Below are 72089 nucleotides of genomic sequence, written 5' to 3'. Positions count from 1 at the left end.
GTGTTGTCCTGTCGTATCCCTAGCTCTTACACCATGCTCCCTCCGTCCGGATTACATGTTGCTGAAATGGATAAAAAAGGATGTATCTAGAACTGAAATACGCCTAGACCCATCCATGTTTTTCTGGATGGAGGGACTACATGTCAATATGTCATGCCTTTCTATTCTTTAGTACCTATTCCATCTCTGCAGTAGCATGTTTTATAATTGAAGCACCATTCTTCTATACAAGGCATGCAAGGGGAATACGACTATGTTAGAATCTGAAGGGTTACAAACCAGGTCTTTGCAAAAGATCCAAACGACAGGAGATAATAAACCAACTCCAGTTTTTATAGATACTGCTCCAGCATAGAGAAACCCAACTCCTATTGATAATAAGCAGATACTAGTGGTCAAAGAACTAGTCCGCTCCAGTCCAGCAAAAATATGTCAACTCCATTCTTAGAAGCGTGTGTGTATCCTTGCATCATGAAATTTTATAGCATGCTGATCATATTTCCTACATGTTTCTTACCCATCTCTCTTTTAGAAAATAAGCTTAACAGATAGAAGAATTTCTGCACTGGTATCGTCTGTGAGGAAAGATTCTTGCGGGAATTCTCTATGATCCAATGCAGATGTAAGTACCTGTTGTATATCACTATATTTTTACATCAGCATGTATTTTGTTAATCGGCGTGAATCCAACCTTTATCTGATCTAAATTTAGTTGTAGCAAAATGTATGATTAAAGGCCACAATGTTGATTTTTGTAAGGAAAACTGTCTGGTAGTTTTGCATCCTGAGCTGCATGAGTGTACTATCTCATATCAGTGGGTTTGATCACTTTGGTTTTGCAGTGGGTTTTCAGTGTGTTTTTTACTGTGATGTCTTGTCGTATCCCTAGCTCTTACATCATACTCCCTCCATTCGGATTACATGTCGCAGAAATGGATAAAACTGGATGTATCTAGAACTGCAATACGCCTAGACCTATCCATTTATTTCTGGATGGAGGGAATACTTGTCAATATGTTATGCCTTTCTATTCTTCAGTACCTATTCCATCTCTGCTGTAGCATGTTTTATAATGGAAGCATCATTCTTCTATATAAGGCATGCAAGGGGAAGACGGCTATGTTAGAAACTGAAGGGTTACAAACCAGCTCTTTGCAAAAGATCCAAAAGCCAGGAGATAATAAACCAACTCCATTTTTCACAGATACTGCTCCAGCACAGAGAAACCCAACTCCCACTGATAATAAGCAGATTCCAGTGGCCAAAGAACTAGTCCGCTCCAGTCCAGCAAAAGAATGTCAACTCCATTCTAAGAAGCGTGTGTGTATCCTCGCATCATGAAATTTTATAGCATTCTGATCATATTTTCTACATGTTTCTTACCCATCTCTATTTTAGAAAATAAGGTTAAATGATAGAAGACTTCCTTCATTGGGATTATATTCGACGAAAATATCTTGCGGGAATTCTCTGTGCTCCAATGCTGATGTAAGTACCTGTAGTATATCACTATGTTTTTACATCAGCATGTATTTTGTTAATCGGCGTGAATCCAACCTTTATCTGATCTAAAATTAGTTGTAGCAAAATGTTAAAGGCGCCAATGTTGATTTTTGTAAAGAAAACTACCTGGTAGTTTTACATAATGAGCTGCATGAGTGTACTATCTCATATCATGCACATTACTAAATTGTAGTGCTGCTCTGGTTGCCCATTCATTCATTGTGTCAATGTTGCTTTCGTATTACCTTACCTGGCCGATGATGGTTGTGCCATATTGTGTTAATTTGGTGTTGGCTATTTGCCCAAACGTTCGTTGTGCCAATGTTGTTTTCCTATTATCTGACTTGGCCAATGATAGCAATGCTAGTATCTTAATTTGGTGCAGGCTACTGAAGATAAGAAGACAAACTCTGAAAACAGCAAGGCAACCCCATTGTTTCTTTCCAATAAATCTAGGCCAAGTAATATGGCAATAACTCATGATTAATCTATTTGGTTCCCCTCCTAATTTATGTTATGATGCAATGGTCGAGACACTCTCCACTATCAATAATACAAGCCTGCCAAAATCGTCATCTGAATCTGTTCAGTATCCTCTGTCTCGAATGCAACGGAAAAAAAGTATGTTTGTGAACCAATTAATGGCTGAAGGAATGATGGAAATGGTGGAGGAATCAGAGGTGCAGAGTCGTGCGACACAATAACTGATCAATGTTTTCAGAGATAGTGTAGCAAAGCAGCAAGAACTTGCCCACATGCTTATGGGCGTCATCGGTGCTGAGGTTGGAGATTGTGAAGTTGTAGATCGTTAGGTTCCATTCATTTATTTGCACTGGCATCAATCTTTGGTTGCCCAGTGGATGTAATGTCCTATAATATATGCTGGATGTGCAACGTTTTTCCCTGTATGTCATACCTTTGCTTGATCGGTTTTGGTCCCGTGCATAATTGCTCGTCGTAATTGGCTCGAATTATCTAATTTGGCCTAAAGACATGTACGAACTTTAATGGGCCCATTAAGTTAATGGGCCGTTACCAGGCCAAAAGTTAATGGTCGGCCCTTTTAACTCTCGGGTCGTTAACAGGCCGACATCGAAGCGGGCAACAGGTGGGCCCAATTGACACGGGCCGTTAACAGGTCGTTACTAAGTTTGGGCTACATATGGCCGAACCCGGGCTGGTATTGGACCATGAAGGGCATGGGCCGTTAAAAGGCCAAAACTCAGGTCCGACTACAACTGGCCCAACAGATATATGGGCCGTCAACAGGCTGAAAGACACACCGGGCCGGAAATTGGCCCAACACTTAAATGGGTCGCTAAAAGGCCGAAACTCAGGTCCGACTACAAATGGCCCAACTCATTTATGGGCCGTCAACAGGCTGAAAGACACACCGGGCCAGAAATTAGCCCAACATTTAAATGGGTCGCTAAAAGGCGAAAGATGTACATCATGAAAATTGGCCCATCCACTGAATGGGCCATTAACAGGCCGAAATCTCATCGGGCCGATATTGAGCCCAAATATATAGCGGGTTGTTAACGGGCTCGAATCGACGATGGGCTGCAATGGTGTCAAGTCTTTAACGGGCCGTTGATGGGCCGAATTGGCGTATGGGCCGTGGGCTTAAATGGACCTGACACAAGTAGGTCTTATATGGGCCGGCCTGCTAATTTTTACTGGGCCGGCCTTTTTCACCGAAGTGGGCCGCTGTTGGGCCGTACCACCTGTCGACCTATCATAGGCTCCTCCTATCCAATCAGTGGATGACATCTGTCCCAACGGTGAGGAAACACGTGTTTCCTCCGGCCAATGATGATTTTACATGTGGAAAATCCCCATTGGTCCGGGCTGTTAACGGGTTACCGGATCCAAAACCGGACCCGATAGCTTAACGAAGTTCCCTTATGGTGGATGCCATGTGTCGGTCACCCTTGACGAAAGCACTTCTATGACGCATGATTTATCGTCATGGAAGTGGACACTTCCGTGATGATAATTTTGGTAATGTCATGGAACACTTCTACGACGTCATAGGTCTGACTATCTTGATTCTGTGATAAAATCGTCATGGATGTACATGCATGACAAAAAACGCGACCTACTGTGACAAACACGTATCATCACGGAAATGTATTTTTTTTGTAGTGCTGTCACTGCTACCTCTTGAGCACTGCGTTGGTTTTCCCTTGAAGAGGAAAGGGTGGTGCAGTAAAGCAATGTAAGTATTTCCCTCGGTTTTTGAGAACCAAGGTATCAATCCAGTAGGAGACCACGCGCGAGTCACCTCGTACCTACACAAACAAATAAGAACCTCGCAACCAACGCGATAAAGGGGTTGTCAATCCCTTCATGGCCACTTGTAAGAGTGAGATATGATAGAGATGATAATAATAAGATAAGTGTTTTTGGTATTTTTATGATATAGATTGAAAGTAAAGATTGCAAAATAAAATAGATTAGAAACTTGTAGGATGGAAAATAGACCCGGGGGCCGTAGGTTTCACTACTGGCTTCTCTCAAGATAGCATAAGTATTACGGTGGGTGAACAAATTACTGTCGAGCAATTTATAGAAAAGTCAATAATTATGAGAATATCTAGGTATGATCATGTATATAGGCATCACGTCCGAGACAAGTAGACCGAAACGATTCTGCATCTACTACTATTACTCCACACATCGACCACTATCCAGCATGCATCTAGAGTATTAAGTTCATAAGTACAGAGTAACGCCTTAAGCAAGATGACATGATGTAGAGGGATAAAATCATGCAATATGATGTAAACCCCATCTTTTTATCCTCGATGGCAACAATACAATACGTGTCATTTCCCTTTCTGTCACTGGGATCGAGCACCACAAGATTGAACCCAAAGCTAAACACTTCTCCCATTGCAAGAAAGATCAATCTAGTAGGCCAAACCAAACTGATAATTCGAAGAGACTTGCAAAGATAAACCAATCATACATAAAAGAATTCAGAGAAGATTCAAATATTGTTCATACATAATTTGGATCATAAACCCACAATTCATCGGATCTCGACAAACACACCGCAAAAGAAGATTACATCGAATAGATCACCAAGAGAATCGAGGAGAACTTTGTATTGAGATCCAAAGAGAGACAAGAAGCCATCTAGCTACTAGCTATGGACCCGAAGGTCTGAAATAAACTACTCACACATCATCGTAGGGGCCATGGAGTTGATGTAGAGGCCCTCCGTGATCGATGCCCCCACCGGCGGAGCTCCGGAAAAGGCCCCAAGATGGGATCTCTTGGGTACAAAAGGTTGCGGCGGTGGAAATAGGGTTTTGTGGTGCTCCTGGATGTTTGCAGGGTATATGAATATATATAGGAGGAAGAAGTAGGTCGGTGGAGCAATGAGGGGCCCACGATGGTCGAGGGTGCGCCTAGGGGGCTAGGCAGGCCCCTTCCTCTTGGCCTCCTCGTTGATTTCTTGACGTCCACTCCAAGTCCTATGGATCACGTTTGTTCCAAAAATCACGCTCCCAAAGGTTTCATTCCATTTGGACTCCGTTTGATATTCCTTTTCTATGAAACACTGAAATAGGCAAAAAAAACAACAATTTGGGCTGGGCCTCCGGTTAATAGGTTAGTCCCAAAAATAATATAAAAGTGTAAAATAAAGCCCGTTATCATCCAAAACAGATAATATAATAGCATGGAACAATCAAAAATTATAGATACGTTGGAGAGTATCAAGCATCCCCAAGCATAATTCATGCTCGTCCTCGAGTAGGTAAATGATAAAAACAGAATTTTTGATGTGGAATGCTTCCTATCATATTTCTCAATGTAATTTTCTTTATTGTGGCATGAATGTTTATGTCCGAAAGATTCAAGATAAAAGTTTAATATTGACATAAAAATAATAATACTTCAAGCATACTAACTAAGCAATCATGTCTTCTCAAAATAACATGGCCAAAGAAAGTTCATCCCTACAAAATCATATAGTTTGGTCATGCTCCATTTTTTTCACACAAGAATGCTCTCATCATGCACAACCCCGATGACAAGCCAAGCAATTGTTTCATACTTTAGTAATCTAAAAAAATTCAACTTTCACGCAATACATGAGCGTGAGCCATGGATATAGCACTATGGGTGGAATAGAATATAATGAAGGGGGTTATGTGGAGAAGACAAAAAAGGAGAAAGTCTCACATCGATCCGGCTAATCAATGGGTTAGGGAGATGCCCATCAATTGATGTCAATGCAAGGAGTAGGGATTGCCATGCAACGGATGCACTAGAGCTATAAATGTATGAAAGATCAACAAAAGAAACTAAGTGGGTGTGCATCCAACTTGCTTGCTCATGAAGACCTAGGGCACTTGAGGAGGCCCATTGTTGGAATATACAAGCCAAGTTCTATAATGAAAAATTCCCACTAGTATATGTAAATGATAAAACAAGAGACTCTCTATCATAAAGATCATTGTGCTACTTTGAAGCACAAGTGTGGAAAAAGGATAGTAGCATTGCCCCCTTTTTATTGTTTTTATTTTTTGGGGGCCTTTTTTTATTATTTGGCCTTTCTTTTTTTCTTTTTATGGGACAATGCTCTATTACTAATGATCATCACACTTCTATTCATTTACAACTCAATGATTACAATTCGATACTAGAACAATGTATGACTCTATATGAATGCCTCCAGCAGTGTACCGGGATTGCGATGAATCAAGAGTGACATACGTATTGCAAAAATCTACAAGTCATCAAAAACCAAGCATTACACATGCTCCTAGGGGGATAGATTGGTAGGAAAAGACCATCGCTCGTCCCCGACCGCCACTCATAAGGAAGACAATCAAATAACACGTCATGTTTCAAATTTGTTACACAACATTTACCATACGTGCATGCTACGGGACTTGCAAACTTCAACACAAGTATTCCTCAAATTCACAACTAATCAACTAGCACAACTTTGATATCACTATCTCCATATCTCAAAACAATCATCAAGTATCAAACTTCTCCTAGTATTCAATGCACTTATATGAAAGTTTTTATTATGCCTAAAAGAAAATTTCCATGTTGTTCTAAAGGACTCTCAAAATAATATAAGTGAAGCATGAGAGATCAATTATTTCTCTAAAATAAATCCACCACCATTCTCTAAAATATATAAGTGAAGTACTAGAGCAAAAACTATATAGCTCAAAAGATATAAGTGAAGCACATAGAGTATTCTAATAAATTCCAATTCATGTGTGTCTCTCTCAAAAGGTGTGTACAGTAAGGATGATTGTGGTAAACTAAAAAGCAAAGACTCAAATCATACAAGACGCTCCAAGAAAAACACATATCATGTGGCGAATCAAAAATATAGCTCCAAGTAAAGTTACCAATGAACAAACACAAAGGAGGGGATGCCTTCCAGGGCATCCCCAAGCTTAGGCTTTTTGGTGTCCTTGGATTTTACCTTGGGTGCTTTGGGCATCCCCAAGCTTAGGCTCTTGCCACTCCTTGTTCCATAATCCATCAAATCCTTACCCAAAACTTGAAAACTTCACAACACAAAACTTAAAAGAAAATCTTCGTGAGCTCTGTTAGTAAAAGAAAACAAACCACCACTTCATGGTACTGTAATGAACTCATTATTTATTTATATTGGTGTTAAACTTACTGTATTCCAACTTCTCTATGATTTATAAACTCTATTACTAGTCATAGATTCATCAAAATAAGCAAACAACACACGAAAAACAGAATCTGTCAAAAACAGAACAGTCTCTAGTAATCTGTAGGTTTCGTATACTTCTGGAACCCCAAAAATTCTAAAAAAAATTTCTGGACGTGAGTAATTTATCTATTAATCATCTTCAAAAATAATTAACTAAATATCACTCTCCAACAAAAAATGGAAGCAATTCTCATGAGCGCTAAAGTTTCTGTTTTTTACAGCAAGATCAAAAAGACTTTCCCCAAGTCTTCCCAACGGTTCTACTTGGCACAAACACTAATTAAACAAAAAAACACAACCAAAACAGAGGCTAGATAAATTATTTATTACTAAACAGGAGCAAAAAGCAAGGAATAAAAATAAAGTTGGTTTGCCTCCCAACAAGGGCTATCGTTTAACGCCCCTAGCTAGGCATAAAAGCAAGGATAGATCTAGGTATTGCCATCTTTGGTAGGAAATTATTCAATAATACACCTATAAATTTTAGGAGTTTATTTATTTTTATTAATTATGAAACTCCTAGGCACTAAATCAAGAAAATCATTTGTAGCAAAAGGTTCCTTAAGGATGGTCAGAAAATTGGGGTGAACACTCATGGATTTGAGGTCCGCATTTTCCTTACTAGAAGTTTCACCCTTATTTTTAGGAACATACATCAATTTGTAAATCTTAGCATTAGGAGGAGTGTTTTTCATGGAAGAAAAGGCAGACCCAAGGTTGGTAATAATATCCTCAATTTTATCAATTCTAGTGGAATCTTGATCTATCTTTTCATTAACCATAGGTCCCTTTTCTTTAAAAAAATTAAGACCAACTCCTACCTTAGATCCGTATTGGGTAATTTGGTTATGGATCTTTCTATCCAAATTTTCAATTAACTCTACGGTGGCAACTTTATTTTCAATAATTTCAAGCTGTTGCATCACATGTTCCAAAGTTAAAATAGTTTCATTAACCAAAAGAGGTGGTGGGCCAAACAAATCTATCATAGCATTATAAGAATCAAAAGTATGGCTACCCAAGAAATTTCCTCCGGTAATGGTATCAAGAATATATCTATTCCAAGTAGTAATGCCTACATAAAAATTGCGAAGAAGAACGGAAGTAGATTGCTTCCTAGTAGATCTATTTTGCCCATTGCAAATTCTGTACCGGGCATATTTTAGATTTTCTCCCTCCCTTTGTTTTAAATTAAGAACTTCATTCTCGGGAGACAAAGGAGTGGATAAAGGACTAGCCATAGCGACGAAGCAAGCAGAAAAGAGGCGAACGGAAAGAAAGGGCGAAAGGAAAAGAGGGCAAATAAAACGACAAGGGTGAAGTGAGGGAGGGGGAAACGAGAAGCAAATGGCAAATAATGTAATGCGAAGGATAAGAGTTGTGATGGGTACTTGGTATGTCTTGACTTGGCATAGATCTCCCCGGCAACGGCGCCAGAAATCCTTCTTGCTACCTCTTGATCACTGCGTTGGTTTTCCCTTGAAGAGGAAAGGGTGGTGCAGTAAAGCAACATAAGTATTTCCCTCAGTTTTTGAGAACCAAGGTATCAATCCAGTAGGAGACCACGCGCGAGTCACCTCGTACCTACACAAACAAATAAGAACCTCGCAACCAACGCGATAAAGGGGTTGTCAATCCCTTCATGGCCACTTGCAAGAGTGAGATCTGATAGAGATGATAATAATAAGATAACTATTTTTGGTATTTTTATGATATAGATTGAAAGTAAAGATTGCAAAATAAAATAGATTAGAAACTTGTATGATGGAAAATAGACCCAGGGGCCATATGTTTCACTAGTGGCTTCTCTCAAGATAGCATAAGTATTATGGTGGGTGAAAAAATTATTGTCGAACAATTGATAGAAAAGCGAATAATTATGAGAATATCTAGGTATGATCACGTATATAGGCATCACGTCCGAGACAAGTAGACCGAAACAATTCTGCATCTACTACTATTACTCCACACATCGACCGCTATCCAGCATGCATCTAGAGTACTAAGTTCATAAGAACAGAGTAACGCCTTAAGCAAGATGACATGATGTAGAGGGATAAACTCATGCAATATGATGTAAACACCATCTTTTTATCCTGGATGGCAACAATACAATACGTGTCGTTTCCCTTTCTGTCACTGGGATCGAGCACCGCAAGATTGAACCCAAAGCTAAGCACTTCTCCCATTGCAAGAAAGATCAATATAGTAGGCCAAACCAAACTGATAATTCGAAGAGACTTGCAAAGATAAACCAATCATACATAAAATAATTCAGAGAAGATTCAAATATTGTTCATAGATAATCTGGATCATAAACCCACAATTCATCGGATCTCAACAAACAAACCGCAAAAGAAGATTACATCGAATAGATCTCCAAGAGAATCGAGGAGAACTTTGTATTGAGATCCAAAGAGAGAGAAGAAGCCATCTAGCTACTAGCTATGGACCCGAAGGTCCGAAATAAACTACTCACACATCATCGGAGGGGCCATGGAGTTGATGTAGAGGCCCTCCGTGATCGATTCCCCCTCCAGCAGAGCTCTGGAAAAGGCCCCAAGATGGGATCTCTTCGGTACAAAAGGTTGCTGCGGTGGAAATAGGGTTTCATGGTGCTCCTGGATGTTTGCAGGGTATATGAATATATATAGGAGGAAGAAGTAGGTCGGTGGAGCAACGAGGGGCCCACGAGGGTGGAGGGCGCGCCCCTGGGGGTACGTGCATCCCCTGCCACATGGCCTCCTCGTTGATTGCTTGACATCCACTCCAAGTCCTCTAGATCATGTTTGTTCCAAAAATCACACTCCCGAAGGTTTCATTCCGTTTCGACTCCGTTTGATATTCCTTTTCTGCGAAACACTGAAATAGGCAAAAAAACAACAATTTGGGCTGGGCCTCCAGTTAATAGGTTAGTCCCAAAAATAATATAAAAGTGTAAAATAAAGCTCGTTATCATCCAAAACTGATAATATAATAGCATGGAACAATCAAAAATTATAGATACGTTGGAGACGTATCAGTCACCACGTCATCGTGCTGAAGAAACTCTCCCTCGACACTTTGCTAGATCAAGAGTTCGAGGGGACGTCATCAAGCTGAACGTGTGCAGAACTGTAGCGACCCGACCCAAAATCGGTCAAGTCACTATGTAGCTGTACCATCCCAAGATCATGCTGGCACATAGTACATTGATGAAAAGATTCAAAGTTCAATTACACCTAAATTTATTACACGATTCTCATATCGAGTCTTTCTTGCATCATAATAAATTCGGCCGAAGGCCAACTCATGAGAAATAAACTAAATAAAGCTGCTGAAGCATAGACAACAAGCGGTTCCTTGTGACTCCATAGGGCAATCACCGAGCGTAGATCGTAACCTCACTCCTGGTCAGAAAACTCCTCTGCAACATGAGACGTTACAGCCATGTAGGTCAGCATTTTGAATATGCCGGCAAGTCATAGAGAAACAATAATAATAATTCTAAAACAATATGCAATTTGGCTGTGGGGCTCTAAGTTTTATGTTTTTTGTGAAAAAGCCAATTTTTCCTACAACAAAGGACATGCTTGCAATTACTACAAAATGTTGGTTGTTATTGAGATGGTTCCGCCAACCAGTGTCTCATACCCTAAATAATTAATAACCCATCAATTAATTAATTATGTTCGGTGTTGAGATTTCTGAAATACTCCAACTTCCACAGGCACATTTGCCCGTAATCCGGGGACACGGCTAATCGATTAGGTTGATACTCTATAGTGTCTTGTGCACTTTACCCGCAAGAATCGTTCCCTCCTTTATGTCCTCGCATTGCCTGGTGTTTGAAGACGGGACGAACAAAACAGGGCCTTCTGTAGAGTTCCTCTAGGCCACTGCCGGTGCCCATCCAATCCTACCGTTCTTCTACATCTTGTAGCACCGTCCGGCCAGAGTCACGCCTAGGGTCAACCAAGCCAGAGCCCATAATGGCTTGCGGCTGCACAGGTAAGCTTCCGCTCAAGGGGTATCCATCCGTCTCTTCGTGGCTGGGTGAAGCTTTCCGCAAGATGTCATGGCGCTTCTCCATCCATCCCGGCCATCCCCTAGTTTCTCCAGGGTGCCCGTCAACCGTCCTCCACCCAGTAGTGAGTTTGAAGTCCATCTTGAGCTTGAAGTCATGGGGTTGTCATCATCTTGACTCTCACATCTCCCTTATGAATCACTCAACCAACCCCGTCTACAAGCATAGAAAATAAACTACATCGTCCCGGGCAATAGGTACAAGGGGAACTGGGTTCAACCTACCACATGATACTACTGAAGACTTATTCAATTTCTCCTACTGCATGCATGGTGGGGAGGAAATACTACTGATGCAATAAAGCATAGGAATTAAAATTCATGATCAAAACTTGCCCGGCTGACGGTCTTCGAACACTAGTGACTCGTGATAGCAAGCTTCGCACTCTGGAAATTCTATTCTAAGCAAACAATGAATACATAAGCATACAACTATACCAACATAGTAACATAACAGCAAGCTATCTTGCTTCACACATAGACAATCAACCAAAACCCAAAGAAAACCAATTGAACTCCAAGCCAACAACTAGCAAGAACAAAACAAAATAAAATAAACATTTATTTTTCTGTAAATAAAAGTTCACCTTCTAAATCTACAGAAACTAATCTGAAATAAAATACAACAGAGGTGGAAATAATTTTTAAAGCGATTAAAACAACAGAAAACAGAAACAAGGTGACATAAAGTAAAACAGAGTTGTTTTCACATAAAACTAATTGTAATAAAATCTATAAATACCTAAATTTATACTACTGCTAGGCATGGTCAAAACAAATGAGGCAAAAAGAATCACCTAAAAATATTAATTCTAGCTCATTTTATAGAAAAAAATACTAATCTGACTAAAACTCATATAAAACAATTTTTAAAAACTAAAACATGGCTGAAACTATTTTATACTGAAACTATAGGAAATTTGCAAACTAAAGCAAAAAGAATCAACTAAAAATATTAAATAACCTAAAAGATATAGATTTTACAAAACTGAAACTATTGTGTTTTAAAAACAGAACGAAAAAAATACTAAAATAAACTATCAGGCGCAACTGGGCCGAAAGGTGTGCGATCGGAAACTAAACAGCGCTTGGGCGATATATGAACTAAAACGTATATGTGCTTAATAACAGAAAACCTACCGGTTCGATTAAACAAAATAAAACCGAAAATAAACCATAACGTAAACCGATCTATAACTAAAGATTGTACCCCTTCATGATTCTAATCTGGACCGTAGAGGTGAGATCCAACGGTGGAGAGGAGGCCGGCGGCTTATAGCGGCGTTCGTCGGTGGCGGCGGCTCGGATGACGGTGGTGTCCGGGCGATGCGGCAAAGCGAGGGCATCATCGGGGTGGTCTTGGTGGATCTCAGGGGCGACTGGACCGACGAGGACGAGGCGGTGTAGAGCCCTGTGCTCTGCAGCTCCGGCGGGCGGCGGACGAGCTCCGGGGCGACGCGTCGGTAGGTCCTGGGTGAAGAAAAGGTGTCCACGGGGTGTGCCTGGTCGAGGGCGATGCGTGGATGGAAAGAGGGGTCGAGGTGGTGCTCACCGGCGTCGCAACGGGAGGCAGACTGCGGCGGCGGCGACGAGATCCGAACGGAGGTGGCATGGGCTGTGGTGGGTTTTGGAGTAGGGGTTTAGGGGGTTCGGGAGAGGAGGCTGTGGGCTATTTATAGGGCAAAGTCTTGGAGGAGGGGTCGGGCTTGGATCACGCTCGCGAGAAGATCGAAGCGGCGGCGGCGCTCGGGCGTGCTCCAGAGTGCCATGGCATGGGCGAGGGGAAAGAAAGGGGTGGGGCCAGCAAGTCAGTGAGAGGGAGAGAGGGGAAATAGATCGGGCGACCGACCGGGAGGGGGTTCGGCACGGTGCGGGTGGAGCAGGCCGGCTCGGCGCTGGTGGGCTGCGGCTCGGGCGTCGGCTGGGCCAGTTGGCCTGGCTGGCGCCTGGGTTTTTTTTGTTGTTTTTTTAAATAAGACAGGAGGAAAAAAACATATATAGAGAAATAAAATATACTTTTATATATGACATATATATAGATATATATCAAAATTCTCAGAAAAACATAGCCTATAAGATGAACATTTTTCTAGAGGCAAAAGCCAAACTTTATAAAAACATTTTTTTTGAAAATTACAAATAAAACTCAAATTTGAATTCAAAACTTTTGGCATTAATTTCTTCTAACATTTTGGAGTGTCATGTTAGCTCCTCTCATACTTTTGCTCAAGTATTTGTCAGGGATATTTGAAGTAAATTTCAAATGCCAATTTGAATCCAAATTCAAACAAAACTCAAATGCCTCTGAAAAATTTCTGAATGTCACTCAATTCAAGCAAAATGCATAGATGCTTAGCTATTGATTGTAAAACATTCCAAATTGAAAATTTGAGATGTTCCAAACCTGCTCACCTTAAGATGAATCTCACCCTCGAGATTCGGGTTGGCTAGCAAATAGGTGCGGGTGGTCGCGACGGAGATCTTCTTCACGCTCCCAGGTGGCATCCTCCTCGGAGTGGTGGCTGCACAGAACCTTGCTGAACTTGATGATCTTGCTGCGGGTAACTCTGTTCGCAGTCTCAAGAATTCTGACGGGTTTCTCCTCATAAGACAGATCACTCTCAAGTTGTATGGCCTCTAGGGGCACTGTATCTCTCAAAGGAATATCGGCCATCTCAGCATGGCATTTCTTCAGCTGGGAAACATGGAAGACATCGTGAACTCCTGACAATCCTTTCGGCAATCCCAACTTGTATGCAACTTCTCCTCCGCGTTCGAGGATTTTGTATGGGCTAATGAACCTGGGTGCTAACTTTCCTTTAACACCGAACCTCTTGATTCCTCGAAGTGGAGACACACGGAGATATGCTCGGTCTCTAACTTCATACGTTATCTCCTTGCGTTTACTGTCGGCATAACTCTTCTGTCTCGACTGAGATATCTTAAGTCTGTCTCGAATCAACTTGACCTTCTCTTCAAAGTCTCTTATAAGATCAGGACCAAAAAGTTTTCGATCTCCAACACCATCCCAAAAAAAATGGTGTTCTGCATGTCCTTCCGTATAGAGCTTTGAAAGGGACCATCTTCAGACTAGTCTGGTAGATGTTGTTGTACAAGAACTCTGTGTATGGCAGGTTGTCATCCCAGCTAGACCCATAGTCTAGTGCACAGGCTCGCAACATGTCCTACAGAATCTGATTGACTCTCTCGGTCTATCCATCTGTCTGCGGATGAAAAGTTGTACTGAACTCCAGCCTCGTACCCAAAGTTTCATGCAACTGATTCCAAAACTTTGTGGTAAATTGTGTTCCTCTATCTGACACGATACTCCCCGGAACTCCATGCAGACATACGATCCTGGTCATGTTTATCTTGGCTAACTCGGCGTTGGTATATACGGTCTTCACGGGAATGAAATGAGCTACCTTGGTGAAGCGATCAACCACTACCAAGATAGAATCATAACCTGACGGGTGCTGGGTAATCCCGTGATAAAATCCATTCCAAGTTTTTCCCATTTCCACTCGGGTATCGGCAAAGGTTGAAGTAACCCTGATGGCTTCTGATGTTCCGCCTTTACTCGCTGACAAACATCACATACTGCTACGTACTCGGCAATATCCTTCTTCATACCTGTCCACCAGAAACTTCCCTTCCAATCCAGATACACCTTGGTGTTGTCTGGGTGAATCGAGTATGGTGAATCATGGGCTTCCTGAAGAATTAAATCCTGACCTCTGGGTCATTGGGCACATAGATACGATCCTCAAACCATAAGGTTCCATGCTCATCCTCATGAAAACCTTTAGCCTTTCCGTTACTCATCTTTTCCTTTATCTCAGCAATTTCCTTGTCCGTCTTCTGGGCTTCACGGATTCTTCGGTCAAAGTGGACTGAATATCCAGGGTGGCGACATATCCTCTCGGTACTATCTCCAGTCGGAGCTCTCTGAGATGGTCGGCTAATTCCTGTGGTAATCCTCTAGCTATGAGGGTGTTCACATAGCTTTTACGGCTCAAGTCATCTTCTACAACATTTGCCTTCCCTGGGTGATAATGCATTCTCATATCATAGTCCTTGATCAACTCTAGCCATCTCCTCTGTCTAAGGTTCAACTCCTTCTGCATGAAAATGTATTTCAAGCTCTTATGATTCGTGTAAACATCACAACTGTTTCCGACAAGGAAATGTCTCCAGGTCTTGAGTGCAGCACTACGGCTCCTAACTCCAAACCGTGTGTGGCATAATTCAACTCGTGAGGTCGTAGCTGTCTGGAGGTATTAGCTACAACTTTTCCTTCCTGCATGAGCACTCCTCGGAGTCCTTGACGAGAAGCCTCACAATATACCTGGTAATCCTTGTGTATGTCCGGCAAAATGAGCATTGGGGTTGTAACCAAACGTTTCTTTAGCTCCTGAAAACTGGCTTCACAATCCTCGGCCCAAATGTACTTAGTTTCCTTCTTCAATAGATCAGTCATGGCCTTGGAAATCTTGGAGAAATAATTGATAAACCTCCGATAATATCCCACGAGTCTGAGAAAACTGCGGATCTCCTTGACTAAGGTGGGGCACTGCCATTTGGTGACCGATTCAACCTTGGTGGGGTCGACTGCTATTCCTTCTCCTGAGATAACATGTCTGAGGAATCCGACTTCCTTCAACCAAAATTCACATTTGTTGTACTTGGCATATAACTGATGTTCTCGGAGTTTCTCCAAAACTAGACGCAAATGTTCCTTATGCTCTTCCTCGCTCTTGGAGAAAACCAATATGTCATCAATGAACACCACGACAAACTTGTCCGGATATTCCATAAATACCTTGTTCATCATGCTCATGAAATACGCAGGGGCATTAGTCAGTCTGAATGACATGACGGTATACTCATATAAACCATACCTAGTGGTGAAAGCCGTTTTGGGTATATCATGTTCACGAATCTTCAACTGATGTTACCCTGATCGAAGATCGATCTTGGAGAATACTTTGGATCCGACTAGCTGATCAAATAAATCATTAATCATCTATAAATGGTACTTGTGTAACATCCCAAATTTTCAATTTGGAATGTTATACATAGACATCCATGCATATCATATTTTGTTCGCATTTCATCTCGCAATCCTCGAAATCCTAAGCAACTCAAGGACCCTCGGAGAGAGTTGGGGATTTCCTAGTTTTCAAATTTGATCTTTATCAAATCTTGAAAACGAGGATTTTTGGGTTTTAATTATTTTCTCTCCAAAAATATTTCACACTAAAATATATGAGAGGAGATAATATGACTTCTCCAAGATAATTGAAATATTGGAGGAAAAATATTAAAACCAAATAATTGTTTTATTTGGATTTTATTTCAATTTTGTTTGCATTAGAAAAATTGCACGTTTTCCAAAATTGCATTTTAGGGCCAAGAAAATGTTCATCTCATTCTAAATATTTTATTTAGACGGTGAAAATTTATTTTGGCATTTTTAGATTTTTTTAGGATTTATTTCGGTTGGCGAAATTATTTTTTTTAAAAAAAGAGGTTCCCGCGCCGACTGGGCCTAAGGCCCAGCCGCGCCAGGCCGCCGCCGCCTTCCCCACGAGCGCCGCCGCCGCCAACTCAGACTAGGAGTCCGAGCCGAACTCCTCTCTGCCACCATGTCTTGCCCCCTCCTCCAAGCCGCCCCGTCCCGACCTTATATACGCCGCCACCCCACCCCCGCCCCCAACACCCCACCACACCACCGCCGCCCATGCGCCGCCAAGCCGCCGTAGCCAAGCCGCCTGCTGCCGCCGCCGCAGTCCGCGCCGCCGCCGAGCGTCGCCACCCCCTAAGCCGCCGCCCCGCCGGACCTCTCACCGGAGGTAGCCGCCGCACCCCGCCGCCGGTTTTTTTATCAAGACTGACCGGTTTTTTTAGAACCCTAGATCCGTTTTTTTTCGGATTCGCCGGTTTCTCTCATTTCTTCTATTTGGCGGACGTTCGTCCGAATGATCGTTTTAACGAACGGTTCTTCGCCCGTTAGAAACAGCCAACGAACGCTCGTTCGTTAGTCTGTTCGTCAGTTTTCTTTTATCGGATTTATTCCACGATTTTCTCTGATCGAGATTTATGATCCGATCTTAGTTTCTGTTTTTCTTTTTGCTGATTAGTCGGAATCAGGCGATTCAAGCGCCTGGAGTTTCGTCTCGAAACCCTCTTTCCGCTTAACCAACTCAAACAAGTTTTCTCTACTGTAAAATTTGACCTAGTTTCAGATTAGTAAACGAAGCTTCTTTCTCTCGCCGTTTGAGTTTCGTTGCTCCGTTTGATTTGATTCTTTTTGCGAACCGGAGTTGTTAATTTGAACTTATGGTCAACCTCTTTTCTTTGAGTTTTTCCTGTGCATCGTTGCTTGTTACTTATGTATGCTATTGTTTGCTTGCGATAGAACACCCGGAGTGCGAAGCGTGCTACTACGAGTCCCTAGGTTTCGTAGATCGTCAGCAAGGCAAGTAACACTTTGATCATATCCCTTTTATCACCCAGTTTTTATGCATTAGTCTCAATCCTCAAACATTGCATGATTAGGATGTTATTAACTTGTGGGTTGGGAAGTAGTCGATGAGGTAGAACCTATTGCCCTGTTACATTCAAACTCTTGGGAGTTACTCTACACATTGCTTATATATACTATGCTATGCTATGCTCGTAGACGTGGTTTGGGTTTGAGTGAAATACATGACAGTTGTGAGCTTGTTAATTAATGGTTCAACTTAAGGTGGCAACTTAATCAAACAACTGGGTGGATTGAGGCACCTGGAGTACCCAGTGTTGCCTGTATTTTTGGAAATCCCGGAGCACCCGTGTGATCTTCCTATGGACCGCCACCCAGGCTCAAAGGGAACTGAGATGATTCATGCTAGAAACTTCCGTGTGCAGCCACAAGCTATTATGGGCTCTAGCATAGTTGAGTAAGTTACGTGAAGCTCTTGAAGAGGCAGATCAGCAGGTAGTGCGATGTAGGTTTGGTATGGTCTGTCCGGAGTAGAGAGTTAATGTTTCTGAAAGACTGTGTCTCGGTCATCCGTTTCTCAAACACCCTGTAGTGCGAGAAATCAAACAGAGGCGATCGAGTCTTGTGGGGAAAAGTGCGCAAACCTCTGCAGAGTGTACAATCTAATCATGGTTGGTCGTGTCCCCGGTTATGGACAATTCTTGAGTATCTAGTACCTAGATTATCAAAAGTATCTCATCATGTTTAACTAATATTGTTGGGTTGTTAATCACTTTAATTGGGATTGAGTTGGAGGAACCTTCTCAATGATGTTTCAACTACCATGATAGTTAAATAAAATATATTCCTTTGTTGTATGGAAAAATTGGCTTTTCGCAAAACTGTAGCCATAGAGCTTTCCACCAGCCAAATATGCATGTAGTGATAGCATTATTCTGTTCTTGCTCTACTGGGTTACATTGCCAGCATATTCCATGTGCTGACCCGTTTTCGGGCTGCAACGTATTATGTTGCAGACTTTTCAGACGAGGAGTAAGGTTCGTTAGGTCGTTGCCGTGCAGCTCAGCTATGCCGTTGCAGTTGATGGACTCACTTTATCTTCCAAGCCTTCCGCTGTTATCGTATTAGATGGCCTTAAGCCATATTATTGTAATAAGTTCTCTCTTGAGACATTCGATGTAATAAGTGTGTGATTGCTACTCTGTTATAAATCCTTCGAGTATTGTGTGTGTCAGCATTACCGATCCAGGGATGACACTGAAGCACAAAGACTTGACCATCTGAGGTCGGGTCGCTACAAGATGGTATCAGAGCACACGCTGAGTGTAGGACACGACCACTAAGATAAACCCTAGGTCACCCTTCTCTTCTCATTTCTAACTCCTCTCCATTTTCTACTCTTTAGGATGGCGGAGATGAAGAACAAGTTTGCCCAACCGGATGAAGACACACCTTTTGGACGACACTTGAAGGAAGTCACTAGGTACCTGAACATTGGAATACCAAGTTTCACCGGGACGTACAACGCCACTTTAGCTGAAGAGGAGCGCTGGAGGATACAAGTACAAGTTCCAGGAAGGACGTTCTTGCCAACTTCTAAACCCATAGAGTTTTCTTTCGAAGCACCCACCTGGAGTCTAGGCAAGAGCATGGCATCCCACATTACCATTGGATGCATTGGAGAAGTTTACAACAGGGAACTTAAGGACACTATTTACCAAATATGCGGGCGCCGAGACGAGCAATGGGAAGTAATCAACACCAGGAAGGATAGATCCATTGCAGCTTTCATCCAGGAGTTAAACCAGCACATCCGACGTCAGGAAAACCAGATGTGCGCGGACATGATGGACTTAAAGAAGGCGAAGACTAGAATCATCAAACTGGAGGAAGAACTCAAGTTTACACGTGATGGATATGAGGAGGAAATCAAGACACTACTGGAGAAGAATGACGACCTGGTCAAGAAGATCGGAGTATTCATGGGAGGACTAGCACCAATAGAAGAAGAAGAAGAACCCAAGGAGATATGCCCCGAGGACTACATCATCATCGACGACACCGATTCCGATCCTAGTGATGATGACTTTGAAGACGAAGCTGGAGCAGACATCATGGAGTCTTCCACCGATCAAAATTTCTAGATGACTACCATATATCACTAGTATTCCCCCATGTATTTAGTAGTAATTGAGCACTTGTGCGATAGTTCTAGATCGTTTGTATGCCCTTGCTTGATTGATTGAGTGAAATGATTGTGTTTGTCTCATGTGCATATGGGTAGTGTTTTCTCATTAGACCCCCTTCTCTATTCTAATCTCTTCCATCTAAACCCTCAGATGCCTCCGAGACGTGACACCGGTTTTGCCTTCCCACCGGAGCTCACCCAGTTGATCCAACAGCAGAATACCTTGATGCAATTGCTAGTTCAGAATCAGGGCAACAACAACAACAACAACAACAACCCGCCGCCCGTGGACAACCTAGCCCGTTTTCTAAGGTTACAGCCGCCAGTGTTTTCCAGTAGCACCGAGCCCATAGTTGCGGACGATTGGCTGCGCCGTATTGGAAGGGAGTTGACCACCGCAGGTTGCACAGATGCTGAGAGAGTGCGCTTTGCCGCACATCAATTGGATGGACCAGCAGCCTCATGGTGGGAGAATTACACAGCCAGTTTTCCTATAGCCAATGTCACTTGGGACCAGTTTCAGCAAGCTTTCCGCACAGCCCATGTCTCCACTGGAGCTATGCAAATGAAGAAGCAGGAGTTCCGCAACTTACGCCAGGGGAACCGTACTGTGGCTCAGTACGTGGATGAGTTTAGCAAGTTATCTCGCTACGCCCCTGATGATGTGGCCCCAGATGCAGCGAAACAGGAGAAGTTCATGGAAGGGCTGAATGATGAGATAAGTATGCAGTTGATGGTAGTAACCTTCAACAACTACCAGGAGTTGGTAGATAAGGCTCTTATGATTGAAGGGAAGCAGCAGCAGATTGAGAGCCACAAGAGAAAGTATGGACAAGGGAGGTATAACTCTGGAGCTCAGCAGAAGCCTCGCCTAACCCCGAACTAGGGAGGACTTGTTCATAACCATGGAGGTCACAACCACACTGGAGGAGGATCGCATAACCACAATGGATCTAAGAATGGGAATGGGAACGGAACCAACAATAATAATAACAACCCCAACCCAGCCACACCCACCAAAAGGGACTTAAGTCATGTTACTTGTTTCAAGTGCGGGAAGACTGGACACTACGCCACGGAGTGCCTGAAGGAAAGAATGGAAATGGAAATGGGAGCGCTGGGAAGAAGCCAAATCCATTCAAAAAAGGACAACTGAACCACGTTAACATGGAGGAGGTTGAAGAGCAGCCGGACGCGGTAATAGGTAGGTTTATGGTTAAGTCATTTACCGCTCTTGTTCTTTTCGATAATGGTGCATCGCATTCATACATATCAAGGGGATTCATGGATAAGTTTAAGCTACCAACCCAGACCCTTAGGACCCCTCTTTTAGTGAGTTCACCAGGAGCAGAGTTTATGGCTAGTCGATGGTGTGACCAGATACCCTTAACCATTGGTACACATGTTTTTCCATCCGACCTAATTATCTTGGAGTCACAAGGATTGGATGTGATATTGGGTATGGACTGGATGTCAAAGTTTGGAGGAAGCATTGACTGTGCTAGTAAGTCGATATACCTCACCACTCCGGAAGGAAAAAGGATTAAGTAAGTATCTAGGCATGTGCCTAGGAGGAGTCAGGTGAATGCCCTTACGGGAGTTGTTCAGGAGGAAGTGCCTGTAGTGAAGAATTACCCGGATGTTTTTCCAGAGGAGTTACCAGGCATGCTACCGGATAGATACATTGAGTTTTTGATAGAACTGTTGCCAGGTACCAGACCAATATCCAAGAGACCCTATCGGATGCCCGCAAATGATCTGGAAGAAATTAAGAAATAGATCAAGGAGTTATTGGAGAAAGGATACATCCGAAGAAGTTCATCACCTTGGGGAGCCCCAGTACTTTTGGTTGAGAAGAAGGATAAATCCCTGAGGATGGTTGTTGATTATCGAGCATTAAATGAAGTGACGATTAAGAACAAGTACCCACTGCCGATGATCAATGATCTGTTTGATAAGTTGTAGGGAGATAAAGTGTTTTTGAAGATCGATTTGCGATCGGGGTATCATCAGTTGAAGGTACGAGAGAAGGACATACCAAAGACAGCATTCACAACACGATATGGATTATACAAGTACACGGTCATGTCATTTGGACTGACTAACGCCCCTGCCTATTTCATGAGCATGATGAACAAGGTGTTCATGGAGTATTTGGACAAGTTTGTTGTGGTGTTTATTGATGATATTATGGTATACTCGAAGAACGAGGAGGAGCACAAGGAGCATTTGCGCTTAGTTCTCGAGAAACTCTGGGAACACCAGTTGTATGCTAAATTCAGCAAATGCGAATTTTGGTTGAAGGATGTCGGGTTCCTTGGACATGTTATATCGGGAGAAGGTATAGCCGTAGACCCCAGCAAAATTCAGTCAGTCACTGAATGGTTGGCACCCACTTCAGTTAGCAAGATCCGTAGTTTTCTTGGACTCGCAGGATACTACCGGAGATTCATCGAGAATTTTTCCAAGATTGCAAAGACAATGACTGAACTGCTGAAGAAGGATACTAAGTTTAAATGGACAGAAGATTGTGAGGCAAGTTTCCAGGAATTGAAGGAACACTTGACTACAGCGCCAGTGCTAACACTGCCAGATATACATAAGGAGTTCCAAGTGTACTGCGATGCCTCACGCTTAGGACTTGGATGTGTGCTTATGCAGGACGGGAGAGTTGTTTCGTATGCCTCACGACAACTGAAACCTCATGAGTTAAACTATGCCACGCATGATTTGGAGCTAGCAGCCGTAGTACATGCATTGAAGACCTGGAGACATTACCTTATTGGAAACCGTTGTGATGTGTACACGGACCATAAGAGTTTGAGGTACATTTTCACCCAGAAGTAGCTGAACCTTCGACAGAGGAGATGGCTGGAACTTATAAAGGATTATGACATGAAGCTACACTATCAACCAGGAAAGGCCAATGTCATAGCAGACACTTTGAGCCGGAAGAGTTATGCTAATATCCTTGAAAGCAAGGGACTTCCGAAGGAATTAGCAGAGGACATCATGGAACTTCGATTGGAGATTGTTCCTAGAGGATTTATTGCAACAATGGAGGTCCAGTCGACATTGCTGGACAAAATTTGGGAAGCTCAGAAGGATGACAAAGAGACTGTCGAGATAAAGGAGAAGATGGGCAAAGAAAAGGCCAAAGGTTTTCTTGAGAATGAGCACGATACCCTATGGTTTGAGGACCGAGTTTATGTGCCCAATAACCAGGAGATCAAGAAGTTAATACTTCACGAGGCCCATGATTCACCCTACTCGATACACCCCGGAAACACCAAAATGTACCTGAATTTGAAGGAACGTTTCTGGTGGACCGGTATGAAGAAGGATATTGCCAAGTATGTCGCCGTATGTGATGTATGTCAACGTGTGAAGGCAGAACATCAGAAGCCAGCAGGACTGTTACAGCCTATGCCGATACCCGAATGGAAGTGGGATAAACTGGGCATGGACTTTATCACCAGATTACCCAGGACCAAAGCAGGATATGATTCCATATGGGTAGTAGTTGATCGCTTGACCAAAGTAGCTCACTTCATCCCAATGAAAACCATCTATACGAGTGCAAAGTTGGCCAAGATATATATGTCCAGGATAATGTGTCTGCATGGAGTTCCGAGGACCATCGTATCAGATCGGGGAACACAGTTTACCTCAAAGTTTTGGCACCAGTTGCACCAGACTTTGGGAACGAGATTGGAGTTTAGTACAGCATTTCACCCGTAGACGGATGGACAAACAGAGAGAGTCAACCAAATTTTGGAGGACATGTTGAGAGCTTGTGTGCTAGATTATGGATCTAGTTGGGATGACAATTTGCCATATGCAGAGTTTTCATACAACAATAGCTATCAAGCCATTTTGAAGATGGCCCCATTTGAAGCCATGTATGGACGAAGGTGCAGAACACCGTTGATGTGGGACGAGGTAGGAGACCAATAGTTGTTTGGACCAGACTTGATCAAGGAGTCTGAGGAGAAGGTTAAATTGATTCGTGACAGACTGAAGATTCCTCAGTCCAGACAGAAGAGTTATGCAGACTCAAAACGCAAGGAGGTAACCTATGAAATTGGAGATCGAGCATATCTGCGAGTATCACCCTTGCGAGGAGTGAAACGTTTTGGAGTTAAGGGAAAGTTAGCCCCGAGATTTGTAGGACCGTATCGTATTTTGGAACGGATGGGAGAAGTTGCCTACAAGTTGGAGTTACCCGAGGGATTGTCAGGAGTTCATGACGTGTTTCACAGCTGAAGAAGTGTCATGCTGAGATGGCAAATGTACCGCTAAGAGATACAGTACCCCTGGAGGTGATTCAGTTGGACAGTGATTTGACTTATGAGGAGAAACCAGTTAAGATTCTTGAGTTTGCCAGCAGAGTCACCCGCAGTAAGGTTATCTAGTTTTGTAAAGTTCAGTGGAGCCACCATACCGAGGATGAAGCCACCTGGGAATGGGAGGATGATCTTCGCAAAGACCACCCACACCTATTTTCTAGCCAACCCGAATCTCGAGGGCAAGATTCATCTTAAGGGGGGTAGGTTTGTAACATCCCAAATTTTCAATTTGGAATGTTATACATAGTCATCCATGCATATCATATTTTATTCGCATTTCGTCTCGCGATCCTCGAAATCCTAAGCAACTCAAGGACCCTCGGAGAGAGTTGGGGATTTCTCGGTTTTCAAATTTGATCTTTATCAAATCTTGAAAACGAGGATTTGGGGGTTTTAATTATTTTCTCTCCAAAAATATTTCACACTAAAATATATGAGAGGAGATAATATTACTTCTCCAAGATAATTGAAGTATTGAAAGAAAAATATTAAAACCAAATAATTGTTTTATTTGGATTTTATTTCAATTTTGTTTGATTTGAAAAATTGCACGTTTTCCAAAATTGCAGTTTAGGGCCAAGAAAATGTTCATCTCGTTCTAAATATTTTATTTAGAAGGTGAAATTTTATTTTGGAATTTTTAGATTTTTATTTATTTATTTAGGATTTATTTCGGTCGGCGAAATTATTTTTTTAAAAAAAAGAGGTTCCCGCGCCGACTGGGCCTAAGGCCCAGCCGCGCCAGGCCGCCGCCGCCGCCTTCCCCGCGAGCGCCGCCGCCGCCGACTCGGACTAGGAGTCTGAGCCGGACTCCTCTCCGCCGCCGCGTCTTGCCCCCTCCTCCAAGCCGCCCCGCCCTTATATACGCCGCCACCCCGCCCCCAACACCCCACCACACCACCGCCGCCCGTGCCGCGCCAAGCCGCCACCGCCGCAACCAAGCCGCCGCCGCCGCAGTCCGCGCCGCCCCGAGCGCCGCCGCCCCCTAAGGCGCCGCCCCACCGGACCTCTCGCCGGAGGTAGCCGCCACGCCCCGCCGGAGGTTTTTTTATAAAGACTGGCCGGTTTTTTTAGAACCCTAGATCTAGTTTTTTTTCGGATTCGCCGGTTTTTCTCGGTTCTTCTATTTGGCGGACGTTCATCCGAACGATCGTTTTAATGAACGGTTCTTCGCCCGTTAGAAACAGCCAACGAACGCTCATTCGTTAGTCTGTTCATTAGTTTTCTTTTATTTGATTTATTCCGCAATTTTCTCTGATCGTGATTTCTGATCCGATCTTAGTTTCTGTTTTTCTTTTCGCTCGTTAGTCGGAATCAGGTGATTCAAGCGCCTGGAGTTTCATCTCGAAACCCTCTTTCCGCTTAACCAACTCAAACAAGTTTTCTCTACTGTAAAATTTGACTTAGTTTCAGATTAGTAAATGAAGCTTCTTTCTTTCGCCATTTGAGTTTCGTAGCTCCGTTTGATTTGATTCTTTTTGCGAACCGGAGTTCTTAATTTGAACTTATGGTCAACCTCTTTTGTTTGAGTTTTGCATGTGCATCGTTGCTTGTTAGTTATGTATGCTATTGTTTTCTTGCGATAGAACACCCGGAATGCGAAGCGTGCTACTACGAGTCCCTAGGTTTCGCAGATCGTCAGCAAGGCAAGTAACACTTTGATCATATCCCTTTTATCACCCAGTTTTTATGCATTAGTCTCAATCCTCAAACATTGCATGATTAGGATGTTATTAACTTGTGGGTTGGGAAGTAGTCAATGAGGTAGAACCTATTGCCCTGTTACATTCAAACCCTTGGGAGTTACTCTACGCGTTGCTTATATATACTATGCTATGCTCGTAGACGTGGTTTGGGTTTGAGTGAAATACATGACATTTGTGAGCTTGTTAATTAATGGTTCAACTTAAGGTGGCAACTTAATCAAACAACTGGGTGGATTGAGGCACCTGGAGTACCCAGTGTTGCCTGTATTTTTGGAAATCCCGGAGCACCCGTGTGATCTTCCTATGGACCGCCACCCAGGCTCAAAGGGAACTGAGATGATTCATGCTAGAAACTTCCGTGTGCAGCCACAAGCTATTATGGGCTCTAGCATAGTTGAGTAAGTTACGTGAAGCTCTTGAAGAGGCAGATCAGCAGGTAGTGGGATGTAGGTTTGGTATGGTCTGTCCAGAGTAGAGAGTTAATGTTTCTGAAAGACTGTGTCTCGGTCATCCATTTCTCAAACACCCTGTAGTGCGAGAAATCAAATGGAGGCGATCGAGTCTTGTGGGGAAAAGTGCGCAAACCTCTGCAGAGTGTACAATCTAATAATGGTTAGTCGTGTCCCCGGTTATGGACAATTCTTGAGTATCTAGTACTTGGGTTATCAAAAGTATCTCATCATGTTTAACTAATATTGTTGGGTTGTTAATCACTTTAATTGGGATTGAGTTGGAGGAACCTTCTCAATGATGTTTCAACTACCATGATAGTTAAATAAAATCTATTCCTTTGTTGTAGGGAAAAATTGGCTTTTCGCAAAACTGTAACCATAGAGCTTTCCACCAGCCAAATATGCATGTAGTGATAGCATTATTCTGTTCTTGCTCTACTGTGTTACATTGCCATCATATTCCATGTGCTGACCCGTTTTCGGGCTGCAACGTATTATGTTGCAGACTTTTCAGACGAGGAGTAAGGTTCGTTAGGTCGTTTCCGTGCAGCTCAGCTATGCCGTTGGAGTTGATGGACTCACTTTATCTTCCAAGCCTTCCGCTGTTATCGTATTAGATGGCCTTAAGCCATATTATTGTCATAAGTTCTCTCTTGAGACATTCGATGTAATAAGTGTGTGATTGCTACTCTGTTATAAATCCTTCGAGTACTGTGTGTGTCAGCATTACCAATCCATGGATGACACTGAAGCACAGAGACTTGACCATCTGAGGTCGGGTCGCTACAATTTGTTCTTGATGGCCACATCATTCAATGAACGATAATCCACAACCATTCTCAGGGTTCCATCTTTTTTCTCTACCAAAAGAACTGGGGCTCCCCAAGGTGACGATCTTGGCCGAATATATCCGTTCTCTAATATCTCATTAATTTGCTTCTTGATCTCTTCCAAATCGTTCGGGGGCATCCGATAAGGTCTCTTTGATATTGGGGCTGTGTCGGGCAATAACTCAATCAAAAACTCAATATCTCTGTCGGTGGCATTCCTGGCAATTCTTCCGGAAATACATCGGGAAAATCTTGCACTATGCGCACTTCCTCCTTAACAACTCCCGTGAGGGAATTCACCTGATTCTTCATCGGTGTGCATCTGGATACATACTTGATCCTCATCTGCTCCGGGGTGGTGAGCAAAATCATCTTGCGGGCAGAGTCGATGTTTCCTTCAAACTTCGTCAACCATTCCATGCCTAGGATTACGTCCAATCCCTGGGATCCCAATACTATGAGGTCTGCGGGAAAATCATGATTTCCGATGCTGAGGGTCGAATGACAGCCTAAGCCTGCTGTCATCTCTCCTCCTGGGGAGGTGACCTGAAAAGGGGTTCTAAGGGTTCTAGTGGGCAACCCGTACTTTTCCACAACTACCCTTGATATGAATGAATGTGTTGCACCAGAATCAAACAGTACCAATACTGGACGTGTATTTAATAAAAACTTACCAACCACTGTGTCTGGCTGATCATAGACGACCTCCACGTCGATGTGGTTCACCTGGGCATGAGGAAAAGGATTGGGCTTCTTGGTAGCTGAGTTTCCGTTGTCGTTTCCATTTCCCCGCTTGGCCTCTGGACAATCGGTGGCATAGTGTCCTGTCTTCTGGCACTTGAAATAGGTGATATGACTCAGATCCTTCTGAGGCGGAGCGGGACGGTTTTGGTTGCCATTGCCTCCATTTCCCGACTTGAAGTTGCTTTTGTTGTTGCGATTGTTCCCATTCCCTCCATGGTTGTGTCCTCCATGGTTATGTCCTCCATGGGTGTGATGGGTGTGACCTCCCAGGTATGGGGTGTAGCGAGGCTTCCGCTGAGCTCCTGAGTTGTACTTCCCCTGACTATACTTCCGCTTGTGGCTATCAATCTGTTGTTGCTTTCCTTCAAGGATGATGGCCTTGTCTACCAGCTCCTGGTAGTTATTGAAGGTGGCCACCATCAGCTGCATTCCCAGCTCATCATTAAGTCCTTCGAGGAACTTCTCCTGTTTTTGCGGCATCTGTGGACACATCACCTGGGGCATAGCGAGCTAACTGGCTGAACTCATCCACGTACTGCCCCACAGTACGATTTCCCTGGCGTAAGTTACAGAAGTCACACTTCTTTAGACTCATGGCTCCAGCTGAAACATGAGCGGTGCGGAAGGCCTAATGAAATTGATCCCACGTAATGGTGGTGATGGGATAGGTGGTGGTGTAGTTATCCCACCAAGCAGCTACGGGGCCATCTAGTTGATGTGCGGCAAAACGCACCTTCTTAGCATCTATGTATCCAGCAGTTGCTACCTCCATTCCGATCTTGCGGAGCCAATCATCAGCTACAATCGGCTTGGTGCTGCTAGAGAACACCGGTGGATTCAGCCTTAGGAACCGTGTCAGGTTGTCGACAGGGGGTGGTGGCGGCAGATTGTTCTTGTTGTTGTTGCCTTGGTTCTGGATGAGCATTTGCATCAAGGCATTCTGTTGTTGGATCAGCCGGATGAGCTCTGGAGGGAAAGTGAATCCGAGGTCTCATCTCGGAGGCATCTGGTGTTTTGGAGTGGATGAGAAATTAGAATAGAACAAGGGTCTAATGAGAAAATAGCACTGCCCATATGAATGAATAATCATAATCACACCAATCATTTATTCATTCATCTCAAACAAGGTTCAATCTCGGATTACAAAATCTCACGACTAATCAAAAAACGGTCTAACTAATCTGTCGGATTTCGGGTTCCGGCAGACCCTTGAGGTTCGAACACTGGGGTGCGCGCGGAGATTTCGCCTCCTACCTACCTGCACCCCTCCGCCACGCTAGGATCAAAGCTATCGAAAGAACAACACAAGAGACACAGGGTTTATACTGTTTCAGGCCACCGTTGTGGTGTAATACCCTACTCCAGTGTGGGGTGCGTGGATTGCCTCTTGGGCTGATGATGATGAACGTTACAAGGAAGAACAGCCTCGCGAGGGTCTGTTCTTGGCTGGGGCGATGAACTGCTGGAAGGAGTTCAGCCACCTTTCTCTCTCTCTCTCTGCTTCTAACCTCTCTAACGAGCCTCTTTTTTCCTACCGCCCACCCCCTTGCTCTATGGGTGGCTGGTCCTATTTATAGAGGCCCTGGTCCTCTTCCCAAATATTGAGCGGGAAGGGAGCCAACAATGGCGGGCTAATTTGAAGGGGGACAGCAAGTATCAGCTATCCTGACAAAAGTAGTCTTCGCCTACGCAAAGCTTTGGTGATGACGCCGTCTTGGGCTCCACGGTGACCTCCGTCTCGTAGTCCTCCTGGTCTTGGTCTCGTTCCACCGGAATGGCAACCTTTGCATGATGCCTCGGTACTCCGCGGCTGCGCTTGCCCCCTTTGCACCAAAGAGGAAAGGAGGACGCTGCGCGGGCTGGCACCCGCCTGGCGCCCTAAGTCGTCATGGCTTGCGTCATGGGCACCTCATGAGGTACCCCGCCTTGATCTCTCCGCCTCCTCGTGAGCCTGCCTGATGAGGCCGTGCCTGAGGAGGCTCCGTGTCGTCCGCCCCACGAGGCTTGGCCCCTCGCGAGGGTCTTGAGTTTGTATTGGTGAAGATGGGCCGTGCTAGGGCCCCCTTTGAGCCACGCCGCAGGCCGCAGGCAGGCATGTCTGGGGACCCCCGTTCCTAGAACGCCAACAGTAGCCCCCGGGCCCAAGGCGCGCCCGGACTTGGCCGTGCAGAGAGGCGGAAGGGCAAGAGCGAAGCGCCGCGGGCCCTAACAGCCTGTGGCCTTGGGCGCCGCATGGCGGTTGACTGGACGTGGGCGCCTCATCAACCGCGCGAGTTGATAAATGAGTGGCATCCTCCTAGGCCCTGCTTCTTGCTTTCTCCGGTTGCTGCTCAGATCCCCTTTCTTGCGCCTCTCCTTCCTTCCTCCGGGATTTCCAGATCTGCTCTGGCCGCGCAGCCTAGGGAGCCATGGCGCCTCGTCAGCCCCCGGCCGCGGCTTGGTACTCGTCTGCCCTGGACTCGCCGAATGTGTCGGAGGCGGGCCTTGCCCGGTTGCGCCGGATGGCGACGTCGTGGGGCATCGACGGGGAGAAGTTGTTCAAGGCCGGCTCCACCACCCCTGAGGGTAAAAGGAGCACCTTCTACCCGCTCTTCGTAAGTGCCATTGTTGCTGGCCTGGTGCCTCCCTTCTCCGAGTTCTTCTTCTCTGTCCTCCGCCATTACAACCTACAGGCTCTGCATCTCCATCCCAACTTCGTCCTCCTCCTGGCAATCTTTGCTTATTATTGCGAAGCACATGTTGGGGTGCAGCCCTCAGTGGCCTTGCTGCGCCACTACTTCTACCTCCGGACCTCTCGGGGGACTGCTTCCGCGTGCGCGAGCTTCATCACGTCTGGCGGCGCCATTGCCATCTCCAACTCTGGGAAGAGGATTGAGGGCTTCAGGAGCAAGTGGGTCTTGGTGGATGCTTAGCGCATCCACCCTCGGCTGATCTTGCCCACGGAGCAGCCCACGAGCTCCAGCGACTGGGGTCGGGCGGAGCTCACGGATCCCCGCGCGAAGATGGTGTTGGAGAGGATGGACGCGGATCTGAGGCCGACCGGCATGGCAGCGGCGAAGCTGACCGACGCATCGCTGCTGACGGAGTTCCTGGAGCACCGGCTGGCTCCGCTTCGGTAGTACTCGCTTCCAATGTGGAGGCCCCGTCCGAGCCCCGCGGCCTGGGCCGACGGAGACCTGGCTGCGGCTCTCCAATCTCTGGTCGGGGACAACATGGCGAGGTTGGAGGGCGCCCCTATGCCCTTGTTCCTCCGCGACGACTGGGAGCGGGTAGTGAAGTCCATGCCCGTCTTCAACGAGGAAGGGCCCGTGCCCCTAGAGGTTCCCGAGGGACCGGTGGATGTGCCCTCCGGAGACTCCAGCGAGGAGGAAGAAGGAGGGGAGCGCGGAAAAGGGCCAGACTCCGAGGCGACTGACGGAGAGTCGAGGGCTCCCCTCCCCCGGCGTAGGTCCCGCGTTTTCCGCCTCTCTCCGAATGATGACGATGAGGATGACGACGAAGACGACGACGAGCGGGACGGCGGGAGCTCGCCCCCGATCCCGAAGAAGGACAGGACCGGGCTGATTTCCCGTGGGTCTCCCCCAGCCTCGGGGCGAACCGCAGACGCACCTTCCGCCTCCAAGCTTCCCGAGGTTGACCCTTCCAGCCGGCTTTCAGGCTTCAAATTTGGCCGGAGGCCGCTTGAGCTCACTGGCGATGACCCGTAAGCATTCGATTCTTGTCTTTATCTCTTGTTCTGCTTCTGAGGCTTGACGTCCGCATCTTTGCATAGGTTGGTGCCCGCAGCAAAGAAGCCGAAGGGGGCTCCCGAGGTTCCATCCGTCGTGGCGCGTCTGCCCGCGAAGGAAGGTGACCGCGACGCACAGGCTTCTCCTGCCCGGTCGTCCTCGCGAGGTTTGGCTGGGCTGGCTGGGCGAGCTCAGCCCCCACGGCCCAAGTGGCTCCCGAGGTGCTCTTGCCTGCCGCCGCCACTACAGCTGTCGGGGCGCGACAGACTCCGCCTCAGGATGCTGCGGCTGCGCTGCCGCCTTCTCCTCCTACTCCACCGGCCGCTATTTCTCCGACTCTTTCTACCGTTCTGGATCGTGCTGTTGCTGAGCTGGACCGACTGCGGCAGGATCTTCTTGGCGCCGACCCCCGCTTGGTGGCCGGGCGTTTGGAGCTGGCTTCTGGATGGGTTCGCTCCGACGCTTCAATTCAGGCGGCGCTGGTCCAGGCCTCGACGGCATGCGACGAGGAGAAGCAGGCCGTCCTTGAGGCGAAGGCTGCTCACGATGTAGCCCTGGGAGAGGTGGTCGACGTCCGTGGTCGCTGCAAGGCGCTGGAGGACGAGCTGCAGGGCCTGAGGGATCAGCTCACGAAAGAGGTTCGTCTTCGCCAAGAGCAGGAAGAAGGCGTGAAGGCTCGCGAGGCGGCCGTCGAGAGCCGGGAGGCCAAGCTCAAGAAACGCCGCGACCGCCTAGGCGCGCTGGAGCAGGAATTGGGGGCGAGGAAGGCCGAGCTGGACGGCAAGGCCCTGGTCCTTGCCGAAGACCACGCGGCCTTCACGAAGCTGGAGGCGAAGGCTCGCTCCTCGCTGAGGACGCTTTACGACAACGGCCTGGAGAGCCCGCTGGCTGGCGCCGAGGACGGCCCCGCCAAGCTGCTTCCCTTCTTGGTCCACGCTCTTGAAGATGTCGCCCTTGGCCTTGGCCCCACGGCCGAGGCCGAGGCGCGTGTTCTGTCTTCTGCAGCGCTGACGCGGGTCCTCACCCACATCCACCTTCGCGATCCCGGTTTCGACCTCGACAGCCTACTGGAGCCCATGAGCGGCGAGCGTGCCGCGGCTGCTGCCGAGGCCGTGAAGGGTCGCGCAAAGGCTCTGCTGGGGAAGTTTCGGGCCTTCAGCACCAAGCCGGCGCAAGGCGCTGCCGACCCTGCTGTTCCGTGAGGCAAACCCACTCCGCGCTGCTCCCCCGCCGCCAAGTGACTCCATCGTGGCTCCTGTCCTGCTTTTAATTCCTGCACATGTATCATGCCTCGGGGAGGCGTTTAAACTTGTGTTTGATATTGGGATAACAGTGTGGACTATAATATTTGCTTTCGAATTCCTTTGAAATTTGCGCTTTTCCTTCCTACTTGCTTATGTTCTACGTCGGCAGGGCCCGGCCCCGCACGTACCTCACCCAGAAATAGCCCCGACCGGAAACCAGGACGGGACCAAGGAGTGAGGGGCTACGTGACAAGTTAGGCTCCTGAGTCGCGATGCTCAGGAGTCCCCCTTGGCGCACGAACAGCAAGTAGGGAGGTATGATGTGGGTGGATCCACCGTTCTATGTCTGCAGAGCCCGACCCCGCACGTACCTCACCCAGCAATAGCCCCGACCGAAAACCAGGACGGGACCAAGGAGTGAGGGGCTACGTGACCAGTTAGGCTCCTGAGTCGCGATGCTCAGGAGTCCCCCTTGACGCTCAAATGGCCTTCATACCTCGGCTTTGCTCGGGGAGAGGCGCGCGACGAACCAGGCCCGTGGGGACCTCGCCGGGCGGCGTGCGTCTGGGCGTGACCCAGGTGCAGCCCCCATGCCCAGCCCCCTCGCGCGGCACTCCCGAGGGGAGGCGTTGCGATGAGGCTAGACACTGAGCTCGGGGATCCCTAAGGTTGATGCGGCCCGGAGGCCACCCTTAGTTGTTTATCACCAGCGCGGAGCATAGCGCTTCCGTATGTGTACGGGCATAGCCGCTCCTCGGCGGTGTCCTCAGCCAGCACGGAGCATGGTGCTTCCACTGGTACGTGGGAGGGGGCCCCCCTCCGGGAGGAGCCCCCGGGGCATGTACAGCCCCGCCCTGACACGTGGCTGGCACGGTAGGGCCTGGCGAGGTGTATCTGGGCACCCGTGAGCCAGCGTGGGACTCACGGGGCCCTACCTCTAGGCGGGTTGCGCCTGGCACTGGGCCTTATCTTGTGTTGTGTCCCTGCAAGTTCGGTTAGATGCCTGCACTCTACGTCCTCGGGTCCCGGCCCTCGAGCTGGTCTCAGCCGTCGCTGGTATGCCAGGTCGCGATGCCGTGGTCAAGGCCAGAGGGTGACGGCTGGAGAGCCAGTAAGAGCCCTGAGTCGCGGTGCTCAGGTACCCCCCCTTTAATGTGCCAGTGGTCAGCATGGAGAAGAAGAGGCACCACGGACCGGCATCAAATAATCAAGCATGGCGGTTCTAACGCATAACCGGAAATGAACGCAAATGGGGTATATGCCGCTGGGCCAGGCCTGAGCGACTTGGGGGTCACGCTGCCCGAGGGGAGCCCCCAACAAGGTAAGCTAACAACATGGAATGTAAAGGGATACACGCTGCAGGGACGGACCCACGCGGCCTAGGAATAATGCAGCCCTGGGGGCGCTCCCAGCTTGAAGTGAAACTTGAAAGATGTCACCTGATGATGCTGAGGACAAAGGGGTGTCGGTGTAGCCGGCTCGGTGGGGTGCGGAAGCCGATCCTCATGAGCCCCCAGGCCTAGGGGCCTCGGGAGGCTCCTGAGGCGCTGGCGGTTCCTCGCGGGCCATCTTCATCTCCGCCAGGGTTGCGGAGCGCCTGGCCTCTTGTGCCTCCGTGATGCCCCTCATGAGGCGCTGGTGCGTGTCAGCCGCGCTCGGCAAGCCGCGAGGCATGCGAACGTAGCTGTGGGGTGGACCTCCGCAGCGACCCACTCACGAGGGCCAGAGGCGCTCCAGGGAGGCAACTTGGTTGAGCCCTGGTACGTCGACGCAGACGCGCAGCTCGCCATCCTCGCCTGGATGGGGAGCCACTGCTGGTAGGCGGCGGGCGCCTCTCATGACTCTTGACTCCTGTAACTCCTGAATGGCCTTGCTGACGAACTCCTGTGGGTCTGGATCTCCTTGCCTTGCTCCTTCTTGAGGGAAACGTGCTCCGAAACACGCCTCCATGTGGTGCCCAAGCGCCTCCCTCGTGACCCTAGCTAGGTCGGTGGCCCTCCAGGGGAGAGCCCCCGAGCCCTACCTGAGGAGGGCGCCGGGCGCGCTTTCCTATGCGATGGAAGGAGATTCCCCCTGGGCAGGCACGGGCCCAGAGGGGCCTGCCTCCTAAGGGGCCAGGCCGGACGATGTCTTCTTCTTCTTGGGGGCGGCCTCGGGAAGCCTCCTGCCTCCGCGATCCGGGTCTTCCAGTGATGCGGCCTGAAAGGCTCGCTCCAGGGAACACACCGCGTCCTTCTCTTCACACGGCACCGTGATTACTCCGCCGCTTCCTGGCATCTTGAGGACGCTGTAGCCGTGGTGAGTCACGGCCATGAACTTGGCCAGTGCCGGGTACCCGAGGATGGCGTTGTACGGCAGGCGGATGTGAGCGACGTCGAAGTCGATGAGCTCGGTGCGGTAGTTGTCGCGTGCCCCGAAGGTGACAAGGAGGCGGACCTGCCCGATCGGGACCGTGGAGCCATCGGTGATGCCGGAGAAAGGCTTGGTTGGCTGGAGTTGGCTGTAGGGCACTTGGAGGTTGTTGAATGTCTCTACGGACAGGACGTTGAGCCCTGCCCCACCATCGATGAGGGTCTTGGTGACCACCATGTTGCTGATGATTGGGGAACAAAGCATCGGGAGGACTCCGGCTGTAGCTGCGCACTTGAGTTGGTCCGCTGAGCTGAACGTGATGGCGCATGCCGACCACCTGAGAGGGTGCGTGGCTTCGAGCCTGGGGAGGGATGCATTCACTTCGCAGGCGAACTACTTGAAGATGCATTGAGAGGCTGGGGCTTGAGCTCCGCCCAGGATGCAGGCGATCGCGCGCGGCTCCTGGAAGCCCCCAGCCTCCTCGTCCTGGTGGCGGTCCTCGTTTCTCCTTGGCTGCGGCGGCAATGGCGGGAGGCCTGCGTTGCCCTGCGGGCAATCCTCGCAAGGCTAATCCCTCCAGCCTCCCTCGCGAGGTGGGTCTTGCCAGCGATCCTCGCGAGGTTGGTCGCGCCACCCCTGGCGCGGGCCACGGTCTTCCCAGCGCCCTGCGTTCCTTCCTCCTCCTCGGCCGTAGCCCTGGTCACCGCAGTCAGGGCGACGGCCGATCATTCCTTCTCGCACGGCTCGGAGTTCTTGGCATTCACTGGTGTTGTGGGTGTGGAGGTCGTGGTACACGCAGTACCGGCTGCCCCTGGGAGGTTCGGGCTGATCTCTGCCCCACTTGGTGTCCGGTTCTGCCGCGAGCACGGCAGCCCCCTTGCGCTTCACTTCCTTGGCCTTGAGCTTCTTCTCTTCTGGGTCTGCGGCAGGCAGCTCGAGGAGGGAGAGACGCCCTTCCTCGGCCCTGGCGCACTTGTTCGCCAAGTTGAACAGCTCCAAGGAAGTGCACAAGTCTTCATGCATCGCCAGCTCCTCCTTCATCTTGACCTCGCGCACGCCGTCGGAGAAGGCCGAGATGATGGCCTCTTCAGTCACCTTGGGAATCTTGAGGCGCGCGTTGTTGAAGCACTGGATATACTTCTGCAGGGTCTCCTCGGGTTGTTGCTTGATGCGGCGCATGTCGCTCACGGCGGGTGGCCGGTCGCGAGTACCTTGGAAGTTGGCGATGAAGCGGGTGCACATCTCTTCCCAGGAGGAGATTGTGCCTGGAGCCAGGTTCAGGAGCCAGGTGCGGGCCCCGTCCTTGAGCGCCATGGGAAACCAGTTCGCCATGACCTTCTCGTCTCCGTTGGCAGCTTCGATGCCCAGCTCATAGAGCTGGAAGAACTCCGCGGGGTCGGCCGTGCCGTCGTAGCGAGGAGGCAGGTCCGGCTTGAACTTGCCTGGCCACGCGACGCTGCGCAGTTCGGTGGTGTAGACGCGGCAGCCTGCTGTGGCCACGGGAGGCCTTGGGTGATGGAGAGCCTGGTCTTGCATGTCCCCACGCGCTGGAGCAGGAGGATGGTCGCGACGTGCTGGCGCAGGGAGCGCCCGGGCAGCTTCTGGCGGGCGAGGGACTTCTTGGCAGCTCTGTTCTTGCCGCGCTGGCACCTGACGGAGCGGGTTCCGCCCAAGGGCCACGCGCCTTGGAGCCATGGCGTCTTCTTGAGGAGGAGGCGACCGGGGCGCCGCCGGAGCCTCTTCGCCCGCGCGGGGCGGAGTACGGTGCAGCGGAACGGATGGCGCGGAAGAGCCCCCTGCGACGCGGACAAGCTCGGCGACGCGGTCGAGCCATTCTTCATAGACGTCGTCGACGGGAGGGTAGCAAGGGAACTCGTTCGCCGCGATGAGTGCAACCCGAGCCTCCATGGGCGCGCGGAGCGCGCGGGACGAAGATCTAGCTGGCGTGAGCGAGGGAGTTGCGGTGCGGCCGTCTTGCCGCACGGATGGATGCTGAGACGATGCTTGATGCACATCCCCCGTCGGGCCAGTGGTGGCGTTGACGGCAGGTGACGGGGAACGGTGAGGACGCCCGCCGACAGGGGCCGTCTGGTCGACGCGGGAAGCGAGGGCGGCCCGGCGCTCCATGCGGGCCTGACGAGCGTCAGACATGAGCGCGATGGTCGGAGGAGAACGGGGCGGTGGAAGAAGAATTCCGGCGCACCCCTACCTGGCGCGCCAAATGTCGGATTTCGGGTTCCGGCAGACCCTTGAGGTTCGAACACTGGGGTGCGCGCGGAGATTTCGCCTCCTACCTACCTGCACCCCTCCGCCACGCTAGGATCAAAGCTATCGAAAGAACAACACAAGAGACACAGGGTTTATACTGGTTCGGGCCACCGTTGTGGTGTAATACCCTACTCCAGTGTGTAGTGTGTGGATTGCCTCTTGGGCTGATGATGATGAACGGTTAAAGGAAGAAGAGCCTCGCGAGGGTCTGTTCTTGGCTGGGGCGATGAACTGCTGGGAGGAGTTCAGCCACCTTTCTCTCTCTCTCTCTCTGCTTCTAACCTCTCTAACGAGCCTCTTTTTTCCTACCGTCCACCCCTTGCTCTGTGGGTGGCTGGTCCTATTTATAGAGGCCCTGGTCCTCTTCCCAAATATTGAGCGGGAAGGGAGCCAACAATGGCGGGCTAATTTGAAGGGGGACAGCAAGTATCAGCTATCCTGACAAAAGAAGTCTTCGCCTGCGCAAAGCTGTGGTGATGACGCCGTCTTGGGCTCCACGATGACCTCCGTCTCGTAGTCCTCCTGGTCTTGGTATCGTTGCACCGGAATGGCAACCTTTGCCTGATGCCTCGGTACTCCGCGGCTGCGCTTGCCCCCTTTGCACCAAAGAGGAAAGGACGACGCTGCGCAGGCTGGCACCCGCCTGGCGCCCTGAGTTGTCATGGCTTGCGTCATGGGCACCTCGTGAGGTACCCCGCCTTGATCTCTCCGCCTCCTCGTGAGCCTGCCTGATGAGACCGTGCCTGAGGAGGCTCCACGTCATCCGCCCCGCGAGGCTTGGCCCCTCGCGAGGGTCTTGAGTTTGTATTTGTGAAGATGGGCCATGCTGGGCCCCCCTTTGAGCCACGCCACAGGCCGCAGGCAGGCAAGTCTGGGGACCCCCGTTCCCAGAACGCCGACATAATCGACAAAAAATAAAAATAAAACATGGTGGTCGACTAAGTGTCTTCATCAATTATCCTTGCGTCCTTCAATGCGGCGTTGCTACCTCTTGAGCATGCGTTGGTTTTCCCTTGAGGAGGAAAGGGTGATGCAGAAAAGTAGCGTAAGTATTTCCCTCAGTTTTTGAGAACCAAGGTATCAATCTAGCAGGATACTACACGCAAGTCGCCTAGTACCTGCACAAACAATAAAGAACCTTGCAACCAACACGATAAAGGGGTTGTCAATCCCTTCACGGCCACTTGAAAAGTGAGATCTGATAAAGATAATAAGATAAATATTTTTGGTATTTTTGTTGTATAGATTGGAAAATAAAGATTGCAAAATAAGAAGTAACTAGAATTATAGATCGGAAACTTATATGATGTAAAGTAGACCCGGGGGCCATAGGTTTCACTAGTGGCTTCTCTCACGATAGCATATATTACGGTGGGAGAACAAATTACTGCCGAGCAATTGATAGAAAAGCGCATAGTTATGATGATATCTAAGGCAATGATCATGAATATAGGCATCATGTCCGTGTCAAGTAGACCAAAACGATTCTGCATCTACTACTATTACTCCACACATCGACCGCTATCCAGCATGCATCTAGAGTATTAAGTTCATAAGAACGGAGTAACGTATTAAGCAAGATGACATGATGTAGAGGGATAAACTCACCCAATATGATATAAACCCCATTTTTTATCCTCGATGGCAACAATATAATACGTGCCTTGTTGCCCCTGCTGTCACTGGGAAAGGACACCGCAAGATTGAACCCAAAGCTAAGCACTTCTCCCATTGCAAGAAAGATCAATCTAGTAGGCCAAACTAAACCAATAATTCGAAGAGACTTGCAAAGATATCAAATCATGCATATAAGAATTCAGAGAAGAACCAAATAATATTCATAGATAATCAAATTCATAAACCCACAATTTATTGGATCTCGGCAAACACACCGCAAAAGAGTATTACATCGAATAGATCTCCAAGAACATCAAGGAGAACTTTGTATTGAGAACCAAAGAGAGAGAAGAAGCCATCTAGCTAATAACTATGGACCCAAAGGTCTGTGGTAAACTACTCACACATCATCGGAGATGCTATGGTGTTGATGTAGAAGCCCTCCGTGATCGAGTCTCCCTCCGGCAGATCGCCGGAAAAGGCCCCAGATGGGATCGCACGGGTACAGAAGGTTGTGGCGGTGGGAAAGTGGTTCCGTGGCTCTCCTGGATGGTTTTAGGGTCCATGGGTATATATAGGCGAAAAAAGTACGTCAGTGGAGCTCCATGGGGCCCATGAGGGTGGGGGCGCGCCTACCCCCTTGGGCGCGCCCCTGCCTCGTGGAAGCTTTGAGGACTTCCAGAATTGTACTCCAATTCTCCTGGGTTGCATTTGTTCCAAAAAAGATCCGCGTGACGGTTTCGTTCCGTTTGGATTCCGTTTGATATTCCTTTTCTGTGAAACACTGAAATAGGCAAAAAAAACAGCAATTTGCACTGGGCCTTCGGTTAATAGGTTAGTCCGAAAAATAATATAAAAGTGCATATTAAATCCCATTAAACACCCAAAACAGATAATATAATAGCATGGAACAATCAAAAATTATAGATATGTTGGAGACGTATCAAGCATCCCCAAGCTTAATTCATGTTCGTCCTCGAGTAGGTAAATGATAAAAACAGAATGGAATGATACCTAACATAATTTTCAATGTAATTTTATTTATTTTGGCATGAATATTCAGATCCGAAAGATTCAAGACAAAAGTTTAATATTGACATAAAAACAATAATACTTCAAGCATACTAACCAAGCAATTATTTCTTCTCAAAATAACATAGCCAAAGAAAGCTCATCTCTACAAAATCATATAGTTTGGCCATGCTTCATTTTCGTCACACAAAATGCTCCCATCATGCACAACCCCGATGACAAGCGAAGCAATTGTTTCATACTTTAGTATTCTCAAAAAATTTCAACTTTCACACAATACATGAGCGCGAGCCATGGACATAGCACTATGGGTGGAATAGAATATGATGATGCAGGTTGTGTGGAGAAGACAAAAAAGGAGAAAGTCTCACATTGATGCGGCTAATCAACGTGCTATGGAGATACCCATCAATTGATGTCAATGCGAGGAGTTGGGATTGCCATGCAACGGATGCACTAGAGCTATAACTGTATGAAAGCTCAACAAAAGAAACTAAGTGGGTGTGCATCCAACTTGCTTGCTCATGAAGACCTAGGGCATTTTGAGGAAGCCCATTGTTGGAATATACAAGCCAAGTTCTATAATGAAAAAATCCCACAAGTATATGAAAGTGACAAAATAAGAGACTCTCTATCATGAAGATCATGGTGCTACTTTGAAGCACAAGTGTGGAAAAAGGATAGTAACATTGCCCCTTCTCTCTTTTTCTCTCTTTTTTGGGCCTTCTCTTTTTTTGGCGTTCTCTCTTTTTTCCTCATGGGATAATGCTCTAATAATGATGATCATCACACTTCTATTTATTTACAACTCAAAAATTACAACTCGATACTAGAACAAAATGTGACTCTATATGAATGCCTCCGGTGGTTTACTGGGATGTGCAATGATTCAAGAGTGACATGTATAAAAATTATGAGTGGTGGCTTTGCCACAAATACGATGTCAACTACATGATCATGCAAGGCAATATGACAATGATGGAGCGTGTCATAAAAAATGGAACGGTGGAAAGTTGCATGGCAATATATCTCGGAATGGCTATGGAAATGCCGTAATAGTTAGGTATGGTGGCTGTTTTGAGGAAGATATAAGGAGGTTTATGTGTGAAAGAGTATATCATATCACGGGGTTTGGATGCACCTGTGAAGTTTGCACCAACTCTCGAGGTGAGAAAGGGCAATGCATGGTACCGAAGAGGCTAGCAATGATGGAAGGGTGAGAGTGCGTATGATCCATGGACTCAACATTAGTCATAAAGAAATCACATACTTATTGCAAAAATCTAAAAGACATCAAAACCAAGAACTACGCGCATGCTCCTGGGGGATATATTGGTAGGAAAATGCCATCGCTCGTCCCCGACCGCCACTCATAAGGAAGGCAATCAAAGAACACCTCATGCTTAAAATTTGTCACACAACGGTTACCATATGTGCATGCTATGGGACTTGCAAACATAAACACAAGTATTTCTCAATTTCACAATTACTTAACTAGCATGACTCTAATATCACCATCTTCATATCTCAAAACAATCATCAAGTATCAAACTTCTCATAGTATTCAATGCACTCTATATGGAAGTTTTTATTATACCCATCTTGGATGCCTATCATATTAGGACTAATTTTATAGCCAAAGAAAATCACCATGCTGTTATAAACTACTCTCAAAATAATATAAGTGAAGCATGAGAGATCAATAATTTCTATAAAATAAAATCACCACCGTGCTCTAAAAAGATATAAGTGAAGCACTAGAGCAAAATTATCTAGCTCAAAAGATATAAGTGAAGCACATAGAGTATTCTAATAAATTCCGATTCATGTGTGTCTCTCCCAAAAGGTGTGTAAATCAAGGATGATTGTGGTAAACTAAAAAGCAAAGACTCAAATCATACAAGACGCTCCAAGCAAAACACATATCATGTGGTGAATAAAAATATAGCCTCAAGTAAAGTTACCGATAGACGAAGACGAAAGAGGGGATGCCTTCCGGGGCATCCCCAAGCTTAGGACTTTGGTTGTCCTTGAATTTTACCTTGGGGTGCCTTGGGCATCCCCAAACTTAGGCTATTTCCACTCCTTATTCCAAAATCAATCAAATCTTTACCCAAAAACTTGATAACTTCATAACACAAAACTCAACAGAAAATCTCTTGAGCTCCGTTAGTATAAGAAAACAAACCACCACTTTAATGTACTGTAATGAACTCATTCTTTATTTATATTGGTGTTAAACCTACTGTATTCCAACTTCTCTATGGTTCGTACCCCCCGATACTAGCCATAGATTCATCAAAATAAGCAAACAACACACGAAAAACAGAATTTGTCAAAAACAGAAAAGTCTGTGGCAATCTGGAGGTTTCGTATACTTCTGTAACTCCAAAAATTCTGAAAAATAGGATGACCTAAATAATTTGTAAATTGATCTACTGCAGTTGGAATTGGTATTTTATCCCTCTCTGGTAAAAAATGAAAATTATTCTCGTGAGCGCATACTTTCTGTTTTTTCAGCAAGATCAAATAACAATCACCCAAGAAGGTCCTAAAGGTTGTACTTGGAACAAACACTAATTAAAACATAAAAACACAATCATAACAGAGGATAGATGATTTATTTATTACTAAACAGGAACAAAAATAAAATTGGGTTGCCTCCCAACAAGCACTATCATTTTAACGCCCCTAGCTAGGCATTGATAATTTCAATGATGCTCACATGAAAGACAAGAATTGAAGCACAAAGAGAGGATCATGAAACATGTGACAAAACACATCTAACTCTAACATACTTCCTATGCATAGGCATCTTATAGGCAAACAAATTATCATAGCAAGCAAAAACTAGCATATGCAAGGAAGCGGAAAGAAACAATAGCAATCTCAACATAACGAGAGGTAATTTAGTAACATGAAAATTTCTACAATCATATTTTCCTATCTCATAATAATTACTTGTGGGATCATAAGCAAATTCAACAAAATACCTATCACATAAAATATTTTTAACACGATCGACATGCACACAAAGTTGACACTCTTCCAAAGTAGTGGGATTAACATTAACTAAAGTCATGACCTCTCAAAACCCACTTTTATCGAAAATTGCATAAGATTGAACATTCTCCAAATACGTGGGATCTAAAGTTGACACTCTTACAAACCCACTTTCAATATTTCAAACATTATTATCAATCTTATATTCATCATGGGGCTTAAATAAATTTTCAAGATCAAAAGAAGAATCACCCCAATCATGATCATTGCAACAAACATAGTCATAGCAAAACTAGCATCCCCAAGCTTGAGGTTTTGCATATCATTAACACAACTAACATCAATAGAATTTATAATAACATCATTGCAATCATGCTTTTTATCAAAGGAATTATCAAGTATGGGTGCAATAGCAACAATCTCATGTTTAACATAAGGAACTATAGCAAATTCATCTTCATAAATATTGGCATTAAGGCCACAAGAATAGCAAGCATCATGTACATCAAAGGATATTTCAATCAAATCATTAGAATCATAATTATCTATAGATTCATGCATATCATTATTTTCTTCCAAAGCAACGGTCATTCTTTCAATAAAATATTTGACATAGACATTATGAGCATAGTTTTCATAACAATATTTAAGTATGTCAAGATTTTCAGATTCGTAGAGAGTAATATCATACTTTTCAATCAAAGAAGCAACTTCATAAGCACCCTTAAAAGAAACAAATTCTTCAATTTGTTCGATATCGTAGTAACTATAAACACCCTTTTCATAATAAGATAAGATTTCATTATCATTAAACTCACATAGGTAGGGAAGGTGTTTTTTAGGGTTCTTAGAGCAACAAGTAAAATCATAAATTTCACAAAGATGCCAAGCATAACACAACAATCTATTTATTTGATCCCATAAGAGTCTTCCTTTTTTAGACAAACGGTGATGCACAAAATGAGCATGCTCATCTAAAGATTTCCCATCAACTAGGCTAGTTGGGGTTTCAGCACGAGCGCATAAGGATCGAAGATTATCCAAGTAGAACACTTTAAGTGGATCCATATCAATAGATTTTTAGCAAGAAAGATGCAAGAAAATGGAAGGCACATGGAAACACAAACAAAGATACATACGGGAAGAAGGCGAAGAAATGGAAAAGGTGAAGTGGGGGAGAGGATAACGAGAGGCAAATGGCAAATAATGTAATGCGAGGGATAAGAGTTTGTGATGGGTACTTGGTATGTCTTGACTTGAGTGTAGATCTCCCCGACAACGGCGCCAGCAATCCTTCTTGCTACCTATCGGCGTTCTGGGAATAGGGGTCCCTAGACTTGCCTGCCTGCGACCCACGGCGTGGCTGGGCTGGCAGGTCTGTACGGCCCATCTTCATCGACAAGGCATTCAAGACCCTCGCGAGGGGCCAAGCCTTGCGAGGCGGACGATGCAAGACCTCCTCAAGAGCAGCCTCGCGAGGCAGGCTCACGAGGGGCGGAGAGATCAAGGCAGGGCAAACCTCGCGAGGTGCCCATGACGTGAGCCATGACGATCGAGACTAAGCGGGCGCCAGCGCGCGCAGCGTCCTTGTTTCCTCTTTGGTGCTAAGGGGGCAAGCGCAGGCGCGGAGTACCAAGGCATCAGGCAAAGGTTTCCATATCGGTGCAACGATACCAAGACCAACAGGACGGCAAGATGGAGGTCACCATGGAGCCCATGACGGCGTCATCACCAAAGCCTTTGGCAGGCGAAGACCACCTTTTGTCAGGATAGCTTGTACTAGCTGTCCCCTTTTGAATTGGCCGTTGTTGGCTCCCTTCCCACTCAATATTTGGGGAGAGGACCATGGCCTATATAAGTAGAACTAGCCACCACCATGGGGGGACACCTGATTCGGACCTAGACGGATCATTAAGATCACCCCCAACCACACAAGCGCACCAAGCACAAGAACACCTCAACCTCAGGAGGCTGTTCTTCCCCTTGTACTGTTCATCATCATCCCAAGAGGCAATCCACCACCACCACACTGGAGTAAGGTATTACACCACAACGGTGGCCCGAACCAGTATAAATCTTGTGTCTTTGTGCTGCGAGTTCGTCGAGTTCATCCGTGAGATCTTAGCGAGCTAGGGCGTGGATCGATAGGGAGAAAACCTTCGTGCGCACCCCAGTGTTAGAACCTCGAGGGTTTGTCGGAACCCGTGATCCGACATTTGGCGTGCCAGGTAGGGGTGCGCCGAAGCCTCCGTCCGTCGCTCTGCGTCCCGTCGCTCCGTCGTCTCCAAGGCAGACGCGCGCCGCGCTCGTGCTGAGCGCCGGACTGCCCTCACCGCCCACGTCGCTCAGACGGCTCCCATCGGCAGGCCACCTCATCGTTCCCCGTCACCCGCCACCAATGCCGCCACGAGCCTGGCAGGGAACGAGCAGCAAGCATCCTCGCTGCACCCCTCGGTGCGGCGGGATGGCCGCACGGCCAGTCCATCGCTGACCTCGGTCGGTTCTTCTTCCCATGCACGTCGCCCTCCCATGGACGCACGGCCCGCGCTCCTCATGGTGCACGAGCTCCGACGCTACCGACCGGTCGACGACCTCTATGAGGACTGGCTCGACCGCATCGCCGAGCTTGTCCGCACCGCAGGGGGCTCTCTTGCCCCGTCCCTCTCTCCGCCTCGCCCTCCGCCGGCTACGGGCGACGTAGCTCACGGAGCGCATCCACCACCACTTCCCCAAGAAGGCTACCTGGCGCCAAGACGCGTGGCTCTGCGACACAACCTGCCACGTCTCGCGCCCGCGCGTGAAGAAAGAAGCTGTCAAGAAGTCCCTCGACCACAAGAAAACGCTCTGCCGCTCCTCGCGCAACCGCGCCGGGACCGATTGCTGTGGAAAGACCGTGTGCCACCTGTAGCAGCAGGGTGAGGACCCCATCAAGACCAAGCTCCACCCCCAAGGCGGGCCCTGGTGACCACAGCCGGCTGCCGCGCTTTCACCCACGAGCTGCGTAGCGTCGCCTGGCCGGGCAAATTCAAGCCGGATCTGCCTCCTCGCTACGACGGCACCCTCGACCCCGCGGAGTTCTTGTAGCTCTACGAGCTATGCATCGAAGCGGCCAACGGCGACAAGAAAGTCATGGCGAACTGGTTTCCCATGGCTCTCAAGGAGGGCGCCCGCTCCTGGCTCCTGAACCTGCCTCCGGGCTCAATCTCCTCCTAGGACGAGATGCGCAACCACTTCATCACCAACTTCCAGGGCACTCGCGACCGCCCCCTGGTCATGGGTGACCTGCGCCGCATCAAGCAGCAACCAGGAGAGACCCTGCAGAAGTACATTCAGTGCTTCAACAGCGCACGGATCAAGATCCCCAAGGTGACCGACGAGGCCATCATCTCTGCGTTCTCTGATGGTGTCCGCGACGTCAAGATGAAGGAAGAGCTAGCTATCCACGAGGAGTTGTGCACGACCCTAGAGCTGTTCAACATCGCGACCAAGTGTGCTAGAACTGAGGAGGGGCGCCTCTCCCTCCTCGAGCTCCCTGATGCGAACCCAGAGGAGAAGAAAGCCAAGGCCAAGGACGTGAAGCGCAAGGGAGCAGCCGTGCTCGCAGCAGAACCAGACACCAATCGTGGCAGAGACCAACCAGAGTCATCCAAGAGCAGCCGTCCGTTCTGCGCCTTCCACAACCTGAACAGCCACAACACCAGCGGCTGTCAAGAGCTCAGAGCCATTCATGAAGGACGCTTCGGTCGACGCCCCGAGCGCGGCGACCGGGGCTACGACCGAGGAGGAGGACGTGGTGGCAGACGCTAGGACGACCGTGGCCCGCGCTAGGAGTGGCGCGACCGGCCTCATGAGGACCGCTGGCAGGATCAGCTTCGCGAGGGCGCCTGGAGGGATCAGCCTCGCGAGGATCGTCCTCAAGGCAACGCTGGACTCCCTCCGCTGCCGCCACCACCAAGAAGGAATGACGAACACCATCAAGACGAGGAGGCTGGGGGCTTCCAGGAACCGCGTGCTAGCGCCTGCATCTTGGGCGGAGCCCAGGCCCCAGCCTCACAGCGTATCTTCAAGCAGTTTGCTCGTGAAGTGAATGCAGTCCTCCCCAAGCTTGAAGCCACACGCCCCCTCAGATGGTCCCAGTGCCCCATCATGTTCAGCGCGGCAGATCAGCTCAAGTGCGCAGCTACCACTGGCACCCTCCCGATGCTTTGCTCCCCAGTCATCAGCAACATGCAAGTTACCAAGACCCTCATCGACGGCGGCGCAGGGCTCAATGTCCTGTCCGTCGACACGTTCGACGGCCTCCACGTGCCATATGACCAGCTTCAGCCTACCAAGCCTTTCTCATGAGTGACCGACGGTTCCACCACACCGATAGGGCAGGTCCGCCTCCCTGTCACCTTCAGGGAACACAAGAACTACCGCACCGAGCTCATCGACTTCGACATCGCGCACATCCGTCTGCCGTACAATGCCACCCTTGGGTACCCAGCTCTGGCTAAGTTCATGGCGGTGACCCATCACGGCTACAATGTCCTCAAGATGCCGGGAAGCGGCGGGGTCATCACGGTCCCATGTGAAGAAAGAGATGCGATGTGCTCCCTCGAGCAAGCCTTCCAAGCTGCAGCAATCGACGACCCAGACAGCAAGGGTGAGGGCCCTCCTGAGGCCATCCCCAAGAAGAAGCAGTTGCACCGGGCAGGACCTCAGGAGGGTGGCATCACGGCAGGAGCCTCATCAGGATCAGCGCCCGCTCCAGAGGCGCCCCCTCCATCGCATAGGAAGGCGCGCCTGGCGCCCTCCTCGGGCAGGGCTCGGGGGCTTTCTTCTGGAAGGTCTCAGACCTTGCCCACATCATGAGAGAGGCGCTTGGGCACCACCTAGAGGCGTGCTTCATGGCATGTTTCCCTCAGGAGGGCACAAGGCAAGGATCGCCCACCGTTCAGGAGTTCATCACCAAGACCACCCAGGAATTGCAAGACGCAAGGGCCATGCGCGGCGACCGCCTCTCACGAGGTGCAGCTTCCCATCCAGGCGAGGATGCCGGGCTGCGCATCAGCATCGACGTTCCAGGGCTCAACAGGGTCGCTTCTCAGGAGCTTTTCTGGACTTCGCGCGTGGGACGCTGCGAGGGCCCACCGCACAGCTACATTCGCATGCCCTTTGACCTGCCGAGCATGTCATTCGACTACCAGCGCAACTTGCGGCGCGTCCTAGCGGCTCAGGAGGCCAGGCACCACGCTGTCCTAATGGAGATGGAGACGGTCCTCAAGGAACCACCCGAGCCCCCAGAGCCTCCTGAGGCTCAGGGCCCCGGTGGCTCGTGAGGAGCAACCCCTTCGCTGTGCACCTTCAGCTGCCCCAACTCTCCTTCGTCAACATAACTAGGTGACATTTTTCAAGTTCATTTAGTTGGGAGAGCCCCTCGGGCTGCATCATTCCCAGGTCGCGTGGGTCCGTCCCTGTGGCATGTATCCCTTTTTATGTCTTTAGCTTACCTTGTTGGGAGCGCCCCTCGGGCTGCATCATCCCCAAGCCGCTCGGGCCTGACCCAGTGGCACGTATCTCCCTTGCACCTACTTAAGCCTACTACTCTCATGTTTGATCTACCTGTGATTGCTACCTGCTCAATCGTCGCCTCCCACGGGGCCTCCTTGCACCGGCACGGCGCTGGTGCATGGGTCCGTCCCTGTCGCATCGAAAAACCTGAGCGGTCGAGCTCTGGCTCGCGGCACGGCCCGCGCACGTCACCTCACCAGGCCCTCAGTGCCTTCGTCCCCTCGCGGAGCAACCAGCGGCAAGCTAGTAACCATAACGGCAGATCACGTTCTTCCTTGTGCTGGCTCGCAGGAATCTCATGAGGATAACACCGCGCGGCACCGCGAGCTCCCACCTCTTCCAAGTAATCCGCTTGCACGTTAAAAGGGGGGCTCCTGAGCATCGCGACTCAGGAGCTCTTACTGGCTCTATAGCCCTCACCCCCTGGCCTTGACCACGGCACGCGACCTGGCATACCAGCGGCAGCTGAGCTCGCTCGAGGGCCGGGACCTGAGGACGTAGAGCACAAAGGAGAGTATAGGAAGGGGGAAGGCTCGTATGGGCCTGACCTAGCTACGCTGCGGATGTTCGCGCACAAGTCTGGCGCATCATGAAGAATCGACCCCAGACCGCCAAGATAAGTCACGGGCTCAGATTAACTAATAATTGGAACCTAGGGGACACGCTCGCCGCAGCCCTGTTGCGGTAACGTCACCTCCCTTTCTTATCTTACCACAGCTGCTTGGGTGCTAAAGGGACCCCCTGAGCATCGCGCCTCAGGGGCTCTTACTGGACCTCGGACCGCTCACCTCTTGACCTTGACCACGGAACGCGACCTGGCATACCAGCGATGGATGAAGCCTGCCTGGGGACCGGGACCTGTCAGTGTAGAGCGATAAGCTGTCGCGAGATTGGAAAGGGAAGACTGAGCCTAAATAGGACTTGCGCTAACAAGGCTTCCCTAATAGGGATAATATCAACAAAAGGCATTGCAGACTCTTTACACACCCCCACGGGGTACTTCTTGATCCCTCGCAGGGAACAAGAGATGAGAACCTAGGATAATCCTATCTACACACCCCCGCGGCCGAAGCCATCATCAACAGTGCGCCGCGGGAGGCCGGCGCCAACCCCATCCAGATCAGCGATGGCGGCGACCGAACGTTGCGGCCTTGCTCCCAGCACGGCGAGAGTTCGGAGGCACATAGCTGTCGTCGCTCGTCTCCGGAGTCTCGTAGAGCTCAGGAGAGCCGCTGGACTCCCAAGAGTCACTGCTGCTGGAGCAGCCGCGAGCGGGGCGCGCCTCGTCCAGGCGCTCCCCTTCGGGGCAACACTCCAAGCGGCGACCCTCCACGTCGAAGACCTTGAAGAACAGCGTGGAGGCACCGTCGTACTCGAAGTGGATCGCGAGGGCGCCCTCCGCACGGCAAACCCGCGCGACCTCGCCCCAGCCGTGGGTCATGAAGATCTTGCCGGTGGAGACTGCTTCAACCTCAGCTCCAATCATCGGAGTGTCGCAGTCGGCATGCTGCAGCCAGAGCTCGAGAGGCCCCCTCGGTAGCATCACATAAGAGAAGAAGCACGGGAAGCGGATCCAGGAGCTTGGGGGCATCGCCGCCCATAGCACGAGCTCACGTGAGGAGTCCGCGGCATGGACTCCAGGAGCGGCGCCACTCGTCGCCGCAGCGCATCGACCGTGGCTGCGGTGCGCGCGCCGACGCTCATTGCTCCATCCTCCTAAGCCCCCGGCTTGGGCGTACAAGGGTAATGAATACCCGGGAGGAGGCCGCTCGCACCAAGGCCACGTCACCACCTGCATTTCCGTGGCGTCGCGATGGTGGACCAACCTCTTCTTCGGCGGAAGCAGCACCGGCACATCGAGGGGAATCTTTCCCTTCTCCTCGGCTGAAAACCTACGGATCGGCGCCATTGGAGTCGGTGGTGGAGCAGAGAAGGAAGAAGCAGGCAGAATGGGAAGAAGTGGGGGACGGAGGCTGTGGGAGTCCTGGATTAGGGGTCTCCGGACAGCCGGACTATCTCCATTGGTCGGACTATTAGACTATGAAGAAGACTTCGTCTCATGTCCGGATGGGACTCTACTGGGCGTGGAAGGCAAGCTAGGCAATACGGATATGTGTATCTCCTCTTTTGTAACCGACCTTGTGTAACCCTAATCTCTCTGGTGTCTATATAAACCGGAGGATTTTAGTCCGTAGGACAACATACAATCATACCATAGGCTAGCTTCTAGGGTTTAGCCTCTCCGATCTCGTGGTAGATCTACTCTTGTACTACCCATATCATCAATATTAATCAAGCAGGACGTAGGGTTTTACCTCCATCAAGAGGGCCCGAACCTAGGTAAAACATTGTGTCCCCTGCCTCTTGTTACCATCCGCCTTAGACGCACAGTTCGGGACCCCCTACCCGAGATCCGTGGGTTTTGACACCGACATTGGTGCTTTCATTGAGAGTTCCTCTGTGTTGTCGCCGTTAGGGTTGATGGCTCCTACTATCATCGATAGTGATGCAGTCTAGGGTGAGACTTTTCTCCCCGGACAGATCTTCGTGTTTGGCGGCTTTGCACTGCGGGCTAATTCGCTTGGCCATCTGGAGCAGATTGAAAGTTATGCCCCTGGCCACCAGGTCAGGTTTGGAAGCTTAAACTACACGGCCGATATCCATGGAGACTTGATCTTCGACGGATTCGAGCCTCTGCCTTGTGCGTCACGAGGTCATGATGAGTACGATTTAGCTCTACCATCGGACAGCGTTCAGGAGATCGCACAGGCAGCCGCTCCGACCCTCAATTCGGAGCCAGTTGCGCCGTCCATGGACGGGTGGATGGACCCCGCCACGGAGGCCTTACCCTCAGCGGCGATCGAGCCAAACATCGACCTTAACTTGCATGAGAGTCGTGTTGTTAAACTGTTGGATCCTTCTCCGGCCACGGACTCCGAGCCGCCTGTGCGCGTTCCTATCGAATCCGATTGGGCGCCGATCATGGAGTTTACCTCCGCGGATATTTTTCAGCACTCGCCCTTTGGCGACATACTAAACTCATTAAGCTCTCTCTCCTTGTCAGGAGGATCCTGGCCGAACTATGTCCGGTAGGACTGGGATACGGACGACGAAGAAATTCGCGGCCCACCCACCACCCACTTAATAGCCACTGTCGATGACTTAACCGACATGCTCGACTCCGACTCCGAATACATCGACGGCATGGACGACGATGCAGGAGACGAACAAGAACCACTGCCCCCAGGGCACTACACGCCCACTTCACCACATGACGTATACATGGTGGACACACCAAAGGAAAACGACGACGAGGAACGGAAGGACGCAACGGAGGGTTGTTCCCTCAAGAAGCAGTCAAAACGGCGGCGTAAGCGCCGCCCCAAATCCCGCCTCGGCAGAAACAACGATCATACAGACCCAGCGTTAGAGCAGGGGGAACCATTGCCGGACCATGGCAACACGGAGAATCAAGCCGAACAACCTGACTCCGTCAAAGATCATAGTCCAGATGACGTCACACCGAACGGACACCCGGAGCAACAGAATGCCCATCAAAGGCTCGTTGCCACCACGAGGAGTCTAAAAAAGCAGAAGCAAAGGCTCAAAGCTGCACAAGACATACTCCAAATCAGATGGAACAAAGTACTCAACACAGAAGCGAAGCACGGTGGTAATCGCCCCACCAAGAGCTACCCGAAGCGGAAGTTGCTACCTAAATTCGATGAGGAGGCCTTAGATCCCCCACAACCAAAAAATCAAAACAACCATCTGGCCGGATAGGCGACCTCACGGCCAACATAGAGCGGCAAACAACGCCGCACATAAGCCAATACGCGATCCACGCGAGGACTCGCATCAAAAGGACGGCACAATCAGATCCATCTATGGACCACGTAAGCGCGCTCCAGCATACAGCGCAACACAACAAATATCCGAAGAACGCAGTACACCCTGATACAAGGGTGCCGCACACCCCCTATGTTTCACCGATGAGGTGCTGGATCATGAATTTCCAGAGGGATTCAAACCCGTAAATATAGAGGCATACGACGGAACAACAGACCCTGGTGTCTGGATTGAGGATTATATCCTCCATATCCATATGGCTCAAGGAGATGACCTCCACGCCATTAAGTATTTACCCCTCAAACTCAAAGGGCCAGCTCGGCACTGGCTTAAGAGCCTCCCCGAAAGCTCCATTGGAAGCTGGGAAGAGCTCGAAGATGCTTTTTGGGCAAATTTTCAGGGGACTTATGTCCGACCTCCGGACGCGGACGATTTGAGTCATATAACTCAACAGCCCGGAGAGTCAGCCCCCAAAGCTTTGGAATAGGTTTCTTACTAAAACGAACCAAATAGTTGACTGTCCGAACGCCAAAGCCTTGGCAGCTTTTAAGCATAGCGTCCATGACGAATGGCTTGCCAGACACCTCGGCCAAGAAAAGCCGAGAACAATGGCAGCATTAACAAGCCTCATGACCCGCTTTTGTGCGGGCGAGGACAGCTGGCTAGCCAGATGCAACATCAGCGATCCCTGTACATCCGAAGTTAGGGATGGAAACGGGAAATCACGGCGCAACAACAATAACAAACGCCGGAATAAAGAAGAAGGCACGAAGAGCACGGCAGTAAACGCCGGATTCAAAAGCTCTCGGCCAAGTCAGCAAAAGCCGCCCTTTAAAGGCGCCAGAGACGAACTTTCCAGCCTAAAGTAAATTCTGGACCAAGTATGTTAGATCCATAGCACCCCTGGTAAACCCACTAATCATACCCACAGAGAATGTTGGGTCTTCAAGCAGTCCGCCAAGCTCAACGCCGTACACAAGGGGGAGGATACACCAAGCGAAGACGAAGATGAGCCTCCCAAGCAAGACATTGGGGAACAAAAGAAGTTTCCACCAAAAGTCAAAACATTCAACATGTTACACGTGATCAAGGGAAGAAACAAAGCGGCACTCCTACAAAAATATGCCCAAGGGCCTATCACCGCGAAGTCCTACCACTGGTTGTCTCAACCGATCACTTTCGACCATCGTGATTACTCAGCAAGTATTCGGCGTGCAGGATGGGTTGCCCTGGTATTAGACCCAATAATTGACGGATACCACTTTACACGAGTCCTGATGGACGGTGGCAGCAGTTTAAACCTGATATACCAGGATACAATCCGCGAAATGGGGATAGATCCAACGAAAATTTGCCATAGCAACACTACCTTTAAAGGAGTAACGCCAGGCCCAGGGGCTCACTGCATAGGCTCCCTGCTACTAGATGTTATATTCGGCTTCCTCGATAACTTCCGTAGTGAACATTTAACCTTCCACATTGCTCCGTTCCAAGGTGCCTATCAAGCACTACTTGGACGTGAAGCTTTCGCTCGCTTTAATGCAATACCGCATTACGCTTCCCTCACACTCAAGATGCCCGGTCCACGTGGCATCATTACAGTGAATGGAACTATTGAGCGATATTTGCGCGCCGAAGAGAGTGCGACTGCCTTGGCAGCCGCACACTAAAAATGGCCTCACCAACTAAAGCATTTGATAGGTCGTCAAGACCACGGACACGGTTAGACGAGTCCGGCGCAGCTATATGTAATTCATACCGAATTGATGGCCACACCCCTATTACAAATACAAGGGGCTCAACGCGCAGACAAGTGGCAATTTTTACTCATCTTCAATTATACATGGTTTCTTTAAAAACTACCTTTCTGCACGACAACTTTTCACCTAAGTTCCTCTCTTTTACAGATGACCATCGTGCTACACCCGTCCAGGATACAGCAGAACGGAGACACAGGCGCAGACCTGCAGCAGGGACCCGCTCCAAGGATTCTTTTTAGATTAAGACCCTGCGTAAACCTTTTTTACTGTCTCTTGTTGATACACATCCCTTGGATTCTCAATACAATTGAGAAGGATGCTGACGTCTTGGCATGTGGCCACGTCAGAATAAACGCCCGTACCTGGACACAAGGGGCTTCTTACAAAGGGCACTATTTAGGCCCGGTTTATACCATAAAGACCGAATACCTTAGGGAGTGTTCGGCGTCGCAAGTTTGGCCTTATATGCATCAGCTCCGAATCATGTCTTTGGTCAAATGTTGGGTTTGCCCGGCTCCTGTGTTTTGGTGCCTTACATTCCGCTCTATCGGCTAAGGCAGCACCAGGAGAACTACTTCGATTGTGCCCTGGTTCGTCCGGACGAGCACCTCAGTAGAGAAAGCCGAAAGCTGACTGTCATGATATAGCGCGAGACTGGTCAACCACTCGATGACCTATCGGAATGTTAGAATTCCTCCGCTTTAACGAAGGGCCGTTTCCCGGCCAGGCATATACGCACCCCGAGTTTGGGAGAGTGCGGAGCCACCAGGGGCTATATAGTAGCCCCACCGTCAAACTCCTATGGCTAAGTGAAAGTGTTAAAGCATCATAGTCCGGTTGCCTCGTTCACTGCGCTATCACCTCATTAATAGGACCAAGGCGTTGGGTTAAGTGTGAACATGCGTTTTCTGCGAACACCTCCGCATTATATGCGTGGGGGTTGAAGCCGACGACTGAATCTTTCAGGTTATATACATATATACATAAACGGCTGCACAGGAGGCATCATATTACTTTCCGGCAAAAGTATAAATACGGCCTTACTACATTTCATAAAAACATTGTGCTTACAATGGGAATACATGTCACTCAAACATAATATTCTTCGAGCACTGGGACTCTATCAAACGAGCACCCTCAAGAACCTCTTCAAAATAGTTCTCGGCAGCTACTCGGCCTATGGCCGAACCTTGCGCCGCAATAGTGGTAGCATCCATCTCCGCCCAGTATGCCTTGACACGGGCAAAGGCCATCCGCGAGCCTTCTATGCACACCGACCTCTTCATCGCATTGATGCACGGCACCGCACCAAGGAACTGCTGCACTAAGCTGAAATAGCTGTTCGGCTTCGGCTTCTCCGGCCACAAATGATCTACGATGGACCTCATGGCAAGTCCGGACAACCTAGTAAGTTCGGCCCATTCGGCTAGCTGATCAGTCAAGGGAAGAGGACGCTCTGGAACGTTAAATTGCGACCAGAACAGCTTGTCCACTTCACGATCTGTCTGATCTCGAAAGTATTTGACCGCATCAACAGCGCTTGCCGCCAAGTCCATATATGCGTCTGCCGAACTCCACAGCCGATTCAGAGGGGCATACCGCGGATCTCCGAACTTCCTCTGCAGCGGAAAGGGCTTCCCAGCCGCAATATCCCCGGCTTCGCGCAGCTCCACCTTCTTCGCCCTCATAGCAGAGCGAGTGTCTTTGGTCACCATCGTGGCCTTTTCAAGGTCCGCTACCTTCACTCGGTTCTCCTTTTCAAGGAACTGGCAACGGTCGGTAGTGTCTTTTAATTCTACAGCCATCTTGGCCATCTTCTCTTTGCTTTCGCAATGCGCGGCCTTCTCGGCTCTTAACTCTTCGGCCGCCTTCAAAGCAGCCGCATTACTAACTCTTGCTTGTTCCTTGGCTCGGGCAAGTTCTGCTCAAAGGGTCTCCACGGTGGCAGCTCCGTCTGCAGTCACAACATATTAAAGATACTGGCATCATGCTGCTCTTACTATGTGATGTTGACCTAAAAAATATTACTTACCCTGTGCCTCGTCAAGCCGCTTGTTAACAAGCTCGATGTCGGCATCTGCCGCATCCAGTTGCCGCTTTAGTTCGGCAAACTCATTAGTCCGGCCAGCCACCGGAGCTCCCATCACCTGCACATAAAGCGGTATGATTATTACTTGGGACTACGATACTTTGTTCGCCGCCGTTCTCGACGATGACCACAGTCTCAAGGGCTACTATCTACACAGGGCACACCTAAAAATGTGTGGTACTATCAAAAAGTATATCGTTTCACGTACCTCAAAGCCCGTCAGTAGACTCATAAAGGCTCCATGCAATCCGCTTTCGGTGGACGAAATTCTTTCCATCACTGTACCCATCAACGTACGGTGTTCTTCTAAGATGGCCGCTCGCTCCAACAGCTCCCTCAGTACGTCCGACCGCATACCAGACGGTGCCGGACTCTTTTGTTCGCTCTCTTCAAGAGCCGGACGCTGGGGACTTCGGGTGACTATAGGATTATCTTTTGGCCTCACCGGATCCGGAGAGGCCCTCCGCGACGACACTTCAAGGTTTCCCGCTTCTTGAGCGGGGGAGGCGTTTCGCTCTCCATAATCTCCGGAAGAAGATCCCCTGAAGACGAGCTCTGCTGAGAAGGGCTAAGATCCGAACTGCAAGATAAACGCTTCGGTTATTTTCCTCAGAGGTAAGGTAGTATATCTCCACTATTAAAGTACTTTCTGATTACTTACAGCTCGTTGGAGGGCTGATCCTCGCGCAGACTTTGTGCGGCAAAAGCACCCTCCAAGGCAGGACCCTCTAGTGGAGACTTCTTCTCCCGTTTGAAAGCCTCGGTTTCCGGATCTTCATAGATAGTCCTCTTCCTTCCCCGAAGCGAGAGAAGGTCGGATTCTTCTTCTTGGTTATCCTCCTTCACGGAGGTGCTCATTCCCTCGGTTGGAATTGGTAGCGATGGGGGCCCGCTTTCGACCTCATTATTCCCCCCTTTATCTTCCTTTGAGGGCTCCGGGCAGGGTGCTAGCTCGAGCATCTTTTCCAGTACCGGATTCTCCAAACCCTTAGGAAGGGGGGCCGAACACCGAATCATCTTCGCCTTTGTTAGCCAGTCCTGGTCAAAGAGTGACTTCTCAAAATGACGTCATGGTAAATAAAAGACGGTGTGTTCGGCTAAAGGATTACTTACTTGGTCGGCGGTACAGTTGCTGCTCAGGCCCACGTCCTCGGTAGTATCCGGACACTCTATTTGGGGTCCGAAGAATGAATTGTACATCTCCTCATGCGTCAGGCCGAGGAAATTCTGAATAGTACGCAGCCCTTCTGGGTTGAACTCCCACATGCGGAGGGGCCGGCGTTTGCAAGGCTGGTCTCAATGAACCAGCATAACTTGCGCCACCGTAACCAGACTGAAATCTCCTTCGAAGAGATCGCGAATGCGGCTCTGCAGTATAGGAACGTCCTTGGTTGAACCCCATCTCAGTCCTCTACTAATCCATGACATCAGTTGTGGTGCAGGGCCCGAGCGGAAAGCAGGGGCAGCCACCCACTTGGCACTTCTGGGAGCTGTGATGTAAAACCACTCCTGTTGCCATAATCCGGACACCTCTGGAAAGGAACCTTTGGGCCACGAAGCTCCTGCTATCTTGCTTATTAATGCGCCTCCGCACGCTGCATACTGCCCCTCGACCATCTTCGGCTTCACTTCAAAGGTCTTGAGCCACAGGCTGAAGTGAGGGGTAATGCGGAGGAAGGCCTCACACACGACAATGAATGTCGAGATGTGGAGAAAGGAGTCCGGGGCTAGATCGTGGAAATCTAGCCCGTAATAGAACATCAAACCCCTAACAAAGGGATCCAGGGTGAGGCCTAGACCTCGGAGGAAGTGGGAGATGAACACAACGTTCTCGTTGGGTTCAGGAGTAGGGACGACCTGCCCTTGGGCAGGCAGCCGATGCAAAACCTTGGCGGTCAGGTATCTGGCCTCCCTCAACTTCTTGATATCCTCTTCTGTAACGGAGGAGGGCATCCACCGGCCTTGAAGGCTATATATGGACATGATTGAAGGTCCGAAGCACCTGACCTGGGCTTTGGGTGTTAGAACTCGAGGCGGGGGAAGGATTCGATTGAGCACGGGAGGGAAAAAAGTAAAAGCCTTGTCCCTTTATAAAGAAGGTGAATATCAAGCGTCCTCTCCGTAGCCGTTTGGGACTTGCCTATAATCTAGGAGTCCTAGACACGGTTGGGTTACCCATGACTGTATTGATGAGAATCCCGTAATTAGGGGGACACGATCTCTGCTTTGACAAGACGTGTTAAAAAACTGCCTCACGTTATGTGCGGGGCTAGTTAAAGGAAATGGTTCGAATAATCACCGGGCCGTGACGTAATGTCGTGTTGCCAAAACAAGTCAGCAAATTGGATTTGTGGAAATATTATTCTCTCTACGGTGGTATGTGGAACTTATTTTGCAGGGTCGGACACTATCCTTATATTCAAATTCTTCCGTGGTATATTCGGAGGAGGAACCCGCCTTGCAATGCCGAAGACAATACTACGCGCCGGACTCATCGTCATTGAAAGCCTGGTTCAGGGGCTACTATGGGAGTCCTGGATTAGGGGTCTCTGGACAGCCGGACTATCTCCATTGGCCGGGCTGTTAGACTATGAAGAAGACTTCGTCTCATGTCCGGATGGGACTCTACTTGGCGTGGAAGGCAAGCTAGGCAATACGGATATGTGTATCTCCTCTTTTGTAACCGACCTTGTGTAACCCTAACCTCTCCGGTGTCTATATAAACCGGAGGATTTTAGTCCGTAGGACAACATACAATCATACCATAGGCTAGCTTCTAGGGTTTAGCCTCTCCGATCTCGTGGTAGATCTACTCTTGTACTACCCATATCATCAATATTAATCAAGCAGGATGTAGGGTTTTACCTCCATCAAGACGGCCCGAACCTGGGTAAAACATTGCGTCCCCTGCCTCCTGTTACCATCCGCCTTAGACGCACGGTTCGGGACCCCCTACCCGAGATCCGCCGATTTTGACACCGACAGAGGCTCCGCCCCCTTCCTCATTTATAGCAGGAGAAGGCCAACCAGCGCCCCCCACGATCACAGGTAATGTTGGTTTTCCTTGCATGTCACAGGGACTTGTCAAGTCAGGCAGTTGCCGAGGCAGCATGGGGAAGCGGAGACGCCCACGTCCAATCAACCACCACACGTCAACTGAGGTCGCGGGCTTTTGGGGCCCGCGGCGCTCCGCGCTTGTCCTTTGGCTTCGCCTCGAAGCCAAGCCCGAGCGCGCCTTGGGCCCGGGGGATACTTTCGGCGTTCCGGCAACGGGGGTCCCTGGACTTGCCTGCCTGCGGCCCATGGCGTGGCTGGGCTGGCAGGTCTGTACGGCACATCTTCATCGACAAGGCATTCAAGAACCTCGCGAGGGGCCAAGCCTCGTGAGGCGGACAACGCAAGACCTCCTCTAAAGCGGCCTCGCCAGGCAGGCTCATGAGGGGCACAGAGATCAAGGCAGGGCAAACCTCGCGAGGTGCCCGTGACGTGAGCCATGACGATCGAGACCAGGCGGGCGCCCGGTGGGCGCCAGCGCACGCAGCGTCCTTGTTTCCTCTTTGGTGTTAAGGGGGCAAGCGCAGGCAGGGAGTACCGAGGCATCAGGCAAAGGTTTCCATATTGGTGCAACAAGACCAAGACCAATAGGACGGCAAGACGGAGGTCACCATGGAGCCCAGGACAGCGTCATCACCAAAGCCTTTGGCAGGCAAAGACCACCTTTTGTCAGGATAGCTTGTACTAGTTGTCCCCTTTCGAATTGGCCGTTGTTGGCTCCCTTCCCGCTCAATATTTGGGGAGAGGACCACGGCCTATATAAGTAGAACTAGCCACCACCATGGGGGGACACCTGATTCGGACCTAGACGGATCATCAAGATCACCCCCAACCACACAAGCGCACCAAGCACAAGAACACCTCAACCTCAGGAGGCTGTTCTTCCCCTTGTACTGTTCATCATCAGCCCAAGAGGCAATCCACCGCCACCACACTGGAGTAGGGTATTACACCACAACGGTGGCTCGAACCAGTATAAATCTTGTGTCTTTGTGTTGCGAGTTCATTGAGTTCATCCATGAGATCTTAACGAGCTAGGGCGTGGATCGATAGGGAGAAAACCTTCGCGCGCACCCCAGTGTTTGAACCTCGAGGGTTTGCCGAAACACATGATCCGACACTACCTCTTGAGCATGCGTTGGTTTTCCCTCGAAGAGGAAAGGGTGATGCAGCAAAGTAGCGTAAGTATTTCCCTCAGTTTTTGAGAACCAAGGTATCAATCCAGTAGGAGACTACACGCAAGTCGCCTAGTACCCTCACAAACTATCAAGAACCTTGCAACCAACGCGATAAAGGGGTTGTCAATCCCTTCACGGCCACTTGCAAAAGTGAGATCTAATAAAGATAATAAGATAAATATTTTTGGTATTTTTGTTGTATAGATTGGAAAATAAAGATTGCAAAATAAATAGTAAACTAGAATTATAGATCGGAAACTTATATGATGTAAAGTAGACCCGGGGGCCATAGGTTTCACTAGTGGCTTCTCTCATGATAGCATATATTTACGGTGGGTGAACAAATTACTGCCGAGCAATTGATAGAAAAGCGCATAGTTATGATGATATCTAAGGCAATGATCATGAATATAGGCATCACGTCCATGTCAAGTAGACCGAAACGATTCTGCATCTACTACTATTACTCCACATATTGACCGCTATCCAGTGCATCTAGAGTATTAAGTTCATAAGAACGGAGTAACGCGTTAAGAAAGATGACATGATGTAGAGGGATAAAGTTAGGCAATATGATATAAACCCCATCTTTTTATCCTCGATGGCAACAATACAATACGTGCCTTGCTGCCCCTACTGTCACTGGGAAAGGACACCACAAGATTGAACCCAAATCTAAGGACTTCTCCGATTGCAACAAAGATCAATCTAGTAGGCCAAAGTAAACCGATAATTCGAAGAGACTTGCAAAGATATCAAATCATGCATATAAGAATTCAAAGAAGAACCAAATAATATTCATAGATAATCAAATTCATAAACCCACAATTCATCGGATCTCGGCAAACACACCACAAAAGAGAATTACATCGAATAGATCTCCAAGAACATCAAGGAGAACTTTTTATTGAGAACCAAATATAGAGAAGAAGCCATCTAGCTAATAACTATGGACCCGAAGGTCTATGGTAAACTACTCACACATCATCGGAGAGGCTATGGTCTTGATGTAGAAGCCCTCCGTGATCGAATCCCCCTCCGGCAGATGCCGGAAAAGGCCCTAGATGGGATCTCACGGGTACAGAAGGTTGTGGCGGTGGAAAAGTGGTTTCGTGGCTCTCCTGGATGGTTTTAGGGTACATGGGTATATATAGGCGAAAGAAGTACGTCGGTGGAGCTCCATGGGGCCCACGAGGGTGGGGGGCGCCTACCCCCCTGGGCGTGCCCCCCGCCTCATGGAAGCTTCGTGGACTTCCAGACTTGTACTCCAACTCTCATGGGTTGCGTTTGTTCCAAGAAAGATCCTTGCGAAGGTTTCGTTCCATTTGATATTCTTTTTTTGCGAAACACTGAAATAGGAAAAAAAACAACAATTTGTACTGGGCCTTCAGTTAATAGGTTAGTCCCAAAATAATATAAAAGTGCATATTAAAGCCCATTAAACATCCAAAACAGATAATATAATAGCATGGAACAATCAAAAATTATAGATACGTTGGAGACGTATCAGGCATCCTCCGGTGCGGCGCCTCCTCTTGCGGCTTCCTTCGGTGGAGCTCTCTTCATAATCTTGGTCATTGCTCACAAGGGGTCCATCATCTCCAGTCAGAAAGAGGTCTTCTCCCTGGTCCATCTTTTCCTCCAGTGTGGCAATATATTTCTTCAGGCCCTTAATTCTATCCATAAAATCCTTGACTTCTTCTTCATGTTCAAGGAAGTCTGCGTGTGCTTTCTCCTCCAGTTCCAGTTCACGGAACAATAGCCTCCTGTGTACCTTCGAGCTTCGGCGCGTCTGGATTTCCTGGTTCCTGATGAGACTCTCCTAGTCTTGGACATACGAAAGAATGGAGCCGTCCTCCACGGTACGGATGATATCTCCATTCCTAGCTCTGCGAGAAATCATGGCGAGGTCTGATGGGTCGAGCTCAGCCCTGTAATCTTCTTGGAGATGTCCAAGTGCATGATAAATCTCCATGTCTCTTCCGAGGATCCAAGTGAAAGCGGTAAACTCAAAGTCGATGGGCTCTGAATGTCCTCCGAAGGTCCTCCCTGGAATGTGCACCTTAATCATGTAGCTGGTATCCATCGGAAGTGCATTGGTAGGCTTCCCGGTGATTGAGGGCAGAGCAATCTTCAGCTTCTTCACGATCTGAACCAGCTTCTTGCCGAAAAGCACCATCTCATCCGGCTGGCAAAACTCCGGTAGCAGAACTGGGGTGAACTCGGTGGCCATCTAGAATGTTGAAAATCGGAGAGAAGTCAGAAATGAACAGGGGAGAATTACAAAATGATAAGTAAATAAAATAAAATAGTTTCTTCCTATGGCTTTCCGGTCCTAGGTTTTACGTCCTACGATCAACGTGTGCTCTAAATACCATATCTGTAGCGACCCGACCCGAAATCGGTCAAGTCTTTGTGTAGCTGTACCATCCCAAGATCATACTGGCACACACAGTACATTAATGAAAAGATTCAAAGTTCAATCACACCTAAATTTATTACACGATTCTCATATCGAGTCTTTATTAAATCATAATAAATTCGGCCAAAGGCCAACTCATGAGAAATAAACTAAATAAAGCTGCGGAAGCGTAGCCAATAAGCGAGTCCATCCGACTCCATAGGGCAATCACCGAGCGTAGATCGTAGCCTCACTCTTGGTTGGAAAACTCCTCTACAATATGAGACGCTGCAGCCGTGTAGGTCAGCATTTTGAATATGCCGGCAAGTCATAGAGAAACAACAATAATAATTCTAAAACTATATGCAATTTGGCTGTGGGGCTCTAAGTTTTATGTTTTTGCGAAAAAGCCAATTTTTTCCTACAACAAAGGACTTGCTTGCAATTACTACAAAATGTTGGTTGTTATTGAGATGGTTCCGCCAACCAGTGTCTCATACCCGAAATCATTAATAACCCATCAATTAATTAATTATGTTCGGTGTTGAGATTTTCGAAATACTCTAATTTCCATAGGCTCATTTGTCCGTAATCTGGGGACATGGCTAACCGATTAGGTTGCTACTATGCAGAGTCTTGTCCACTTTACCCGCAAGAATCATTCCCTCCTTTATGTCCTCGCACCGCTGGTGTTTGAAGATGGGACGAATGAAACAGGGCCTTCCGTAGAGTTCCTCTAGGCCACTATCGATGCCCATCCAATCCTACCGTTCTTCTACATCTCGTAGCACCGTCCGGCTAGAGTCACGCCTAGGGTCGACCAAGCCAGAGCCCATAATGGCTTGCTGCTGCACAGGTAAGCTTCTGGTCAAGGGGTATCCATCCGTCTCTTCATGGCTGGGTGAAGCTTTCCGCAAGATGTCATGGCGCTTCTCCATGCATCCCGGCCATCCGCTGGTTTCTCCAGGGTGCCCGTCAACCGCCCTTCACCCAGTAGTGAGTTTGAAGTCCATCCTAAGCTTGAAGTCATGGGGTTTTCATCATCTTGACTCTCACATCTCTCTTATGAATCACTCAACCAACCGCGTCTATAAGCATAGCAAAATAAACTACATCGACCCACGCAATGGTAACAGGGGAACTGGGTTCAGCCTACCACATGATACTACTCAAGACTTATTCAATTTCTCCTACTACATGCATGGTGGGGAGGAAATATTACTAATGCAATAAAACATAGGAATTAAAATTCATGATCAAAACTTGCATGGATGACAGTCTTCGAACGCTAGTGACTCGTGCTAGCAAGCTTCACAGTCCGGAAATTCTATTCGAAGCAAACAATGAATACATAAGCATACAACTATACCAACATCGTAACATAATAGCAAGCCATCTTACTTCACACATAGACAATCAACCAAAACCCAAAGAAAACCAATTGAACTCCAAGCCAACAACTAGCAAGAACAAAACAAAATAAAATAAACATTTATTTTTCTATAAATAAAATTTCACCTTCTAAATCTACAGAAACTAATCTGAAATAAAATACAACAGAGGTGGAAATAAATTTTAAAGCAATTAAAACAACAAAAAACAGAAACAAGGTGACATAAAGTAAAACAGAGTTGTTTTCGTATAGAACTAATTGTAATAAAATCTATAAATACCTAAAATAATACTACTTCTAGGCAAGGTCAAAACAAATCAGTGGCAAAAAGAATCACCTAAAAATATTAATTCTAACTCATTTTATAGCAGAAATAATAATCTGACTAAAACTCATATAATTTAAAAAAAACTAAAACATTGCCGAAACTATTTTATATAGAAACTTTCAGAAATTTTCAAACTAGAGCAAAAAGAATCAACTAAAACTATTAAATAACCTAAAAGATATAGATTTTACAAAACTGAAACTACTCTGTTTTAAAAACAGAACGAAAAAAATACTAAAATAAACTATCGGGCGCTACTGGGCCGAAAGGTGTGCGATCGGAAACTAAAAAGCGCTCGAGCGATATATAAACTTAAATGTACACGCGCTTAATAACAGAAAACCTACCGGATCGATTAAACAAACTAAACCGAAAATAAATCGTAACATAAACCGATCTATAACTAAAAACCGTACCCTTTCGCGATTCTAATCTGGACCGTAGAGGTGAGATCCAACGGTGGAGAGGAGGCCGGCGGCTTACAGTGGGGTTCGGCAGTGGCGGTGGCTCGGACGATGGTGGTGTGGCGGCTCCGGTCATCGTGGAAGGCGGCGGAGGCGTCTGGGCGATGCAGCAAAGCGAGGGCGTCATCGGGGTGGTCTCCGTGGAGCTCAGGGGCGACTGCAGCGACGAGGACGAGGCGGTCTAGAGCCCTGTGCTCTGCAGCTCCAGCGGGCGGCGGACGAGCTCGTGGGCGACGTGTCGGTAGGTCCTGGACGAAGATAAGTTGTCAGCGAGGTGCGCCTGGTCGAGGGCGATGCGTGGATGGAAAGAGGGGTCGAGGTGGTGCTCACCGGCGTCGCAACGGGTGGCGGACTGCGGCAGCGGCGACGAGATCCAAATGGAGGTGGCGTAGGTTGTGGTGGGTTTTAGAGTAGGGGTTGGGGTTTGGGAGAGGAGGTCGTGGGCTATTTATAGGGCAAAGCGGCGGCGGCGCTCGGGCGTGCACCGGAGCGGCATGGCGTGGGCGAGGGGGAAAGAAAGGGGTGGGGCCAGCGGGTCAGTGAGAGGGAGAGAGGGGAAATAGATCGGCAACCGATCGGGAGGGGGTTCGGCGCGGTGCGGGTGGAGCAGGCCGGCTCGGTGCTGGTGGGCTGCGGCTCGGGCGTCGGCTGGGCCGGTTGGCCTGGCTGGCGCCTGGGTTTTTTTGTTTGTTTTAATAAGATAGGAGGAAAAAAATATAGAGAGAGAAATAAAATATACTTTTATATAGGACATATATATATATATCAAATTTCTTAGAAAAACATAGCCTATAAGATGAACATTTTTCCAGAGGCAAAAGCCAAATTTTATAAAAAAATATTTTTTTGAAAATTCCAAATAAAACTCAAATTTGAATTCAAAACTTTTGGCATTAATTTCTTCTGACATTTTTGAGTGTCATGTTAGCTCCTCTCATACTTTTGCTCCAGTATTTGTCAGTGATATTTGAAGTAAATTTCAAATGCCAATTTGAATCCAAATTCAAACAAAACTCAAATGCCTCTTAAAAATTTCCAAATGTCACTCAATTCAAACAAAATGCACAGATGCTTAGCTAATAATTGTAAAACATTCCAAATTGAAAATTTGGGATGTTACAAGAGCTTGGAGGTGCCGTACGTTCGGTACTTGATCGGTTGAATCGAGAAGACGTTCAACTACATCAACCGTGTTAAACTAACGCTTCCGCTTTCGGTCTACGAGGGTACATGGACACACTCTCCCCCTCTCGTTGTTATGCATCTCCTAGATAGATCTTGCGTGATCGTAGGAATTTTTTTAAATTGCATGCTATGTTCCCCAACAATGAATGTCAAGGCTATTTTACATGCCGAGAGTTTACACAAAGGAAAGTTTTACACAGGGCCTAAAAGCAGTGGTTTTGAAGATCCCAGTGGTGCCCTACCACATGTCTGCGTTGTTTCTCCTTGGTGAGAAATCCTTTGAGAGGAAAACTCGATGGTCGTCTATAAAAAAGGGGATCCTGGAAAAGAGCCCATGTGCAACCGTAGAGTTGGTAGGTTTTTAATAAACCTGTAATAAAAAGAAAAAGGAGAAAAAAAAACTTAAGGTCCGAATAGGGTCAAGCCGTACTATAGACCTTTTCCGCAGTATGCCTCCGGCGCTGCCCAAGGTATTTTAAGTGTGTAATTATGCACGTGCGGTACGTATGTCGCAACCTTATGGGGCGATTGTCAGAGACTGAACTGCTATTCAAGCTACGGATCCGCCGAGATGTCGTGCTGTAATGTGGATCGAACTCACCTAGCAATGTCATGGGTTTAATGACCGGCGAGCTGTTCGGCTTGATGAGTCCGTTTTGTACCTCGGCTGCTAGGGCTGCGGTGTGCTCCTCAGTTCGGAGGGAGCGCTCCATATTTCCATTGACTGTGATGACGCCACGTTGTCCGGGCATTTTGAGCTTTAAATAAGCATAATGTGGGACTGCATTGAAGTGGGCGAAAGCGGTTCGTCCAAGTAGTGCATGATAACCACTGCAGAAAGGGACGATATCGAAGATCAATTCTTCACTTCGAAAGTTATCTGGAGAGCCGAATACTACTTCCAGTGTTAAGGAGCCCGTGCAGCGAGCCTCTATGCTAGGTATCACTCCTTTAAAGGTAGTGTTACTGGGCTTGATTCTTGACGGGTCAATAACCATCTTACGGACAATGTCTTGGTAAATCAAGTTGAGACTGCTACCGCCGTCCATAAGGACTCTAGTGAGATGGTATCCGTCGATGATGGGATCGAGTACCAGGGCCACCGAACCTCCATGATGGATACTAGTTGGGTGGTCCCTGTGATCGAAGGTGATCGTACAAGCCGACCATGGGTTGAATTTTTGGGTGACAGGCTCTATGGCGTAGACGCCCCTTAGTGCGCGCTTGCGCTCCCTCTTGGGGATGTGTGTGACATATATCATGTTCATTGTTTTCACCTGGGGGGAAACTTCTTCTGTCCCCCGATGTTCGGAGGGCGGGGTTCATCATCGTCCTCGCTTTGAGGTCCTTTCCCCTTGTGTTCGGTATTTAATTTATCGGCCTATTTAAAAACCCAGCAGTTTCTGTTGGTGTGGTTGGCAGGCTTGTTAGGGGTGCCGTGAATCTGGCAGGGCCTATCCAATATTTTGTCCAAATTGGATGTACCGTCTCTACTTCCCTTGAACGGCTTCTTCCGTTGACCAGGTTTTGAGCTGCTGAATCCGGTGTTTACTGTCGTATGCTCGGTTTCTTCGTTGTTGTTTCAACGCTTATTTTTGTTGCGTCGTGGCTTTCCATTGCCATCCCTGGCCTTAGAGGTGCCTGGGTCGCTGGTATTGTTGCTTCTACGAGCCATCCAGCTATCTTCGCCCACGCAGAAGCGGGTCATAAGTGCAATAAGGGTTGCCATAGTCTTTGGTTTTTCCTGACCGAGGTGTCAGGCAAGCCATTCGTCACGGACGCTGTGCTTAAAGGCCGCTAAGGCTTCAACGTCCGGACATTTGATGATTTGGTTCTTTTTAATTAAGAACCGAGTCCACAGTTTGCGTGCTGACTCTCCGGGTTGCTGGACTATGTGACTTAGGTCATCAGCATCCAGTGGTCAAACATAAGTGCCAAGGCGTCCTCCAAATCCTCCAAGCTGCCAATGGAGTTCTTTGGGAGGCTATTCAACCAGTGTTGTGTTGTCCCTTTTAGCTTTAGAGGAAGGTATTTAATGGGATGGAGATCATCACCGCGAGCCATGTGAATGTGGAGAAGAAAATCTTCAATCCATACAGCGGGATCTGTCGTTCCATCGTATGCCTTGATGTTTATGGGTTTAAACCCTTCCAAAAACTGGTGTTGCATTACCTCATCGGTAAAGCACATGGGGTGTGCGGCGCCTCTATATCAGGCAAGATCACAACGGAGTTTGGATGACATCTGTGTTCGGTTCTCAGCCCGAACTTGGTTAGGCTTGTCGCGCCAGGCTTGATGGTCGTTGTCTCGTGTTGGAGCACGTCCCCTTGATCCGTAGATTGATTTGGTCTGTCCGGCTCTATTGTCCAGGTCCTAACGTAAGTCGTACATGTAGCCTGGAGCTGCTGCCTCTTTGCCTCTACGGCGAGGTGGCGCGGGCTGGTGTTTGGCATAATTAGTTGTTTTGTCTCGTCCACGTGGTGGTCGGTCCGGTTGATTAGCATGATTGTATTTTGACGGTATTGGCTCAAGGGCCTCATATTCGAATTGTGTTAGTAGTCTGCATTTTGGGTAGGTCTTTGTCGGGCGCTCGAGGCCATATTCTTCGGCAACCAGGACCTTGGTCCATCTATCGTTGAGCGTATCCTGTTCGGCTTGAAGCTGTTGATGTTTCTTTTTCAGGCTCCTTGCAGTGGCAATGAGCTGTCTCTTGAAGCGTTCTTGTTCGACGGGTTCCTCGAGTATGATGAACTCTTTGTTACTGAGGCTAACATCCTCCTCAGAGGCCGGTAGATAGTTACTATCTTCTGAATCCTCATGATCGACAAGTTCGTCAGTGTTGACTTGTCCCTCTTCCCTCTCATACTGCTCATACGCAGGCTCAACGGGGTGGTCGGATTCTTCGGCATTGTCCGGAGTGTCATTATCTCCAGTGCCGGTGTTGCTTTCCCTTGCCCGACATGATCGTGAGCGGCGCCACTGGCGTCGGCGCTTTGGTGGTTCATCGACGGGCTTATCCTCATCTGCGTCTTGAGTGTCAGCGTTGCCCTTCTTCTCGGGTGTGTCCACCATGTATACATCGTAGGTAGAAGTGGCCGTCCAGTGCCCAGTGATAGGCTGGTTTTAACCTGGTTCGGATCCGGCATCGTCGTCCATACCATCGATGTCTTCGGAGGCGTAGTCTAGCATGCCGGTTAGATCCTCGACATTGGCTATTAAGTGGGTGGTGGGTGGGACGAAAAATTCCCTGCTCTCAGCCCCCAGTTTGGGCTGGGCGTAGTTCGGAGGTGATGCTTCATTGATGGCGAGAGATCGCATTAGGTCCAGTGTCTTGTTTAAGAGCGAGAGTCGGACGGGTGTATGAGGATCTACGGAGCTAGGTTTGGTAAAAACCACTTGACCAAGCCCGATAGACGCAGACCTCGAGAGTTCAGAGTTGGCGTCCAGAGGTGAGTCCGGCTTCCCAATGACATGAAGAGTCACGTTTGACTTTGGGTCTGCTAACGGCATGGTCGCCTCTGGGTCTTCGACAGGAAGCTCCGTAAAGGGAGAGAGTCCGGCGGGGATTATCCTCCCGTCTTCGGACAGAGTGGTCCGCTTTGGGTCTAAGGACAGGGCAGGCGCGAGGGTCGATCCTTGAGCGGAATCTGATGGTGGATCCGATAGGTTTCCTTCATGTAGATGAGGAGTGGCAGCCGAGGCCGAGAATCCTTCGAAGACCAAGTCTCCTCGGATATCAGCAATGTAATTCAAGCTTCCAAACCTGATCTGGTGACCAGGGGCGTAGCTGTCGATCTGCTCGAGGTGACCATCTGAATTGGCATGTAGAGTGAAGTCATCAAACACAAAGAGTTGACCTGGGAGAAAGGTCTCCCCAGAAATAGCATCGTCGCCGATGACAGGTTGAGCCATCGATCATTCTGTCGACGACACAGTGGAACTCTCCATGAAAGCACCAATGCCAGTGTCAAAACCGGCAGATCTCCGGTAGGGGGTCCGAACTGTGTGTCTTAGGATCAATGGTAACAAGGGACGATGGGGACACAATCTTTACCCAGGCGCGGGCCCTCTTAAAGGAGGTAAAATACTACGTCCTTCTTGATGACCCACAAGTGTAGGGGATCTATCGTAGCCTTTTCGATATGTAAGAGTGTCGAACCCAATGAGGAGCAGAAGGAAATGATAAGCGGTTTTCAGCAAGGTATTCTCTGCAAGCACTGAAATTATCGGTAACAGATAGTTTTGTGATAAGGTAATTTGTAATGGGTAATAAGTAATAAAAGTAAATAAGGTGCAGCAAGATGGTCCAATCCTTTTTGTAGCAAAGGACAAGCCTGGATAAACTCTTATATAAAGGAAAACGCTCCTGAGGACACATGGGAATTATCGTCAAGCTAGTTTTCATCACGTTCATATGATTCGCGTCCGGTAATTTGATATTTTGATATGTGGGTGGACCGGTGCTTGGGTACTGTCCTTCCTTGGACAAGCATCCCACTTATGATTAACCCCTATTGCAAGCATCCGCAACTACAAAAGAAGTATTAAGGTAAACCTAACCATAGCATGAAACATATGGATCCAAATCAGCCCCTTACGAAGCAACGCATAAACTAGGGTTTAAGCTTCTGTCACTCTAGCAACCCATCATCTACTTATTACTTCCCAATGCCTTCCCCTAGGCCCAAATAATGGTGAAGTGTCATCTAGTCACAGTTCACATGACACCACTAGAGGAGAGACAACATACATCTCATGAAAATATCGAACGAATACCAAATTCACATGACTACTTATAGCAAGACTTCTCCCATGTCCTCGGGAACAAACGTAAATACTCACAAATCATATTCATGTTCATAATCAGAGGGGTATTAATATGCATAAAGGATCTGAACATATGATCTTCCACCAAATAAACCAACTGGCATCAACTACAAAGAGTAATCAACACTACTAGCAACCCACAGGTACCAATTTGAGGCTTTGGGACAAAGATTGGATACAAGAGATGAACTAGGGTTTGAGATGAGATGGTGCTGGTGAAGATGTTGATGGAGATTGACCCCCTCCCGATGAGAGGATCGATGGTGATGATTTCCCCCTCCTGGAGGGAAGTTTCCCCGGCAGAACAGCTCTGCTGGAGCCCTAGATTGGTTTCGCCAAGGTTCCGCCTCGTGGCGACGGAGTTTCGTCCTGTGAACTAGCTTATGAATCTTTCCTCAACGAAAGACTCCATATATCCAAAGATGGGCATCAGAGGGCTGCCAAGGGGCCCACGAGGCAGGGGGCGCGCCCAGGGGGGTAGGGCGCGCCCCCACCCTCGTGGATGGTTGGTGGCCCCCTCTGGTACTTCCTTCGCCCAATATTTTTTATGTATTCTGAAACGTGCTCCCGTGAAGTTTCAGGACTTTTGGAGTTGTGCAGAATAGGTCTATAATATTTGCTCCTTTTCCAGCCCAGAATTCCAGCTACCGGCATTCCCCCTCTTCAAGTAAACCTTATAAAATAAGAGAGAATGGGCATAAGTATTGTGACA

The 72089-nt window shown here is 48.4% G+C and overlaps 1 protein-coding gene and 1 pseudogene across 1 annotated transcript; both read right to left on the bottom strand.

Annotated features, from left to right (window-relative positions):
- Positions 1-27491: 27491 nt before the first annotated feature.
- LOC147959136 (uncharacterized) lies at positions 27492-28529 on the bottom strand. Its single transcript, XM_087532490.1, has one exon. It carries the CDS (start codon positions 28527-28529, stop codon positions 27492-27494), a length of 1038 nt encoding a protein of 345 aa, XP_087388616.1.
- A 148-nt stretch (positions 28530-28677) lies between these two features.
- Positions 28678-63012, bottom strand: LOC147959135 (uncharacterized; annotated as a pseudogene).
- Between the last annotated feature and the right edge of the window lie 9077 nt (positions 63013-72089).

This window comes from Triticum urartu, chromosome 7A (genome assembly GCF_056163025.1).
Source record: "Triticum urartu cultivar PI428250 chromosome 7A, HENAU_Tu73, whole genome shotgun sequence".
Taxonomy (NCBI): Eukaryota; Viridiplantae; Streptophyta; class Magnoliopsida; order Poales; family Poaceae; genus Triticum; species Triticum urartu.
Note: the sequence above shows the minus strand (reverse complement) of the source record. Positions and strands in the feature narration are given on the sequence as shown.

What these genes read in the sequence shown, in the direction of transcription:
- LOC147959136 (XM_087532490.1), bottom strand. Translation starts at nt 28,529, where the DNA reads ATGCCGCAAAAACAGGAGAAGTTCCTCGAAGGACTTAATGATGAGCTG.